This window comes from Equus caballus, chromosome 23, assembly GCF_041296265.1.
Source record: "Equus caballus isolate H_3958 breed thoroughbred chromosome 23, TB-T2T, whole genome shotgun sequence".
Lineage (NCBI taxonomy): Eukaryota > Metazoa > Chordata > Mammalia > Perissodactyla > Equidae > Equus > Equus caballus.
In genome coordinates, this window is record NC_091706.1 from 26,594,020 (window position 1) to 26,654,967 (window position 60,948).

Here is a 60,948-nt window from a genome sequence, read left to right on the forward strand (position 1 = left end):
CTCAGCCTGGTGACCCCGTCTCCACTTCTGTCAGTGATCAGAATCCTGAGATGGTAGGCTGATGTACACTATCTCCCAGACGTGCCACTTCATCCCTCGTGCAGGCGGTCTCCTTCGAAGGAGATACCAGCCCAGCAGAAATCCAAGTTTGAACAGAAAATCAATGATTAGCATTTTATCCTGAAACAAAGCGCTAGGTGATACTACGAAAGAAAGACGTTTTTATTTTAAAATCACTAAATCCTTATTGCTAAAAATTGCACATGACCCTAAATGGCTGAACTCAGAAGACCGTACATCACTGAGAAATACTTATCCTGCAGGAACGCTCCATCTATCCTAGAGCTTCTGCAAAAAATCTGTCTTTCTTGCATTTCCTGTCCTGTCATCTCAGACTGAACTTCTGAGATTTCTTACTTTTATTCTTCTGAGCTTGGACAACTCAAAGAAAAAATATTTTACCTTTTCCATTTGACTGGCAAAAAAAAAGAAAAACAACTACAAAATTGTTTCTTCTGCAAAAATCTCAATGACTCTTCAGTTCCATTTATGATTTTCTTTGCCACAGATATTTTTTAGACACGAGATTCCAGAGCTTTCCAGAGTCTCACTACTTTCAGGTTATGTGAAGGCCCACAGTAGCAGACATCCAGGGCTCCTCCCTTCCGTGAGTGGAGGCTCCGATGTTCTGAGCCAGCCCTGCCCACTGGCCACAACTGATGGCTTCAGGAGTGAGCCCTGATCCAAGGGGTACTCGTCAAAAATCTTCCCCAGGATTTTAAAAAATTGTGGTAAAATACACATAACAAAAAACTTACCATTTTGGGGGGTCGGCCTGGTGACGCAGTGGTTAAGTTCACACTTTGGCGGCCTGGGGTTCACTGATTCAAATTATGGGTGCGGACATGGCACCGCTTGGCAAGCCGTGCTGTGGTAGGCGTCCCACATATAAAGTAGAAGAAGATGGGCACGGATGTTAGCTCAGGGCCAGTCTTCCTCAGCAAAAAGAGGAGGATTGGCAGCGGATGTTAGCTCAGGGCTAATCTTCCTCAAAAAAAAAAAAAGAAAAACTTACCATTTTAATCAGTAAGTGTATAGTTCATAATGTTAAGTACATTCATGTTGCTGTGCAACCAAGCTCCAGCATTCTTTCACCTTGCAAAACTGAAACTTTCCACCCATTAAGCAACTCTCCATCCCCGTCTCCCCGCCTTCCTGACCCCTGGCAACCACAGTTCTACTTGCTGTCTCTATGAATATGACTACTCCATTTTATGTATTAGAAAAAACCCAGTCTTCCCTGTGTTTCTTCCCTGTGTTTCTGCCTTACCCTCACTACCACCACGCTCACAACACTTCTTTCTTTTTTCGTTGTTTTTTGAGGAAGATTAGCCCTGAGCTAACACCTGCTGCCAAACTCCTGTTTTTACTGAGGAAGACTGGCCCTGAGCTAACATCCGTGCCCATCTTCCTCTACTTTGTATGTGGGATGCCTACCACAGCATGGCTTGCCAAGTGGTGCCATGTCTGCACTTGGGATCCGAACAGGCAAACCCCGGGCCGCTGCCCAGGTAGAACGTGCGCCCTTAACCACTGCACCACCGGGCCAGCCCCATCATGACACTTCTGACACCAGATGTGTGGCAGGTTTTCCCACACCAAGCAATTCTGCAACACCAGCTGGGTGTCCTACAACTCAACTCAATTCTGACACTATCTACCTGGAGACAGCATCAGATCCCACAGGTTAAGGGCTCAGCCCCATGAGACTGCCCCCCACTTCAGATGCCCATAGCAAGGAGTAGGTCCCCAGGTTGCCCATAATTTCTGTCTGACTTGGCTACCAATCAGAGGTTCCCATGACATTCTCCCCCTTGGGTTCGATTATTTGCTAGAACAGCTCACAGAACTCAGGTAAACATTTATTTATATTTACCAATTTATTAAAGGATATAATAAAGGATACAGCTGAACAGCCAGATGAAGATACACACACGGCAAGGTCTGGGAGGGTCCCGAGTGCAGGAGATTCTGTCCCTGTGGAGTGGGCATGTGTCACCCTCCAGTACATGGAGCGTGCTCAGCAACCTGGAAGCTCTCTGCACCTGCACTATGGGATTTTGTCAAGGCTTCCTCATGTGGGCGTGATCAATCGTCAACTCCATTTCCAGCCCCTCTCCCCTCTCTGGAGAAGGGGAGCTTCTAATCAAGGCTTGGTCTCTTTGGAGACCAGACCCCTCCTAGTGCTCTTGACACCAAGGAGTTACAAGGGTTTTAAGAGCTCTGTACTGGGAATGAGGGGCAGAGACTGAGCTATATATTTTCTGTTATCTCACATGTGTATATATCACATTCTGTTCTTCCGTTCATCTGCCAGTGGACACTTGGGTTGCTTCTACCTTTTGGCTATTGTGAATAATGCTGCAATGAACAGGGTGTACAAATGTCTCTTTGAGACCTTGCTTTCATTCTTTTGGATATATACTCAGATGTGGAATTGCTGGATCCTATGGCAATTCTATTTTTAATTTTTTGAGGAATCACCATACTGTTTTCCCTAGTGGCTGTACCATTTTACATTTCCACCAATAGTGCACAAAGGTTCCAATTCCTCCACATCCTCGCCAATGCTTGTTATTTCTGTGTGTGTGTGTGTGTGTTTTCAGAGTAGCCATCCTACTGGATGTGAGGTAGTTTTGCCAGGATTTTTAACTGGAACCGAGGAAGGAGTTCAGTCTCTCCTATGGCAGAAGCTATGGAAGTGGGACTCTAGAGTTAGTTGTCACATTTCTTAACGTGTGAAGGAAGACAGTCCGTGTTGAGTTTTTAGGGTACTAATGAATCCTGTCCTTCTCCCTTCAAAGTTCTAAATCCAACTGAAACCTATTCACAGAAGCCCAATAGGCTCCAGGAGGGATCGAAACAGCAGCGTCAGTACTTTTCAAGGTGGACTGGAGACCATGACTGGAGGCCAAGTCCAGGCTAGTCTTGCCTTTCCTCTTCCCCCACCAAATGGAATTCCCGACCAGGCAACAGCAGGCCTGCTGTGCCCACCTTGCAGCAGAGAAGGCCCAGTGAAGTTACTACGGAAGAAGGACAAAACTAGACAGAAGATTGCATGCTGCTTGGGGACAGGCAGGATCCAAAAGAGAATCTGAGGGAAGAGGTTTGCCTGCGTAATGACCCCTTTGCCAACCTCACCAGCCAGAATAAATAAGCCACGCCATCCTGGGAGGAAGAAGGAAGTCTGAAAAAAGAACGAACACTTAGTCCTCAAAGCTCTGAGAAAGCAGACACTCATCTTTATGGTCTTAAGCTGACACACGAAGGGAGGGAATGTCACCGACTAATTGTCCCAAGGAACTCAAGGGTGGGGTTGGATATTTTAATTGTTTTTCCAAATTGTTCTTTTCCTTCTGTTATGTTAAGGAGATGCAATCACCAACCACCCTGAACCAGACCAAACCTCACCAGAGAGCTACGCCTGTGGCCTTTGATCTCTCCAGGAGGAGCTTAGGCCTTGTTACCAGAACCTGCAGTGTATGTGGAAGCATATTTTCCAACTGAGGCTGTGCAAGCGAACACCCACCTCTCCCTTTTGAATATTCATTCCTCTTCGGAAATAAAAGGTCCCTGCTTCTCTTTGTTCGGTGACGCCATGACTCTGAAAATGATTCCACGTGGTCTCCTGTTTGCTGCAAACATACTTTACTTTGTGAGACAACTGCTTCTGGTGGAGAGTCGGATTTAACTCACCAGGAGGGAACCCACTTTGGTTTCGGTGACAGGAAAAATGCCTCTCCCTCTGCCTCCCCAATATTTCTAACATTTGGGTTTCTTAATACGTAGAGCTCAGCACTGCACAAATGAAGCTGTTCTTCCTGGGAAAGGATGCTGCGTGCACGTGAGCCGTGCTGTCACCCGCTGTGAGGCTGCCTGACATCATCGTGATTCCTTTGTGAATCCTCCTGAGGTCAGCCGCAGGACCCTGAAGGCTCTGAAATGGGTCTGAATAGAACATCAATTACGCGTACTTGAGGCTATCTTGATGCCCTAGCCTGAAAATTCATTCCCCAATCTGTTTTTCATCTCACATTTCCCCAGGTAGGACATTCAGTAGAGCTCACTGGAGATTATGCAGTAAACTCAAAGGAAGGTATAAAACTCCTCCAAATAATAAATGCCAGCAATATTAAAATGCCCTGATTTGAACTATATGAAATGCCTCACATTATTAAATTCTCAGGGAGGAATTAAAGTCTTAAAAAAAAAAATCCTTTCTTCTGAAGGTTGAGCTCTAAAGAAATTAAAAGCCCACAATTATTTCCTGCCCAGTTTCTGTTTGGTTCAGGGTCAGAGGGGTCTCAGTCAGTGCTGGTGGTGCAGTCTGGCTCTTTCTGCGGCTGCCTCTACTGCAGAGCAATCCTGGCTTCAGGCTCTCCAAGATGTCACTCCCTTGGCCAGTTGTCTGGAGTCCGTGACTTGTGAACTTACACTGAGCTGGGAGAAACCCACTCTCCTGGGGTCAGTCCCACTGCCACGGGGCCCTCCCCACACCGGGCATAAGTCCAAGGCTGGCTGAGGCCTGTGTGCTGTGGTGGTTGCTCTCCTCAGAAGCTGCTTCTCCTCAAAATCATTAAAAGGAAACTCACATCTTAGAGAAATCTCTGCCTAACGTCTCCTGGAGTCTCTCCTGAAGAGAGGCCCAGTGGCGCTGAAGTCACTGGCAAGGACTGTGATGTGAAGAGCAGCCTGCGGAGCTGAAGCAGCAACTAAGCTGCTGCGGACATAGAAGGCAGCACCCTGCAAGGCTAACGCTCTCTAACCCACGGCCCCAGGCTTTCGACTTTCCTCCAGGGGAGAATGGCGAGATGGAGAAGTAGGCAGGCGGAGAGGCATCTTTTCATTGTAGAGAAGAATGATGGGTTTCAAGTCGACCAAACATGGAGAAGCCCTAAATGATTACAATCTCTCTGTAAATCATGGAAAAGATTTAACTCAGTTTAGCGGAAAGTACAATCCTGGTCCTCTTTAAAAAAGGAAATACTTGAAAGGCATGGCAAAATCACAGACAACTGAGGGTCTTAGGCCTGAAGCTTTATTTTAACCTAAAGTTAAACGTTTAAAACGTTAACCCCAGTAAAAGATTCAGGGTAAATCTACTCCTGTCAGTGAGAGAAAACACCAAACTTTATCTTGTCATTGTATTCAAAATCTAGGCCTTAAAGACTATGAATTTCACTCCAAGATGAGTGATTTCTGCAAAAAGGTATTTAATTAAAACATTTTTTAACATTTAATTAACAAAAATAAATGGAAAACTCTACCAAAACTTTTTGAGGCTTAGCCAATTTAAACTTGTAGTTATTATATTACATTGGAGAAGAGAGCAACTATAGAAAATGGTATAAACCTAAGTGTCAGGAAAGAACAGGAAACCAAGAAAAACATGTTTCATGGCCTCCCATTTGCTGTTCTAGACACTTACCAAGAGCAGTAGCTTAGACCAGGGTGTGACTGATGTATGGGGTAAAGGTAACACCTTTGACCTCTTGTAGGTTTGCAAATCTTCGAATAATATACGAAAGTGTCACCTATCCTGGTATATAATAAGGCACTCAATTCTTAGGAAAGATTTGCGTAAAGTTTGACTTTGGTATAAAGAAATTAGAGCTATTTAGCAAATTGACTTTAGTGTTAATTTTATCATTTACCGTACTAAACTGGGATTATCTAGTTTTAAGATTTGGTGAGGTTTTGTTTCTGGGTTTTTGAAGAGATAAAGCCTCCTCTACGTTTCACGCACATTGAGGACTATCTTTCTAAATCATTAAATAAACAAACTAATCCTTACTGGCCTCCCAGGAACAAAGTTAATAATTATTTAATCCACAGGAGGTGTCCTTATCTACTTCCAAACTGCTTGGGTTTTTGTTTTTAATTCGCACTGGTTTAAAATGTACAAACGTGGGCACGAGGCTGAACCCTGGCCACCGCCGTAGCGGATCACGTGCCCATGAGCGGCCACCCACACCAGGCGACTGCCTGAAGTCACACGGCACCTGTCTTCCTGTTCTCTAACTCTTTGACCAAATTATATTTTAGAATTCTCCTGCAGATGTGTCAGTTTGAAAACTCAGGCTTTCAGTGAAACAGTGGGTTTTTAAACGGGGACTCTAACGTGAGTTACCTGAAGACTATGGAGGTTAAAGTGTTCGAGAAAGCTGGGCTGTGGAAGTATGTACGCTACATATATGTAAAAGGCTTTTAACCATATAAATGTAGACAGGAGTGTGTAATAAGTATTATTCCACAACTTTAACTTCATTTCAGTATGTCTTAGAAATATGCTCACGTTCACACTATAGAGCTACTGTTTTTATCTGCTGCAGAGTACCGCATGGTAGGAATTGGTATGTACTAATTCAATGATTTCTGCATTTATGTACAATTATGCTGTTTCTAACTTCTTATTTCAAAAAACACACATTCCACTTTCACATTCATTTACCTGACTCTTAGGACACTCACATGACTGCTTCTTTAGGGTGGATGCCTAGAATCAGAATTGTTAAATCAGAAGCTGGACACATTTTAAAGATCGATATACACTGACAAACTGTCCACCCACAAGCTGTATTGACTTGCACTCCCTTCGGTGATGAGAGTGCTCCTTTATTCACATTAACTCCAGCACTAGCTGTTCCCAACCCTTTAACATCTGCCATTTCAAGGGACTGACAAATAGTATCTCACTTTAATTTTTTTTGAGGAAGATTAGCCCTGAGCTAACATCTGCTGCCAATCCTCCTCTTTTTGCTGAGGAAGACTGGCCCTGAGCTAACATCCATAACCATCTTCCTCTACTTTCTATGTGGGATGCCTGCCACAGCATGGTTTGATAAGTGGCGCCATGTGTGCACCCGGGATCCGAACCAGCAAACCCCGGGCCATCAAATTGGAATGTTCAAACTTAACTGCTGCACCACCAGGCCGGCCCCAGCATTTGCCTTTTAAAAGAAGTTCTTGGGGGCTGGCCCCGTGGCCCAGTGGTTAAGTTCTCACGCTCCGCTGCAGGCGGCCCAGTGTTTCATTGGTTTGAATCCTGGGCACAGACATGGCACTGCTCATCAAACCACGCTGAGGCAGCGTCCCACATGCCACAACTAGAAGGACCCACAACGAAGAATATACAACTATGTACTAGGGGGATTTGGGGAGAAAAAGGAAAAAGATAACATCTTTAAAAAGAAGTTCTTGTACTACCTTTTCAATTTCTTCTAAGATGTTTGATCTATTTTCATTTTCCACCTCTTGTCAATTTTTAGAAACTATATTATTAAAAAAAGTCATCACACTTCATCTAGTTTTTCAAATTTATTGGAATAAAGTTATACAATCATATTGGGAGCAAATTGTAAACAGTCCTCCCTTATAATTTAAAAAGTCTCTTTTTAAAAATTTAAGAAGTTTATAGGTATCTTCTTTCTACTTTCTTTCAGTTTATCTTTTTTTCTGGCTTCTAAAGTTAAATTTTTACTTCACTTATTTTCAGTTTTCTTACTTCCTGAAAAATAAATTAAAATCTATAAAATTTCCTGTAACACCTCACTTGGCAGAATCCCCCAGGTTTTGAGAACTAGTTTTTAATTCTAAATACTCTGTAATTTTTGTTTTCCCCTATAAATGAGTTATTCAAAAGATAAAAATTTCCAAGTGGACAGGATTTTTGTCATTAGTTTTATCACATTTTGAAAAGAGAACACGGTCTGTATGATCTTTGTATTTTTTTACCCTCATATGAAGAATTTTTATAAATGTTCCAGAGATTTCCAAAAGAATATGTTTTGCATTCATAATGGATACAAAATATTTATGTTAGATGATATCTTCCCTATCCTGACCTATTGATGAGAAGTGGAGGGGCCTGAGTTTTTGTTTTAAAATTATTACAGAAAAAAACTGACTTTTGGGGGCAGGGCACAGTTCCATGAATTTTAACGTATGTGTGGATTCACGCTACCACCACCACAATCACTATACAGAACAGTGCATCACTGAAAAAACTCCCCTGCCCAGCCTCTTCGCAATCAAATCCTCCCCTGACCCCAACACACGGCAACCACTGATCTACTGCCGATCACTCCAGTTTTGCCTTTTCGAGAATGTCATATAAATGGAATCATTAAGTATGTAATCTTTTGAGATTCCATAGAGATACGACCTTTTGGCTTCCTTCACTTAACATACGACTTTGAGATTCTGAGATTCATCCAAGTTGTACACGGATCAATAATTGGTTCCTTTTTATCACTGAGTAGTATTCCACTGTGAGTATCCACCACCATTTATCCACTCACCTGCTGGAAGGCTCTTTGGTGATTATGAATAGAACGGCTGTAAACACCCATGTATAGGTTTTTACATGAACATGAGTTTCCATCTCTCTATGGTACATACCGAGGAGTGAGACTGCTGGGTCGCACAGCATGCTTGATGTTTAAAGACACTGATAAACTGTTTTGAGTGACTGCATCTTTTGCATTCCCACCAGCAATCTATGAGAATTCCAGTTGCTCTGCATCCTCACCAGCATTTGCTAGTCAGTATTTTTAACTTTTTGCCATTGAGTGCATAGTGGTAGATCCACTGATTTTGAAGACAGATGTGTTAAAGTCTCTCTCATAGGTGGTTTGTGTATTTTTCCTTGTATTTCTAATTTTCACTCTATAAATTTTGAAATTGAGTTTTTGGATTGTAGATACATTTAAAAACTTTTTTTCTGCAAAACTGTACTTTTTTTTCTTCTTGCTGAGGCAGATTAGCCCTGAGCTAACATCTGTTGCCATCTTCCTTCGATTTACATGTGGATTGCTGCCTCAGCATGGCTGATGAATGGTGTAGGTCTGTGCCTGGAATCGGAACCCGTGAACCTGGGCTGCCAAAGCAGAGAGCCCCAAACTTAACCACTATGCCATGGGGCCAGTCCCAAAACTACACATTTTCTTAGCCAAAAAGGAATGTTTTTTCTTTATCCCATTTTATGGTTTTCATCTTGAGTTCCATTTATGCTACTTAGTCTAAAGTTAACACGGCCACATACACTTTTGTTAGGATCAGCCGGATATACTTTTCTTTATAATCCATTAGTTTTTTAGATTGGTTTTCCAAAGAGTGTATGGTTGGATTTTCTATTTTTAGTCAAGCCTAAGGAATTCCAGCATTTAACTTACATTTATTGTGAGGAAAACATTTGGTATTGCTACCTTGTGGGGTTTTTTCCCTACGTAGCTTTCTTTCTTCTTTCCTGAATTTTCTTAAATTTTAAATTCCATCCCCCCCTTTCCTAGTAGTTTGGCAGCCACTAAAGTTGTTGATGTCTATTTGCTCTCTCTTCTTGCCTGGGCACAGTAAGTCTGCACTTCCTTGCTCTGTTGAACTCAGGCATGACCATGTGACTTTCTTTGGTCAATGAGATGTGAGAAGAGACGTGTTACATGTAGGCAGAGGCTTTAAGTCAGCGTATGCTGCACCACTCTCTCTTTCCTTGGGTGTTGCAACCAGCCATACTCCAAATAGTGCTTTGCTGGCTGACTCTCCGGTTGAGGGCGATATGGAGAAGGGGTCCTAGCCAATCTGAAAGGCATGCATTATGAGCACAAATAAACAGCTGTTGTGTTAAGTCACTAAGAATTTGGGCTTGCTACCGAAGCATTATCTAACCCATCCTTACTGACAGACCTTTAACTTTAAATATATTGTAATATGCTTTCCTATCAACACCTACGGCTAAACACTACATCCTTCCCTTGAATAAAACAAGATCCAGAACATACTTTCACTTTCTTTATCCTGCCCTGCCTCCATTCATGCTAAAATGTAGAATTTTAGTTCACTTTATTTTCACACACGCATTATTATTTATTTAGACTTCTGATTATAGGTCATCTCTGGTGATTATAAAGTGGAATGGCAGGTCACATGGCATCGTCAGTTTCATTTAAAATCTTCTTTCTTGGATTCGCTGTTTAGTTTGTAGTTAATTCTTAGAGAAAGATTCTTCTCATTGCTGATAAGGCTAATACTGCTGTCTGTGTTGTCTCATTAACTCAACAAGTCTTTGTGCACTTACTTTATGCCAATTACTGTTCTCCTAGGATTTTCACTTTTCTTTCACAACTTTCATCTTCCATTCCTTTTCAGTGCATGTTAAGGGAATCTCTCAATCACATCTTCCATTTCACAAAATTAAGCTTCAACTGAATCCGTTCTATCTAGTCCACCTTCTGAGTGTTCTATTTTCAAAATGATTATTTTTAATTTCCAGAAACTAAATATTTCTCTTTCCTAGCATCCTACTCTTTATGCATGCAATAGCCTTATGAATCTCTGTATTAGTTTTTAAATTTCTTCTGTTTCTTCTAGTAACTACTTTCTTGAACAGGTTAATTTGGTGTCTCCTTTTATGTTACTAGTTTTTTTTAAATTTGAAGATTCCATGCATATTTACAGATGAGGGCCTAAGACTAAAGTTTGAAGTGCTTTTCCTCAGCCAACTGAGAATTCTGGTTCACTTTCAGTAAACGTAAATTCTGATTATAGGCACTTCTGGTGATTATAAAGGGAGTGGAAGGTCACCACAGCCAGAGTGTGGGCAGCTTACTTCAGTTCCTCCTTGTAGTCATTTTAGATAATGCTCTTCTCTGCCAATCCCTGTTTCTTGTGTCACAACTCCCACTTCAGAGAGCTGCTTTCTTAGCCTTACTTAGCCTGGCGGCATACTCCAGAATTAGGTGCTTCAAAGATGAGTGGAATTGCTTAGCTGTTCCACTCTTTAATTAACTGATCCTTCAATAATCTGCTTTTTATCTTCTAAAAATTTCACAATGTTCATTTTCTGGTTTTCCAACTCTGTCATTAATTTATTTTTGTTTTAATTTTTCTCCAGTGATTTCAATGGGATTCTGGAAGAGTAAAAGAATGTGTTCAGTCATCCATGTTAAATCATAAGTTCTAGCAGGTAGTTTATAATCAGAAGCTTTTAAAAAATTAATCATCATCTCCTATCTTGCTGATTCTCTGAAAATCAAGTGTTACTAACTAGGGATTATTCTGTAAATATCCATTTGAAATTAGATGGATTCCTGGATATAGTAATGGATTGGCATACGACAGTAATTCTTGACCACTAGGAACTATGGGTGGATTTAGGGCAGGATGACAAGCTCTTTGCTACAGTATCACATATGACACTGTTAAAAAAAAGAAGAAAGAAAAACTCTTGTTTGCACAAGCTCTGGTGAACGCTCAGCAAACGCGCAGTAATCTCTCAGTAAAAGTACATGCTCGGAACCTCCTGTAACCCAAATGGAAATACTGTGTTTCAATAAGTGACACTGCTTCACATTTAGTACTGAAAGTTTAACAATCACTCAAAAGACTAAAATTGTATATATTAAACAGCAAAATATCCATATTTATAACTCTTAATGGAATCATTTCAAATGACTGATAAAATATACGTAAAATGTAAAAGAATTTTGGGGCCGGCCCAGTGGTGCAGCAGTTAAGTGCGCACGTTCCAATTCGGCAGCCGAGGCTTCACCAGTTCGGATCCCAGGTGTGGACATGGCACTGCTTGGCAAGCCATGCTGTGGCAGGCATCCCACATATAAAGTGGAGGAAGATGGGCATGGATGTTAGCTCAGGGCCAGTCTTCCTCAGCAAAAAGAGGAGGACTGGCAGCAGAGCTTAGCTCAGGGCTAATCTTTCTCAAAAAAAAAAAGGTACATATATACATAAGAGAATTTTAAAACTATAATTACATGTATGCAAGTATGTCTTTTAAGACTCTTGGTCAAAGAAAACTGAGGCTATCAGTATAAACTCACTTTTTTCCCCCCAAACATTTAGTTTATTTTTTTGAGGGACGTGGGACACCACCTCAGCATGTCTTGATGATTGGTGCTAGGTCCTCGCCCAGGATCCAAACCAGTGAAACCTTGGGCCGCCAAAGTGGCGCACACGAAATTAACCACTCGGCCATGGGGCTGGCCACAAGTATAAACTCATTTAACTTCTATATTTCCTTCCAAACTTACCAGTATCCATCCAACTCCAAGAGTACACAGTCATTTTTATAAATTTTGCAATGTGAATCCTATCGTTTTTTCTTATCCATATTTCCATGTTTCCTGGATTCTCTAAATTACTTGTCTAATGATTTTGCACTGCACGTATGTAGGTGAGCCACCTCAAAATTCACTGAGGAGTCAAACAATCTGCATCCCCATCTGCTCAGATCTTTCTTCCGATCTTAAGAGCATTAATGAGTCTCATGCCCCCACCTCCAGAGATCCTGCAGCACAAATGAGCCTCACTCTTTAGCATCTTCAGTTATCTCCTTTAATTGCTTCCTTCCTTTCAACCTAAAAAATTTAAGTCCCTCTCATTCTAAAAAATTCTTTTTTAGCTGTTTCCTCTTCTCATCCAAACTCCTTCAAAGAGTAGCCTAGAGCCACAGTCTTCCCTGTTCCCTGTGGTCAGCCCTGTCCCCTCACCTTACTGCAATCTGGCTTCACTCTACTTCACTGAATTGCTCCCACTAAGGCCACTAGGGACCTAACTGCCAAACTCCAATGGACACTTAACATTTTCTGCAGCAGGACACTGTTATGTACTTGCTCCTTCTTGCAACTATCACCTCTCCTCCTCAAAGTCCTTTTTCTGCTTATCACTTAAGTGTTGCCAGTCCCCACAGTTCTCTGTACTCTCACCCACTCTCATGATTTTAACTACTGCTTGTATGTGCTGACAACATTCAAATTTTCTCTCTTCGTGTCTTCACATGCATGTCCAGTTGTCTACCAGTCATCTCCTGAATTCTACAGGTGCCATGAACTTCAACACGGGCCAAGACTAAGTTCTTCTCCCCAGTGCAGTTCTTTATCCCCTATTTCCAACCTCAGTGATACCTCCACCCAACCTTAGTCACACAGATGGGAGTCCACCTCTGCCTCCTACTTCTTCCTTACTTTCCATAACCAAGTCTTGCTTATTTTATTTGCTAAATAAAACTTGAACTTATTTCCTTCCTTCACCTATACCTTATTTCAGACCCCTTTTTCCTCTCGCTATGTCCTAATTCAGAAGTTATCAAATTGGTGTTCGGTGGAAGCAGTTGTTGGACTCTCCTATTAAAGAAGGATTCTATCATCAAATATATTTGAGAAGGGCTGCATACCATATGCCTGTCTTGGAGATTCAGAATGAACACCAGTCTACAGCAGCCCTGAGAAGTTGTAAAGAAACCTGCTTAACTCTATACGAGTCAGGGTCCCTTATGTTTGTCCAAGGACCCTTTCAGTAGGGACAGGAGAGGAAGTGGGAGCAATTAAGTCCACTTAAAAAACAACACTCCTCAGAAGCGTGTGACATAATTGATCTCCACGCTTCTTCAAACTGATCTTGCATACCAAAACTAACCATCTAGAGTGCAAACCCCAGCACGTCATTTCCATTCTTCAATCCCTTACTAGCTCACTGTCTCCTGAGGAAAAAGAACCAGCTCCACGCAACGTGGATTGTAAGGCCTGCTCTCTCATCTGCTGCCTACTTTAGCATCACCTGCGACCGCCTGATGACATGCCACTAATTCTAAACTACTTGTCTCTGCGCTCCCCCAGACACACCCCTCTCACCCCCTCGGCTCTGTACTTCTGCTGATGCTGCTCCCTCTACCTGGAGTATCCTTTCCCTCATCCCCTTAATCACCAGTTTCCAACTAGTTCTTCAAGACTTAGCTGAGAGGGGCCGGCTCCATGGCCGAGTGGTTAAGTTCGCGCGCTCTGCTGCAGCGGCCCAGGGTTCGGATCCTGGGCGCGGACGTGGCAGCGCTCATCAGGCCACATTGAGGCGGCGTCCCATATGCCACGACTAGAATGACGTGCAACTAAGATATACAACTATGTACTGGGGGGGATTTGGGGAGATAAAGCAGAGGGGGGGAAAAAAGAAAAAGACTGGCCACAGTTGTTAGCTCAGGTGACAATCTTTAAAAAAAAAAAAAGACTTAGCTCAGGTATTACCTCTTCAGATGATCTTTCCTGGCCCCACAGCTTCCCCTCTTCTTCCCCAAACACTGGCTAAACTTAAATATTTTTATCATAGAACCTAACACCTGTATTAAGACACCTGCCTCTGTGCTTCCTCTCGGGCTCTACTGTCACTTAAAGGGCCAAGAGAACATCTTGTTCCTTGTTTCATTCCCATAACACTCAATCCATGATTAATGCACTAAACAGTATTGTAGTCGCCCTTTTGGTAACAATCAGGCAGGACCTTCTAGAAGAAATCTGACACTCCACCTTTCCTCTGATCTTACCTCTCAAGTCACAGTCTGGTTGAACTAAAAACTTATCTATGCATGTTTTACCAGGGAGGCAAAATTTAGTCCGGAGACATGTGTTCATATATTCTTACATATTCTGCCTTTAAAAAATTCTACTGAGATGTAGGACGGGGAGGGGGACACGTGTGCTTTCTGACAGCCTCACTCCTTTGCACTTCTGGTGTTCACTGGCTTTCCTCTTGGTCCCTTCCTTGAGCCCTTCCTTTCTTGACAAGGAAAAAGGGTAACAAAGGGATCAAGAACATGGGTTCTTGTTCAAATCCCACTTCTACCACTTATTATAGTGGTGTAATTTTAAGCAACTCACATACTCTGTCTCCTCAGACTCTTCATCTATAAAATGGGCATGATGATAGTTCGCTGCCTTGCAGGGTTGCTGTAATCCATGCACATGGTGAAGCATCTTGGTAAACATCTGCTGCTCTGGTTGTTAGGAAGTAGGATGAGGCAATGGTTTCTGGCCATATGATTTATAGTATTTCCACATTTAACCAAATGATAAAACTATTCCATTTATTCACTCCCATCCCTTTCTAGTCCCTCTACCCTGCTTTGTTGTTTACTTTTTTCTCCTTTCACAGAGTATTAGTTCCCTAAGGGTAAAGGCTTTGTTTTGTTCATTGCTGAAAGCAACAGCACGCAGAAAAGTACTGTGCATATTATTTGGCCCTTAGTAGATACTCACTGAATGAACGGTACAGAGTGTCAAAAGGAAAAATACACCAAAAGTTTCATTATAATAAAAAGTACAGATAAATCTTTCTCTAATGGCTTTCAGTCCTATATTTTAAAGCACCATATGTCATAATGAAAACATGAGCAATTTATTAAAATTTGAAGGCAAAAACATAATTTCAAAAGATTTAGACCTATGTCAGGCGTGATAGAGTATGGATGCTTTCTTGAAATTCAAAATCAGATCCAAGAGTATCACTTTCAGAATGTTCTAGTACATTGAGTTTACTTTTAGTTGTCTTGGATGAAACAGTCACTATTCTACTTTCTTTCTTGACAGAAATGTGTTTTTTCAAAGACTCACTTTTAATTGGTTCATTAACCAAAGAACTGTTTTGCCCATTTCCTTTGCTTTTCCGGTTTACAGATGAGTCAGAGCAGGAATGCAGGTCCTTTCCAGGCTGTTTCTTAACAGACTGTTTTTTAGTATATTCACCTGTTTTCGTCATTTTCTCTGAAGAAGATCTGCTATTTCTAGACAATTCCTCTTCTTTTCTTCGACTTTCAGCTCCAGAGATTACATCTGCTAAAGGAGAACACGTTCTAGCAATGAATTCTTCCAAAGACTCCCGCCGCTGCTCCGTGTCTGGGACTCCCTTGTCTTTGGAAGTCCCTAAGGCCTCCTCAGCGGGAACTGGGATCTGGAAGGACTCAAGAGGCAAAGGAATTCTTGCATCCCCTGTAATTTTCTGAAACTGGAGGGAGAAACAAGAGAGAAGACAAAAGTTCAGTGATGAACAAAGCCAACCACTAAAAAGTAGAGCCTAAACCTTCAATGCCACTCCGGGATCTTATTATTAAGACGGTCTACTGATTATTCTGAAGATTTCAGAGCCAGTTTTTTCCTAATTATATCTTGCCAAGTGACTCCCAACTCAACTTAGCTATATTCCAGGCTAGGTCCACTACATTTTCAGATTTTTTCGTTTGAGGTAATTATTACCTGTTTCCCTTTCCCTCACTAAAAATGATAAAACTCGGGGCCGGCCCAGTGGCGCAGCAGTTAAGTGCACACGTTCTGCTTCGGCGGCCCGGGGTTCGCCGGTTTGGACCCTGGGTGCGGACATAGGACCGCTTGGCAAGCCATGCTGTGGCAGGCCTCCCACATATAAAGTAGAGGAAGATGGGCACAGATGTTAGCTCAGGGCCAGTCTTCGTCAGAGGATTGGCAGCAGATGTTAGCTCAGGGCTAATCTTCCTCAAAAAATAAATAAATAAATAAATAAATAAATAAATAAATAAATAAATCTCTGTTCCCTAAGAAAATTAATTTCTTTTCTATCCTCCAGGCACATATAAGCAGTATCCAATTTGTGACTAGACTGTGTTCTCAAGTTGTCCGTGCCTGAGACTGGTCTGAGATTGGCTGAGTTGGGAGACGGGGGCTAGGGGAAAAGCAGACAGGTTTCCCTTGCATTCCTGTAACCAGGTGACTCACTATGATATACTGTCTGTTAGTTATGTCTGGATTACTTATTTTAAAAAATTATCTGTTATCAGTACTTGTACCTTCATTAGTGTTCCTTCATTGTAAGCTGACTGCATACAAATAGAAACCTAGATGAGATATGAATAGAATAGACATTTACACAATTTAAAATTTGGAATATTTTCTCTAATGTTTTATTTTTTTCTTCACTGAGGATAGTTTGCTTTAAATAATTAATTTTCAAAAGAACTTCCAGTTTTCTTATTTACAACAATACAGTATCATGAAATGGGCACAAAGTTACTAATCTCAGGTTTGGAAAGGACCCCGAGGAGGCTTCCAGCTCCCAAGCTTGTGAGCTGTCAGAGAGACTGACCATTATTCCTTTCTCTCTGACTTGGTAATTCTCCTTTTGCTAATCACTCAGAAGCATTCAGTTCTGTTCACTTACTTGGATATTTGGCATTTGTCCTAGGGCGTTCTGCTTTGATTCTGGTTTTTCTTCTTCAAGTGCCTTCTCTTCTTTAGGTGGACTACTAACAGTAGAACTCATCTGGGGACGACCCAGCAAATGAAAATCTGACTGATCTATACCAGCCATTGTGGCAAGCTGCCCAAGCCTGGACAAGAGGAGGAAAGCAGGAAAAGGGAGGGGTTATTACAGTCACATAAGAGCACCTTAGATTCCCCCATACCTGCAATCATGAAATTCTTCTAGAATCCTGCTCCAGACTACAAGCCTGTCTCTCTCCCAAATTCTCAGTCCTTTCCAGATTCATGCTCTGGGACCACATCGGATCACCCAAGTCCTTTGAGCGCTCCCTCTTCCCCTCAACAACGTGTTAAATACCACTTGATTTTATCTCCTTACCTATTAACACTCCATCCCTAACTGTCTCACTAGCAGCTTCAGCACCTACGCACCTAGTCCAGTGTCTCTCACCTCATTCCCACGCTTCTTTACCACCTTTCAACACGTTTCCAAGAACGCATTGGTTCCTTCCCAACACCAACCTATTCACCTATAAAACACCATTCCATCAATTATCAATCTCCAGTTCTCTTTCAGCGAAACCGCTCCCAGCTGAGAACCACTGATCTATATATCTGCTCTGAAAATTAAGAACAATTTTTACGTCTAGGACAAAAATAACTTTATTTCAAACTTAACAAGCAAAACGAATAAAAGGTAGGAAAATTCCTATGCATTTCGGAATATTTTCACTTAAAATCATCTTCAATTTAGTCTTTACTGAAAACCATACCCACTAATTACTATCTCCACATTACTCTTTTATAATGGGACCTCTAGCAAAGCAGGTTTGCCATTCTGCATTTCTTTTAAAATTTAACTCATTAAAAAAAAAATCAACCATATTACCTATATGGCTAAATATGGCTATGGAAGCAATGAAAACTGCTCAAGTTCCTCAGCAAACTACCCTTATAGCTGCGAAGAGAAGAATGCCATGCAAAGAAATTAACTAACCCAGCATCTTTAAGGAGATCCAAGAAAGCATGGAACTTCTGAAAAGAATTCTCAATGCTGCCCAAAACACCTTCATCATCCAGGATCATGCTTGTCAATGACTGTGCATGTAGGGCTTCAGACAAAGAGAAATTTATATTTCTTAACTGGGCATTTTCACGTTCCAGCTATAAAAGAAGATTGAAAATGTAGGGCATGATTTTCTCTCATTGTCATCAAAAGAAAACAGTTTTTAAGTAACAGAATCAAAATAAAACACTTAAAAATGTAATAAATTTGTAATTAATCTAACTCTCCACCAGTAAAGACAGAGACCATATCAGATAATAACCAAAACCCAGAGACACCCAATAAAGTTTCCTATATAACACTTAGGTGGTATATAAATAAACCAAAGTTACTGTTTTATTAATGATCTTTTAGAAGATCACATTTCTGACAAGTTAAATTCATAACAGATCCTCATTCTACATTAGAAAATCAGTTGCTTAAGATTTCCATTAGGGGCTGGCCTGGTGGCGCAGTGGTTAAGTGCGCATGTTCCACTTTGGCAGCCCAGGGTTTGCCAGTTTGGATCCCGGGTGCGGACATGGCACCCCTTGGCTAAGCCATGCTGTAGCAGGCATCCCACATATAAAGTAGAGGAAGATGGGCATGGATGTTAGCTCAGGGCCAGTCTTCCTCAGCAAAAAGAGGAGGATTGGCAGCAGATGTTAGCTCAGGGCTAATCTTCCTCAGGAAAAAAAGGCCTAAATCATATCCAATTTATTAACTGCATGATTACCAATATTCTCCTTGGCTTCTTGAAAATATTTACTCCTTTGCACCCATTCCCACTTCATCATCTATTCACCTAAAACCACATATAAGTCAACTCCGGTATTTCTCAGAAAGGCCATGTTGTTCATGATGTACATTTTGCCTTTTATAAGCAGTTGCTCAATATTTACTGAATAATCATCCTCCAATTGAATGTATGCAATTTCAAAAACTCCCCCCTAAACTCACCTTCTAATAATTATATTTACATACAGATCTTTTTAGCTTATGTCCTACTTTCATGAGCATTAGCCTAATGTAATTCTCATAGTACATATTTTTATCTTTCATTGCATTCTTAGCAGTTTTCCAATCTTACTTATTTAAATGACTTTCTTAATTCACTGTCAGTAGCCAGTCTCATCATGTCTTTTATGTTACCGTATATACAGGATAAGCATAATAAGCGCTTTCCTGAATCAAAGCATCATGAACAGAAAATAAGCTAACGTCATATAAAAGCACACACACAAAAGAACCCCAAGATTTTTACATTTTTAAAAGCATGCTTTCTGAGATACAGATCATATGACCACTAAAGATAAGTAAGTACAATGGTTCATATGGAACAACCAATTTGCAATATATTACAGTTTTAAAGTTTACAAGCTGTGTGTTTATATGGCTTCAAATCAAATCAAATAAAACCAAAAACTCAGAAGTGTAAAAAAAACTTGTTTACCTCACTGACTCGTCTGTCAGCCTTAAGCCTTATGACTCTTTCCTCCTTTAACTGCTTTAGGCACTCCTCCAGTTTTCCCTAGTGTGAAGACAGAGTAAATATCATAAAGAATTCATAGTACAGTATCCAAAAGCCTTTCCAGCCATAAAGCTCACCGAGGATTTCAGGGCAGAGTCAGAAGTAAACTCAGATTTCAGGATTACAGGCCACTACTTGTAATATCATACCAAGCTAGTGAAATTAATTACCAAAATATATCAAATTAGCATATTAAAGATTTATTTAAAGCCTACTCTTTCCAAGATAAGATTTGTGGCAGCTCACCACAAAAGGCATATGTGTACAATATAGTAATAAGTCAGAAATAAAAAATTAAGGCCAGGAGAGGAAAATTCTATTTTTATTTGTAGGTCCCTTTATAATAGGAAGCCCTATTAACATGCTTAACACACCTGAATTATGTAAGTGCAGGTTCAAATGCATTTTTAAAAAGTTAAATAATTTAAAGCACTTTACTATATGCCAAGCACTGTTCTAGGAGTTTCCTAGGCATTAAATAATTTAATTATCAAAACCTTACAAGGAAAGAATGGACTATTAACCCCATGTTATTTCACCGGTGAGAAAACTGAAAGAGAGAGGGGAGTGGCACACCCAAGGTCACAGCCTTAATTAAGCACAGTCATGCCTTGCTTATCGATGGGGATGTGTTCTGAGAGATGCATCGTTAGGCGATTTTGTGGTCGTGCAACATCACAGAGGACTTACACAAACCTAGATGGTATAGTCTACCACACCTCTAGGCTATACGGCACTAATCTTATGGGACCACCATCATCTATGTGGTCCATCGCTGACCAAAATGTCATTATGTGGCACAAGACCAAGGCAGAGCCACATTGTGAACTCAGCAGTTGAGTGCCACTGCTGTTCACAGTGGTAATCTTCCTATGTACCAAGGTCAATGAAAGAGAATGGACATCAGTGAACTCCCTTGTGATTTTCAAGAACTAAGACACTCGGGTCCCTGAAGTGGGACACACGACTTGTGGTAGGCAGAATTTTAAAAGAGCCCCCAAGATTCCTACCTGCTGTAACCTCTCGGTTACTCAAACACTAATCTAGGTGCTGCACTGAAGGGATTTTGCAGATGTAATTAGGTTCCCCAAATCAACTGATTGTAAGATAGGGAGGTGATTCTGGGTGGATGTGACCTAATCAGGCAGCCCATTAAAAGGACCCAGGCTCTTCCAAAGTGCAAGAGAGACCAGAAGGAGATTCTCCCTCGCTGGCCTTGAAGAAGTCAAGCATGATGCTGTGGCAAGGCATGCGGGAGGGAGGCCTCCAGGAGCTGAGATTGTCCCCGAGCTGACAGCCAGTAAGGAATGGGGATTCCTGTCCTACGACTGCAGGAGCTGAACTCCACCAATGAGCCAAGTAAGATTGGAAGCAGACGCTTTCCCAGAGCCTCCAGATGATAACTCACATCCTGATGTCAGCTTTACGAGATTCAGAGTGGAGAACCCTGTCATGTCGTGCCCAGCCTGCTGACCTACAGAACCGTGCACTAATAACTAGGTGGTGTTTTTAGCCGCCAAGTTTGTAGTAACAGAAAATTAATATACCACTCAACCCCCAAGTTCATGAATAAAATAAATTACTGTTATTGTTTTTAAGTCACTGTTCTGGTGTGGTTTCTTATGCAGCAATAAATAAACAGAATACTTCTATTTATTAAAACAGCAAGATACATTTATATATTTTAAAGGCTTTTGAAGAGTCACTTAAAGAATTGCAACGTAAAGTATAGTTTACTCCTGGCCTGTGTGTGCTGAGGGGAGGGACTCTATTATATGCCACAATTGGGAGAGGAAATTGGTACCACTTTCTGGCAAGTAATTTTTAGCACATACCCATAATCCTATGACCAGGAATTCACCCTAAGGAAGTCATCAAAAATGTGGGCAAAGATGTGTCTACCAACATGATGTCATAGGACTGTTTACAACTAAACCCTAGAAGTAAGCTGCAAGCCTCCAAATTGGGATTGGTTTAAATAAAAATAGCAACCCATATGAAGTCACCAAAAAAAAATGCTAACAGGAGGTCTTAACCAGAGTTAATGAATGCGCTTAAGGAGTTCTACATGCAAAATACATCTGCGTGTACTTTTTGGGAGATGGTCCATAAGCTTAATCAGACTCTCTGATGTATAAGAGTACTTATTAGTGACATGACAAAATATATATACTTTTTATTTTACTGAAGTCATATTGGTTTATAACAGTGTGTAACTTCAGGTGTACATTATTATATATCACTTTCTGTATGGACCACATCATGCTCACCACCAATAGTCTAGTTTTTATCTATTATCACATATATGTGCCCCTTTACCCCTTCACCCTGTCCCCCGGTGCCCACTAATCTGTTCTCCTTATCTATGTTTGTGCATCTTCCACGTGAATGAAATCATACGGTGTTTACGGCAAAATATTTCTGATACCTTTTCAAGACAAAAGAGTAGATTAGGTGTGTGTACATGCAGAGGTGGCTTTTATTTACTTCAATAAGTATTTCATTGATTTAAAAAATTTGCTCAATGTACATATATTTTCATACTCAAAACATATGTTTAGAAAACTAAAAAGTCTAATAACTTCAATTTCATACTCAGAACATATGTTTAAAAAATTAAAAAACAGTCTAATAACTTCAACTTCTTTAATGTTTTATCACCAGTGAAAGCCAGCCAAGTTTTTAATGGGGAAAAAGGGAAAAAAATTGCACAATTCCTCTACTTATTCCTTATATAATGTTTTTAATACTTAAAACTGATTTCATAGAAATTCTAAACAAATAAGCACACCAACCACAAAACCCCCTCACCACAATCAGACAAAACAGAATACTCTCTTCTTGGCTGGTTCAGAATAGCACATCAAAGTGCAATTACATGAAACAGTGTCTCCCTCTAGTGGAGGGAATTAAAACATTATGTTAGTTTTTTTACGAAAAAGTAACCTCCTCCTACAAAGTAATTCATGTTCCTTAAAACGAAATATGGAACCAAAACTTAGAAGGTAAACTCGCTTGATATCCTATTACTTAAATAAGACTAATGATAAGGTTTTAGAGTAATTTTCCCTCCTGTCACCTGCTCTCCCTCCTCCCTTCTACACATTGGCTAGTTGATTTTTTTCGCTGGAACAAAGCTCCCATCATACTGTATATCAAATTTTATGTCCAATTTTTTCCCATTTAACATTGAATTAATAATTTCTCATATAATCAGGGGATTCATAACCTTAATTTTTTTAGTGGGGTACAAAATATTCCATTGAGCAGGTTTATTGGTTCATGTAATCGTGCCTTTTTGGTTGAACACTTAAATTCTTTCCAACTTTTTAGTATTATAAGACAAAATATTTTTATGCACTAAGGCTTTTTTCCCATATTTAAAATAATTTTCTTGCAGTAATTCAATAAAAATAAGATTGAGATCAAAGCAAATGAACATTTTTAAGGCTCTGAGGGACTTATCTCCAAGATGCTTTCCAAAAGATTTTTAAGATTTTATGCTGCTATTGGCAATGTATCATGTGGCATATAACCTCTGCTGTGACCACAGGCTTACTTCCTCACTTAAAGTGCAAGATATTTGAGGCAAGGGAGTGGATTTTATTAAACGTTTATCCCCAGCACCTGTGCCCAGCACAAAGCAGACAATCGATAAATAATTGCCAAATAAGGAAAACCTCCACCAAGTGAAGATTTATGTGTGTTAAAGATAAAATGTGAGTTTTTCTCTAATCAGATAGGTGAAAACTTGCTATCTTTCTTAAATGTGCATTTCTTTGCTTATAATTAGTAGTTAAATTTCTCTTTTAGATTATATTTTTAAAAATTCAGGTTCTCTGAGGCAAAATCCTGGCCCTACCTCTTAGCTATATAACCTTGGACAAGTTCAATAACTAGCCCTCAATTTCCTCATCTATAAAATGGAGATAAGTTCCCATCATCATAGAAATTTTGTGAGGATAACATGAGTTAACACACATAAAACCTAGAAGAGTGCTTGACACATAGAATATGTTCAATTAATGCTAAATGAATGAACATGGAATGCAAAAAGTAGCAAAGGGCTTAACATGACACAGTCTCGTCCCACTCATACTCGCAGTTCCCCAGGGCCAACCATTTCTTTCAGCAGGTTTTTGATTGTAAAATATGACATGCATACTGAAAAGTGCACAGAACAAAACTGTCAGTGTGACAAACAGAAAGACAAAACTTATATAACCACCACTCAAGTCTGCAAGTACAACTTGTCAGCAACTTAAAAATCCCGTCTCCTTTCCCCATCACAAGCCCTTCCCCTCCTCCCAGAGTTGAACACCATCCTCATTTTCCGACGATCATTTCCTTTACATGCATGCACCGCTAACAATATAGTTTAGTTCTACCAACTTCATGTAAAGAGAATCACAGCATATGCCGCCTTTGATCTTATTTCTTTCACTTGATATTGTTTTTAAAAATTCATCCATATTGTTGCTGGTAGCTCCAGTTCATTCAATTTTATTGCTTTACAGTTTTCCCACTGTATGAATACACATAATTCATTTAATTTTTAACTCAGTGGACACTTGGGCTGTTTTCAGTTGGTGCTAATGCAAGTAAAGCACAAGCAGTCTGCAGCAGCAGTTATTCTAGTGCACAAACTGGGGCGGGGACGGGGGTTGCTGGGTGACAGGGCGTTTACACACCTTCAGCTGACGGCCAATGCTAAATGCTTTCCAAAGGAGTTGTGTTGATTTCAATTCCTATTGTACTCCAGGTCTACGATACCGGGGAAGATCAGACTTTATTTTTTGTTAATCTGATTGGAGTGTAGTGGCATTTCATACTGGCTTTAATTCATTTTTCTCTGATTTCTAAGGAGATGAGATACTTTTCCATGTTTACTGGCTGTTCGGATTTCGTTTTTTATGAGTTTTAAGTCAACTGTTCTTACTTTGAATTCTTCTCTATTTTCAAATAACGTACTTATGTGACTTCATGACTAAATTTTAGACATTATCTGTTAACTTCCTACTTTAAATATGAGTTTAGTTCATTTACACTCTTTCCTATGTCCACTCCTCTCAGTAAAGTTGTATCACCATTAGTTTCTCCACTGGTCATGACCTCTTCAACTTGTAGTGATATACTTAAAAATCCATATTGTTTATCAACTATAAATACTCTCAACACCCAGCTCTGTAAAATGAGGACATTCATGCCTTTTTCCTTCCTTTCCACCTCCTGCCTACCTTCCAAACTTAGCTTTTACATTGTCAAAGTCGATATTTATATTCTGTTTTACGTGCAGTTAAGTTTTCTGTTATTTGAGAGACGGTACAGAGCAGTGTTTAAGAGGACAGGGAGAAAGCCTGAGCTCAGTCTGATCCAGCCCTACGTTAGGTACAGCTGGGCAAGTTCCCTGTCTGAGCTCCCTTTTCTGAAAGGTGGGAACGGTATTAGCACTTGCCTCATAAGGCTACTTGGAGGATTAAATGAGTTAATATATGCAAAACATTTAGACCATTATACATAGTAAGTACATACTATGACTAATATATACTAGTACATACTAAGTATAGTGTAGGTTAGTTGTTATTATATGAGAGGTGACAATAAAAGCTGTCAACCAAGACAGTAGTTCCACTATTATGACTGAATTAAAATTGCCCATCACAGACTTACACTGCACCTCTGTGCACACAGAAATTATCCCTCTTCCTGTACTGTTTCAGTGCCTGCCACAGACTTTGTGTAGGGTGACCACACATCCCAAGTTGCCATGGACTGTTCCAGTTTATACCTGTTGTCCTGACGCCACAGCATTATAGTGCCTCCTTACACTATTAAGGAGTGTTCCGGTTTGGAAAATAAATTAGAAAGGTAGTCAGTCACCCACCCCTATGCCACTGAAAAGGGTGACTTCCACAGCCTCAAGTTTAAGTGGATTCTTCTCTTTTGCACACCAACACTAGTTAAAAAATCTGCCATAGTTCAGTTAGCTCCATTTTAATGGCAGTATAGCTTTTCCTCCTCTGGAGTGTGACTTCCTGCCCCCCCCCCTTCCTCTCCCTCCTCTCTTCTGACTAAGACACAGAAAGTGCCTAATATATAGAAAGGACATGTGCTCAGGGTGTTTCTAAGCTCTCATCACACAATCAATGGAAGCCTCTCAAATCGAGACTAGTTGCGCTCTGCACTGAATTGAATCCAGTTGCCTGAATCGCCGATTGTCTTCCCTCTCAGTTTACTCCCCCATTTTGCTGGACTGTCTTCAAATAACTTCAAGAAAAGGTATAGTATAGTAAGTAAACTTTTCAAACTTCCTTATGTACAAAACATCTTATTCAGTCTCCAATTATGATTGACAGATTGGCTGGATATGAAAGCTTAGGTTGAAAATTATTTCCCTGCAAAACTTCGGAGGTATCTTTCCAACGGTATCCCATGGTAGCTGATGACGAATATGACAAAGTCGAATTTTTTTCTTTTTTGGGTGACCAATATTTTTCTGTCTGGAATTTATGCACCTTCTCAGTATTTTCAAATTTCACAGTGAGGGGTGTCTAGGTATATGAGTCTATTTTCATTCACCTTGCTCAAAACTTGGGTAGCTCTTTTCAATTTGAAGCCTGATGTTTATTTTCAGCCAGAGGGAATTTTCTAGCCTTCTCACAGTTCCCTTCCCTGCATTTTTTTGTGTCCTTTCTGGAATTTCTAACAGTAACATGTTGGATCTCCTAGATGCAGCCTATCATATCATTTCTGTCATATTTTCCATTCTATCTTCTTTATATACTGAGAAATTTACTTAATTCTCATTGAATTTATTTCAGCAATCATAATCTCCAAGAGATCTCTCTTGCCTTCTGACCATTCCCTTTTTTTTTTAAAGATTGGTACCTGAGCTAACATCGGTTGCCAATCTTTTTTTTCCCCCTTCTTTTTCTCCCCAAAGCCGCCCAGTACATAGCTGTGTCTTCTAGTTGTAGGCCCTTCTGGCTCTGCTATGTGGGATGCTGCCTCAGCATTGCCTGATGAGCCACTAGTTTTACGCCCAGGGTTCAAACTGGCGAAATCCTGAGCTGCCAAAGTGGAGCATGCAAACTTAACCAATCGGCCACAGGGCCGGTCCCTGATTATTCCTTTTTCAATTAACATACTATTCTTATTTCACAGATGCTCTTTTTAAACCTCTCTAACGATACTAATTAGGGTTTTTTCCTAAATAATTTTTGTTTCCTAAGTTGTCCCTGGTCCTATGAGGATATGTTTTTACTCTTCTTTTTTTTCCTGTCATTCTGTAAGCTTTACTCAACTATCAGATGAATAATGGTTATTGTCTATTTAAGAACAAGAGTAGAAAGTTCCCTGGAAGTCAATGGTTGATGGCTTCCTTTATGCATGAAGAAGTGGGTAGTCAGTTATTATAATAGGATACTCCAAAATACTCTTCTCTAGGGTGCAGAAGTTCACACTAGCTGCCCTCTTCTCTCTAGTTTTTTTTTTTTTTTAAATGAAATTACCTCATTTCAGGAGAGTAAGAGTGGGGCTGGGAGTCAACTCTTCTAAACACGAACCTTCACTGTGCTCTCCCTATTTCAGTCACATTTTTAACTAACTCCACCCTCTTTCCTCCAAGCACATCTGAGTGTGCAGCTATTTCTGGAGGGGGAGTAGACTCCACTCAGCTGCAGGCAGTCCCCGTGTGGAGTCGAGGTCACGGTTTTCCTCTGTTCTACTGTTTCAGTTTCACACTCTTCCGTTTGTTTTTTGTCTTTCAAAATTATGTTGAGGGGTTCGCCCCATGGCTGAGTGATTGGGTTCACACGCCCCACTTCAGCAGCCCAGGGGCTCGCCACTTCGAATCCTGGGCGCGCACATGGCACCGCTCATCAGGCATCCCACATGCCACAACTAGAAGGACCCACAACTAAAAATACACAACTATGTACCGGGGGGCTGTGAGGAGAAAAAGGAAAACTAAAATCTTTAAAAAAAAAAATGAGGTCATATTTTCCTCTTATAAAAAGAGAGCTCAGCTAGAATTGTCAATTTTCGGACGTATAAAATAGGAGCACTGAATTAGCTAACTATCTTCACCCAGAACTCAATTTCTTTGAGTTTACCTTATGATCATTAAAATTCTCCCTACATCTAATATCCTATGGTTCTAAGGAAAGGAAAATGTATTACTGATGACGTACTTTGATTTTTCTTAGAGTTCAAACGTCCATCTCATGTTGGTCTAAGCTAAGGAACCATTCAAGGGTACATGATACGGTCGAGAGGGGAAAACAGCAAGCACCCTCATGCAAGCGGTCCAGTGTTGTAGGTAGGCTTCCACCAGATAACAACTACAGTTTGAAACACAATCTTCTCTATATCTCTAAAGTGATAACTTTGTACCTGTAATGCTTCTTGTTTTAAGCTAGTTTTCTCAGGCTCTTCTTGAACACTTTCTGAAGAATCATCGACCTCTTCGATTTCTGAGGAGGAAGGACTCTCTACTGTAACAGTCACAGGAAACTCTGATTGCTTAAAGAAAGAAGACATGCTTAAGAGATTCTATTAAGAGATAATATAAGCCAGACACCAAATATTAAAGGACATTTAACAAAAGTGATCTGAGGTGTCAACTCATTATAAATGTCTTTCACTGCTCCTTAGTCTAAAACAAGTAGTGACAAAGTAAAACGACAGTAACTTATTTTTTCTGTGTTACTATATAGAATTCTGTTGTACACGGTTAGGATTAATATTTGGAATTGCCAATATATTTTATTAAATTTCTCTCACACAAGCCAAGTGAGGAGCCAGAGTAAATACATTTTCTCAGATCGAGTTTACATTGTAGACAAGATATTTATTCTCTACCATCAGACACAAAGAGTCTGGAAGAAAATGTAGTTTTTAGGAGGAAAATCCATCAGTAGGGGACTCATAAAGAAGAATTAGAAAGTCAACAAATCTGAACTTCGAATAATTAACACTAGAATTTAAAAAAAATAAATCACGTACACATACACAACTAAAACTGACCCATTAAAAACCTCATCCTCTCATCATCCTTAAGCCAAAACTAGTGTAACAGTAACACACTTCTGCTGTCAAGTTTCACGGCCACTGGAATGTTGTTTAATATGATGTTGCCAAATATTTAAAAACCGACCTAGCCAGAACCCCATAAAAAGTCTACACATCAAAAAGAAGTGTGCTGGGATGACATAACTGCACAGACGACAAGCCACGAGACTATCATCTCGACCACAAGCAGCAAACCTCGCAGTAGAGGGAAGTCCCTATGATGGAATGAGGTGTGCACCCCTTCTCTGGGCTCGCAGGGGCAGTACTGACCCCCAGGGTGCTCTTCTCTCAATCTCAGTAGTGCTGCCTTTTACAGAGCAACTACACAGTCCCCCAGGACGGCCGACAGGGTTTGCTGGCTCCGAGACCCGGAGGCAGTACGATGGGGAATGTGTGTGGCCTTGGTGAGAGAGGGAGAAGAACTCCAAAAGAGCAAGGCTTTGGGATTTGTTGCTTCATTTTGGCTTTAGGATCTGGAACTTAGATATACAGCCAGCCCCTGAACAATATTTCTTGAAAACCTAAGGACATTCTTGAGTATGACAGCTCCGTGTGTTGGGTCAGAAATGGCAGACTGGAGAAACGGCTTTCTTGTTTATAGATGAAACCACAAGGCCCCCAGTATGTATCACACCCACGCAACTACACGGTGGCCCTGGGAGAGTGACCTGACAAGTTTATTTCAGGGAGGGAAATGTTTCTTGTAAGGCTCTGTTCAATTTAAAACCCAAAGAGAATGACCTTCCACCTTTCCCACTTCAACCCTCTATATATTATAAATATAACTACATACCTGCAAGTGATTATATACATCACGAGTTTTGATTAATGGAAAATCCCTAAAGAGATATCAACAAATTAAGTTATATTTTGATGTAAACAGATCACCAGTTAACCACACTTAATAAAACTCGTATTATGTACAATATCTATATAGAACTGTGTATAAAAATACGCAAGCTCAAAATAAGGACCCGGAAGGCTCTGTTATGGAGAAAATGGAAGAGAATCTGGCAGACTAGCTTTGTGTTAACTCTCTGAACTGCTGAGAGCACCTTCAGTTCCCGTGCTCAGGATGGCTGAAGTTTCTAGTCTAACTTCTTCAACTGGTGATATTAATTGTTCTCTAATTTACAACTCCTTGTGACCAGGATGGACTTGCGATTAATAAGTGTCTCAAGAAGAAGATATGAAACCACAAAGTTATAAAACTAATGTGCAAAAGTGGGGCCTCAGCACTATAGTTTATGCAATAAGAAGTCACATCACCATTCACAAAAAAGTACAGTAGTCAGCTGTCCAAAGGAGATTATACACATCAATTTAATGTGAGCAATTGAACAGATATTTTACATAGTATCTACTTCAAGTCCTATTTAAAATCAATTCTCTGTTTTCTTCAGCAATTGTTAATGTCCAATTTCTTGAATACTACCAAGTCAGTCATTTGAAAATAATCTATAGCAATCTAATTCACTTAGCAAGCCTAAAATTATAGTTCAACAATGTTAGAAGACTTTTAGACTTCTATGACAAAAATTACTATAAACAGCGATCCCCTGATAAGTAATCAGCTAAAACTAGTTCAATCTAGTTTGATTCACTACATCTGATTCACTAAAATGAGTTAAGCCAGTTGACAGATTAAATCTAATCCATACTTCTCATCCATTCTGCACTGAACCATTTCTCATGCCTAACATATCTTTTTCCCCATTTCTACATATCCAAATTCTTACTTCTGTGCTGCATGGCTTGGCTCCCACCTTTAATGAAACCTTTCTCACCTGCACAACTGGAAATAATTTTAGTCTACTCTTGACTGTTGTGACACCTAAGAAATTACTTGAAACTCCCAAATGACAATTTATTTTTTGTTTTTATTCCTTAAAGGATTCATTAGGCAGAAGCAATGTGTGAGTTACCTTTTTTCCTCTATAGAACCCACCAGAAATCTCCCACATAATAGAAGCTCCAAAACAAAGAATTCTGAATGACTAAAGATAAGGAATGAAAACACTCTACCTGTTCCTTCTCGCACGTTCTGCAGTACGCCATGGCAGGAAACCAGACACGCCAGGCGGGAGAGGCTCAGGAGCATATTCTTTACCAAGGGAGTGTTTTCTTCCATTACTTACAGGTTTCTTTGTAGCCAATCCTATGTTTGAGAAAGCATTAAAAGAAAAACTTAAGATGCACTAAAGGGCTACAGAGCAATTATCACAGGTGTACACTTTTTAAAGAATACAAATGGGCACTTGACAATGATGCCAAGTCCATTAAAAACAGGATGATTGGGGCTGGTCCCGTGGCCAAGTGCTTAAGTTCATGTGCTCTGCTTCAGCGGCCCAGGGTTTCGCTGGTTCAGATCCTGGGGACGGACACGGAACCACTCATCAAGCCACGGTGAGGCGGTATCCCACATGCCACAACTAGAAGGACCCACAACTAAAAATACCCAACTATGTACCGGGGGGCTTTGGGGAGAAAATGGAAAAATAAAATCTTAAAAAAAAAAACAGGACGATTTTGTAAAAATGTTTTTACATAGGCCAGCAAAGTTTAAAAACATAAGTTCTTTACAATAAGAAGTTATCATTTTAACTAAAATATAAGAGATGTGCAAAACATGCAAAAGTAAATAAAAAATATATCCCAAAGAAAGAAAAATTATATATGATACACTTCATGTATCATGCGGAAACATTCAGTTTATTACATCTCAGAATATCTTGGCATTTCTAAATCTCAAGGATAGAGAAACAGAGACACACCCAGGATGCCTGTCAAACAGAATCTTCTGAATTAGATCAAAATTTCAACTTAAGATTAATTTTTCTATGTAAAAAGGATCAAAGTTACAAGACTGAAAGTTGCTGGGTGGTAGATGAGTCAATGTTACCCTCTTATAAGTCTGTCAATCTTCACTGCTCATTTGACTTCATATAGAAAACACAAAAGAAACAAAATCCATTGGATAAAAGAGTAAAATGTGGAGACTTATCCTACATTTCAATACCAGAGAAGTAAGTATCTTTATATGAACTATTAGGGAGCAAAAGCTAGACCTACGTGTTAACACTTTATTTAGAACAAACCATATATTAAAATTCATATTTAAATACTTAATTTTCTCTATTACTGAAAACAATACAGGTTTGTTAAAATGGTTATATGTATCCTTCAAATCTATTTTCTATACAAGATCTGCTTTAGCAGCATTAGGATGGCATGTAAAATAATGTGTATGTGGTAATATAGAACAAGTATTTCATACAGTATAGCTTATTGTCACCACATGATCTTGTGTGATTTCTCTGCATAATTAACATGCCTCTTAAAATACGTAGGAGCTCGGTTCATCTTGTGCTATTTTGTTTTGTTTTTTAACTTAATTACCCTGAAACAAAGGATGTTCCTGTGTACATTGTTTGTATGTGTATACCTTCTCCTTTATTTTCAGAAACTAATACAAATATATTTGTAATTAAAACCAAAAGAATTTACACTTAAGAGATTAAAAAAATTCTATTGAAAGTTCCTATTGTCTTTTTACACATATAATTACAATATGAATGTGACACAATTCACATAGTTTTTAAACCTATACTCAGTTGGATCTGACTAGACAGCCAGACACTGATTTGGCTTACCTCTATGTCTCCAAACAACTGAGGCAAACACGAAAAAAGCCCAAAAATAAAATTACTCTCCAAACAGCTCAGCGAGCTCATAAACACAGTCACATTTCCACTTTGTTTAATCATGCTAAGAAAAAAACTTGTAATTGTTTTATTCTCATTCCATGATGCCATTAAATACCACCACCAGCTACCAAAACTACAGAATTCCTAATGTTATATATATATGTTTTATTTACATATATTTCTATTTCTAATATTACATCAAAATACCAACTTAGATACTTTTAAGAATGCTTTACACATGATATAGACTTTTAATAATAATATATAATTAGTGTGGTATCACAAATTTCAACTTCTTTGTATGTACTATTTGATTGACTACTAAAATATCACTGTTTTGAAATAAAAATTGGTAGACAAACTGCAGGCTTTCTTTTGATTTACTAAACACTCTTAACAACTACTATTTAATACATTATTGACCAAATAAACTGATTAATGGAGAATCAAAAATACACCTTTTAATAGTAAAAGAAGCTGCGTTTATGAAGACGTTTATAATAGCATTTTAAAAAGGTTACTTAGGGGCAGGCCCACGGCTGAGTGGTTAAGTCCACACACTCTGCTGTGGTGGCCCAGGGTTTCGCCGATTCAGATCCTGGGCACGGACATGGCACCGCTCAGCAGGCCATGCTGAGGCGGCATCCCACATGTCACGACTAGAAGGACCCCCAACTAAAAAAATACACAACCATGTACAGGAGGGCTTTGGGGAGAAAGAGGAAAAATAAGATCCTTAAAAAAAAAGATTACTTATTATTTAGGTTATTTCCAATTTTTCACCATTTAAAAAACTGACCAACTCAATAAAACCTTGTGAATGTATTAAAAAGTGTAAGTATGAATCATAAAATTTTAATTTAATATAAAGTGAAAAAAGAATAGCAAATTATATTTTAAAAATGTGGGATTATGTTTATAGACAATAGGAGGAGAAAATGAAAATGTAAACATTGCTTAATGGGATAATGGAATTAGAGGTGGTTTCTATTTTTATTTCCATTGTTATGCTAATATAACACCTTTATAAAACCTAAACAGAAATCTTTACACACCAATTGTGGTAAAATACACAAAACATAAAATTTACCATCTTAATCATTCTTAAGTGTGCAGTTCAGCGCTAGTAAGTCAAACAGAAATTTTCAAAAATTTCAGGTGGCATTTGAATAAAAGATTATTTGTTGTTAATTACTTGGTGATCTTAATGTATCTGGTATGTAACTAAAGTCACCACAAAACTTTTTCTGGGAAATTGGCAGATTACAAACATAAATTTATTTTGTTTCCTTTATATTAGACCTTATGGTTTTACTATTTCAAAATTCAAATTTACTCACAAGAAAGGGTAAGTTTCATATTAGATTTGGTTGAATTAATTCCACTCTGCCATTCATTCTTATCACATACACAAAAAAGGCTATTTGTGACTAAAGATAATGCGCTCTAGAAAGTAAGATCTTGTTAGAAGTTAAGGTCTCATTAGAAACAATACAAAAATATCAGTAGAACTGGATTACACCAAATTTATATATTCAGGAGAATGTGAAACTTACGCTATTGGTAGTTTTATAAAGAAGATTTTTTAAAAATTACATTTGGTGACAAAATCATAGGCTTAATTTTTAAATTCTGGGCTAACTATTATGTGGAAAATTAAATACACATTATAGCAAACACTTCCATCTAGGGTCAATAGACTTGTTTGCCACAATCTTTTGTAAGATTACACATATTTATATATATTTAAGTTTTTTTAAATCATTGAAAGAAGCAAGCTGTTACGTGATTCAATAGCTTTAAGAATTTGCAAGAAAGAAGAGAACAAGGGGGAAAAACAGCACTGGAAAGAAACTTTCTTTAGCACAAAAAGATAATTCTTCATTTAAAAAAATCATCACTCCAAAGCACCACTGCTAAAACTATCAGCACAATGCACTCCCAATTTCAACTGGAAAGTATTAGAAGTAATCATCAACCAGAAAACATATTCAAAATAATGAGTTTCTAATGAAATACAAACAATAAATCCAGCTAATTAAAAAAATTGGAAATATTAGCATGTCCTTCTTCAAATTCATTATTTCTACTTTTTATAAATTCTCATAATCTGTATCAGAATAATTAGAGTCCTCCTAATATGCATGTAGTTAACGTTGGTTGTTACCATCAATTTCATACAATGAGAAGAGATTTTAATTTTAGCACACTGGAACACACAGGAGGTATAAATTCTAGTAGCATTACAAAGCCAAGATAGAAAGGGTTACCAATTCTAATAGTAGCTTTTCCTTTTCGACCACTGCCCAGAATTATAGTTCTCTTTTTCTGTCTAGCAGTTCTGAATGGTTCCTTCACTGACGGAGACGTTATCCACTGGTACTGGAAGAGGAATAATAAATACTCCATTTCAGTTACAAGTAACTTATGAGGGTCTGATCTTATTTGGAAATTAAGATATTTTAAGTTAATAAAGTGCTTGCAATCTGGATTTCTGGGACCTTATATTAAAGAATCACACAATATTTTCAAAAACAGAAAAGCCATTTGATTTGACTAAAAACTTAAGATGGCAGAAAAGTGCCTTGATAATTTTATTTTATTACAAAAAAGAAAACAAGCAATTAAAGAGAAATTCTTCCCAGAGAACTAAAACATGTTATACCTCTGACTTGGCACTCCTTCCATTCTGGAGAACTTTTTTGATAACTGCTTTCATCACAGAATGATCTAAAGTAAAATAAATTGAAATTATAGTAATTATTTCATAATAAGTGACTATTCCTATTTAAAAACAAAAGCTAACTAATCATTGTTTTCATAAAATTAAACATGAAATCCACATTATGTAATTATATACCTATCTCCCCCTTTGAGTATTCCAATTTCTTCCTCGAAAACCTAAGGTAAAAGTATGTCACCTCACATAGTGCCCCCATGGTGACTATTTTGGCAGCAGCAAAGATCAAATCTAAACACTCTGGATCTAAAGTGGCTTTGAATACCTTTGGATAGAAAGCAAAGAGTTGGGCACTGTCCGGACACTTAGACACCTACAGGGCCCCTAATACATCAGAGTCCTGATATTCCCTCAAAGCTGCTCCCATCCTCAGCCCCCTTCTCAGTAAGTGGTACCACCCAGTTGTACACATAATCATCCAGGACCTGTTTATTAATATTTCCTTCATACCCAACATCTATTCTATCTGCAAGTCTTGAGAACTACACCCTCAAAACACAACCGCAATTCAACCACTTTTCACCAGCTCCAACCTTCCACCCTAAGCTAAGCCATGGCCATCTTATTTGGACCACTGTGACAGTCTAACTGGTCTCCTTGTTTCCCTTCTTTAAGCCCCCACAAGACTATGGTCTATACCCGGGTCATCTTCTTGGAACACTATTCAGATCATGCCTTTTTCTAGCTCAAAACCCTCCCCTCATTTAGAATAATCCATGTCCTTACTTCGGCCTTCAAGACCTTACAAGATCAGGCCCCTGACTAGCTTCTTGACCTCACAGCAAACCATGCTCTCCCACACTCAGTGCTCCATGTTGGCCTCCTTGTCTTCCTTAAATACTCCAACCACCCTGCCACCTACGCGCCTGCATACTCATGGCTTCCTTGTCCTGGAATGTGCCTCCCTTAGATCTTCCACGGCTTGCTACTCTCATCAGTCAGGTCTCCACTCAAATGTCATTTCTCCAGTGAAGCTGCCCCCTGACAAACCTAATATAGTCCTACCTGCCCCTCTCAGTCTCCTTACTTTAAGGTATTTTTGTATTTCCTGCTATCTAAAATTACATTAGCTATCTGTTCACGCATTTCTATCTGAACTCCTCCACTAGAACATAAGCTCCATGAAGGCAAGACTGTCTATCTGCTTCACTGCTATATTCCCAGGGCCTAAACGCACGTCTGGCACACACCAAGTATTCAAAAATCACTTGTTAAACCGACAAATGAAAGGAATGCTCTTCCAAGAATTCAGAGGTTCCACAAGAAGGAAATAGTGTTCTTGGCAGAAGCAGGCTTACTATCTAGGTTCAGCTCCATTCAGAGTAGCAGCCAAGGACAATTTACAAGTATAATTCACTTTAATTAATAAATTATTTGCTGAAAACATAAGGGAAGTGCAAGACTGGAGAAGTATAAGATTAGGAAAGTAAACACATTAGGTTTTAAAAATGGTCAATACACCAATAAATCCTTCTTGTTTTGCTATTTGTTAATCTATAAAAAGAAAAAATGTGGTGACATACCAACAAGTGGATTTTTTCTTATATCCAGAACAACCAGAGTCCTATTGGTTTCAAGAGCCTTTAGTAAAGCTTTTGCTCCTTCGTTGGTGAGGCCACACTGCTGCAGGTCAAGTGCTTTTGATGAAAGACAAAATGTCATTTGCCAACTCAGTACCAATTAATATTTAGACAACCCTCACTTATGTGTGGAAGATTTCTGCACAAGATTAGTCATAGCAGGGTCTTAATCTTGGGTATTGAAAAAATAAAACCAGAAAAGTATATGCACACACATAATTCAAAATCCAATAAAAAACTCTCCTTGGAGCTATGATCATCCTGCCTTTAGAACCAATAAGCCACCTGACATATTTTACAATCACAGAGTTAAAGAATAACACTATAGGGGCCAGCCCAGTGGTGCAGTGGTTAAATGTGCACATTCCGCTTTGGTGGCCTGGGGTTTGCCGGTTGGAATCCCGGATGCAGACACGGCATCACTTGGCAAGCCATGCTGTGGTAGACGTCCCACATATAAAAGCAGAGGAAGATGGGCATGGATGGGCTCAGGGCCAGTCTTCCTCAAAAAAAAAAAAAAAAGAATAACGCTATAAAATCTATGAGTGAAAAACATCACAAAACGAATCTCAGTTCATAATTAGCAAGGTTGCTAGTAGCAGTATAAACCTCATAGGTAAGGAATTGAGTAGAGCTAGAAATTGCACTGCATCCTTTTGATCATGATCTTGAACTCCAAGTCACTCTTGAAACTAGTTAGAAGGGGAAAATAGAATAGAAGAAACGTAATAATTGTTAGTTGTAGAACAAAAAAGACAAAAAAAGAAGTCTAAGAGGATGCAAATAGTAACAAATCCAAAGAATGCGTGAATAGAGAATATACCCTAAAAATCTCCCGTGAAAGAACGACGGTCAAGAACTCTCTTGGTCAAAGGCAGACAGAACAAATGACCATGAACACTCGCAGTTCTGAGGCTAAACAACCTACTCATTCACACCAAAGGGGCCATCATAACAGCACACGTGTAAAAAATATTACATAAGAGGAAACTATCAGATCAGACTTTTTTTTAACTGTTACATATACCATTATATTAAAATAACTGGAGTCTTTCAAAATTCCATGATACACAGTAAAAGAAGTCAGATATATGGATCTGACTGGATATGATATAACCCTTACAAACCCTTATCACAGAAGAATGGACACAGGATATAATTAACCAACCAGCCAAATTAATAAAAATAGCCAGTAAGTCTAACTAGTAAATCAAATGAATACAAATTAAAACAATAAAATGTGATTGTTCTCCTGTCAGATTAAGCCAAGATCATATAACAAGAGCCTTTAAACTGCACATACCTTTTTTTTTTTTTTAGAAACGAAGTTCATTTTTTTTTTTTTTTAAAGATTTTATTTTTTCCTTTTTCTCCCCAAAGCCCCCCGGTACATAGTTGTGTATTCTTCGTTGTGGGTTCCTCTAGTTGTGGCATGTGGGACGCTGCCTCAGCGTGGTCTGACGAGCAGTGCCACGTCCGCGCCCAGGATTCGAACCGACGAAACACTGGGCCGCCTGCAGCGGAGCGCGCGAACGTAACCACTCGGCCACGGGGCCAGCCCCTGCACATACCCTTTTGATCCATCAATTCCTTCTAAGAATTTAACCAACAGAAATAATTAGAGATATAGGCAGGGATGTGTATGAGAGTACTGTTTATAACTGAACAACTGGCAACAGCTTATATATCTAACAAGAATTAATAAGCTAAGTGTACTATGGCATAGTCATATAATGGAACTCTGAACAGTCACTAAAAACGATGTGGTAGGTATAAATTTATTGACTTGTTAAGATGCTCATACTATATTAAGTGAAAAAACGTATAGGGGCTGGCGCTATGGTGTAGTGGTTAAGCTTGGCAAGGTTTGCTTCGGCAGCCTGGGTTTGTGGGTTCTGTTCCCAGACACAGACCTACACCACTTGTCAGCTAAGCTGAGGTGGCGACCCACATATAAAGTAGAGGAAGACTGGCATGGATGTTAGCTTAGGGCTAATCTTCCTCAAGTAGAAAAAAAAAAGAGGAAGATTGGCAACAGATGTTAGCTCAGGGCCAATCTTCCTCTATCAAAAAAAAAAGTTATAAAATTTGGAGTAATCCCACTTGCATAAAAAGGGGAGAAGGCAGTTTTATTTTTTTGTAGTTTTACAGCTTTAAAAAAAATTGAGGTAACATTGGTTTATCATATTACATAAATTTCAAGTGTACATCCTTATATTTTGATTTCTGTATAGTCTACATTGTGCTCACCACCAAAAGTCTAGTTTCCATCTGTCACCCTACAACTGTCCCCCTTTACTTCTTTCACCCTCCCCCAAGTCCCATCACTCTCTGGTCATCACCAACTTGTTCTAGATTTAGAGTTCTTAAAAGTGACACAAGCCAGGGTTTGTGAGGGTGCAGGCCTCACATGCACTGTTAGAGTGGATCATAAATTGGCACGGCATTTCTGGACGGCAATTTGGCAAAATGTTTCAAATGTCTTAAAAATATGTCACACACAGTCATTCCACCTTTAGTAACTTATTCTACAGAAGCAATGCCAACGGACACACAAATGTATATATGAAGTGTTCAGTACACATTGCTTCCCATAGGGAGCAGCACAAACTGCCTAAATCTAACTGCAAAGAATTGATTAAACTATTGCACATCAACGTAATGGAGTACTACACGATATTCATTGTGAAAAAAGCAGGGATATAAAACATAAGTACACTACGATTCCATTTTTGTAATCTCTAAGTGTACAAATATATTTATGGAAAAAAAAAAAGACTAAAAGTACATACCCTAAAAAGAACAGTGATTATGTCTAGGTATTAAGGTTACAGGTACTTTTGTTTTCTTGTTATTCTATATTTTTTTTACAAAGAATATTTATAACTCTTAGAAAAGTTTAAAAGCACAATAAAAGCAACTGGAAAAAAAAAGCCTTTTCAGAAAAATCCTATGACAACAGTATTGTGCCAGAAGTTAAGCATATTTAATATTAAAAAAATCAGTTTCGGAATTTACCTCTAAGCCATAAATCCTCACTAAGAGATTCTGCAAGAGCACTCGCACCGAGGTCCCCAATGAGAGTGTTGCAATTAAAAGTGATGCGCCTCAAGCCAGCCATACAGTCAAGATCAGGTCTCCGATAACGAAGACTCTCAGCCCAGGTTTCTTCATGCCTCCTCATGGTCTGATACTTCAAAGATTTAAAAGGATGAAATTAAGATGCTTGACTAGGAAACAGGACAAACCGACTGAGTATGCCTTATGATGTCAGAGATTACACACACACACAGGTATATACGCCAGGAGAGTCAACCTGAGAGACTAAACAGTCGATTCTGGTTAGGAGTCCAGTGACCCAGACTCTAGCCTCCCATGATGAGCTAGACTCTAGCCACTGGATGACCTGTTGCTGATTAGTTATGTAAACTCTGGACAACTCAATTACATTCTACGAATTTTATTTTCCTTATCTGTGAAGCCAGGGAATTGGTTCTAAATTCTCTCATTCTGTTCTCCAGTATCTCCAACACTTGATTGGACATCCCACAAGTATTTTTTCAACATGTATCTTACTAATAAACTATATAAATGAAGTTTTGTACAAATATTTTATGTACATTATAAACTACGCAGACATCTTTTGAATGATACAAAAATAAATACAGAGGTTCTAATATTTTTTTCTCCTAACCCAATGGATCTCAAATACTATTTAGGGCATGCACACCAATTTTAGAGGTTTAGAATATGCAAAGCCAGTTGGACATGTCTTAGGAAATTGATGGCTTGATTTTTAACCACAGATATTGTTTTAAAGACATATTCAGTTCTATTTATAAAATAAATTTTGGTAACAGGGAACACTGACTTTAAAAAGACAAAAATCTTACTGTATTCTTGAATGACAAAAGACTCAAAGTTCCTCTGACATTCTAAAAGGAAAATCATTAGCATCCTTTCTCTATTAACAATAACTTACAAAAACAACAAGTGGAAATAACAGCAAACACATAGATAGCGCTCATCATGCACCAGGCACTATTTTATACAAATTCATTCATGTAATCCTCATGAGACACAGAGGTTACCTAATTCGTCCATGGTCATGAGCTATGAAATGGGAGAGCTAAAATTTGAACCTAGGCCATTTGGCTTCAGAATCCATGCTCACAACCGTTTTCTAGACTGTTTTCAAGGGGTCAGTGCACTTGCTCTGAACAGGCCCTAAAGTACATTTTTCAGCTACGTGGACCATACAGTTTCTGTTGCAACCATTCAACTTGACTGGTGTAGGGTAAAAGCAGCTGTAGCTGCTATGTAAACAAGGGCACAGCTATGTACCAAAAAACTTCACTTACAAAAACAGGTGATAGGCTAGATTTGGCACACTAGCCATAATTTACCTATTCCTCATCTGTACCATCAAACTATTAAAAAGGCTTCATGTCAAATTATTAAGTAATTTTAGGTCTAAATATAGTAGTTATAACCACTGTAAAGTTATGGAAGCATCATTTTAAGAACTATATTTATAAAATGCTAATGTAGTAATTTCTATTAGTTTATAAATTATAGTAGTTAAAAATTTGTCATTTAAAGATTGTAATATCTAAAGTTTATTCACATTATCACAATGTTTTCAATAACTCAAAATTCATAAAAGTATTATTTATAATGTATTTTATATTAAATTTCTTATTTCTAAGATTAAGTGAACTACCTTTACTAAATGGTAGAACCCCAAACTGAAAACTGGTCATATTCTTTCAAGAAAACTAAAAATACAATCACCACATGTATCAAGACAAAAACAAATGCCATCTCAAATCAAACTATTAATGTGCTTCAATCACACATTACATTCTCATGAAAGTTTAAACAAAATCACCTTTAAGATCTTGGCCATGTGATCTGCTCCCTGCCATGTCAGATTACACCCCGTGAAGTTTACTGTCTTAAGAGTGATAGAGTTCTTTATACCTTGACAAATAACTAAAAGGGAAGAAAAACCACACATACAATAAGATGAGGAGGCTATACAGTCTAGTCATCTTGACTTATTCACTTTTCTTGAGTCTACTGGAGGTTTACAGCTAGCTATGTTTTTAAAATCATTATCTACAATCTTCTCGGGCAACTGGTGGCTTGGTGGATTCTAAAAGATGTCAATAACAAAGTTTTATTCCAGTTTACTGTAAGTTTAATTCTATTTAGATGCTAAAATTGAATACTCTGAATATTGTAAATTTTATTCTCAAACACTCACTAAGGTACTATATACCTTTTAAGACACAGGAAAGAAAAAGAAAAATCTAAAAAGCATAAGACTCTTCCTATTTTCATTTCCAATGATATACCCTGATCTCGGTTATCAATCTACAATTTAAATGTCAACTATAAACCCAGAATTTTATTGTGTGTTATACAATATACCAGGGCAATATAAGATAGAGGATCTCATATTATCTGTCCCCTCAAATTGAAATGCAGGCTTCCTTATCCCTCCAGACCACTATAGGACACAGTGATACACACTACTTCTTCAGGACCCCAATCAACAGTCACCTTCTCTGTGATTACTTCCATGAAACACCCCACCAACACCACTGAGTTTCCTGGCCTTTTATATGCTTCCATAGCACTTTTATGTACTTCCTATTTTAGCACATACCACACTGCATTATAATTATGATTGCAGATGGATGTTTGAATTATTTAAAGATAACACTTTTTTCCTCTTTACATCTTGCTATTTCCCTTACCAAAATATCTCTTGAAGAGAAACCAGAAGAAGAGGAACAAACACAAAAAACAGAAAATACAAATACTATGTATTTGTGTGGCTTGTGGCTTAACACAACCTTACATAAAATTAGTTCAGAGTATCCAGCATGACAAACTTTCATGGTACAGGAGAGACTGGACCAAGGCTTGAGCAGGCACAGAAGGCAATCCAGGTAGAGGCAGCACCAAGGAAACGTACAGACTGGAACTAACATGGCGGTAAGGAAGCATGAGACCAGTCTGACGGGAGGAGACTTAAGATTGAAACTCACTTTCTAAACCGCCATCTCCAATTGGACAATTTGCAAGAGACAGGTTCACCAAAGTAGCTGATTTATTCAATCCCTTTAATGGGGAGAAAAAGTTAAAAAGTTTATTGGTTTAGTTTCCCCCAAAAGCAACTATCAAATGTTCGCAGGACACACTGGAGAAGGCTTACCTTTGTTAACATAGTTAAATCTCTCTCTCTCAGAACTAGCCCATTCAGCTCCAGGTTCTTTAGAGCACCCGAGGCACTTAAACAGCATTTCAGAGCTTTACATAACTGGAAGGTCACGTCTTTGTTTCTTATTGCAGGAACACGACTTCTGCAAACTTTATTTCTGTCAGAACCTAAAGCAAAGTATTGTAAAATTAGTGACTTCAATCACACATTTGATCATCTTTAAACAGCATCTGCTCTGTGCTAAGGCACAGGCATGACTCCTACCCTTACAGCCCTCTTTAAGGAGGGACAGGTAAACTCAAAACTTCAACCAAATGAGATATAAAAACATAAACCATGTGCGTAGAGGTTCGTATGGAAGCAAAGTTATATCCAAGTGATGGCTTCAAGACAACCCTGAAGCTGAATCTAGAAAGATGAGAATGACTACACAGAGTCGGAGCGGGAGGTGCATTAACTGCAGGGGAAGCACTTGCACAAAGGCCCCACACCCGACACCTGCCAGGCACTGTAACTACTGCAGGTGGGGATGACCAAAGGCCAGGGGTGCAAGCAGGAGAAGAGACAGAAATCAAAATAGAGAGGGTGGCCGAAGCAAGCCTGGGAGAGAATACGGCTTTCATCCCATAGTGATGAGGACCGGGGCTACCACTGGCACAGACAGATGCCTCTGCAGCTGAGCAAAGGGTGGCCCACTGCTGCGAGACCAATTAGACAAAGGGAATGATTAGAAAAAGGCACCTACTTCAGAGAGATTAGAAAAAACACCCCTTCCTCAGGGCCAACTAGCCCCAGGAGGCTCAGCAGAGCACAGCTCAGATTCCACGCCTCTGTGCAGAGCACAAGTTGTGCAACCAAGAGGGACTAAGCCTGTGTAAAGGAGCTATTATAAGCTGTATTTTAAACATATCTTTTCATTTTAGAAGCTCACTCAAGTCACGTAGGCAGATGACTGAGAAACTGAGCTCGGAGGCAGCAAAAGCAGCTAGAAGCTTCTGTAATAGTGCAGGCAAACATAAGTAAGGATGAAGAAACAAATCTAGGAGGTTAAAATCTACAACCCAGACCCACTGGATGCAAGAAATAAAGAAGGTTCAGTGAAGGAACTCTGAAGAGAACGGTCTAATACATTTTTCTTCCATTCAATGTAAAATATTGGACAAGATTAAGTACAGTGGCCTTGACTCTAAGTCCTTTCCAACTATAATTTTTTTTTATTTCTAAGTTATTTCTTTGGTTAAGTAAAGTCCTTTTAGAGGTACAGAACAACTCCTGCACCTGAATGAGATGCAGAGAATAATCTGACTTTTCTTTACCAGTGGATGAGTTGAACTGTCCTTCCAGAAGAGCTAACAGATGGCGCGAACCCCAGAGCCTAGGAAAGGGCCAGGCACATGACAGTGCTTAGGTTTTTTCAAATAAATCAACAACCATTTCTTCTCCTAGATCTTTGCATCCTATCTCTCTGCTGGCTACTTTCTCTCAGCTTATAAACATACTCAAGTGTATCCACTTAAAAACCATCTTTCAGGGCTGGCCCAGTGGCACAGCAGTGAAGTTCGCACATTCCTCTTTGACGCGCAGGGGTTTGCCAGTTTGGATTCCGGGTGGGTACATGGCATCACTTGGCAAGCCATGCTGTGGCAGGCGTCCCACATATAAAGTAGAGGAAGATGGGCACAGATTTTCGCTCAGGGCTAGTCTTCCTCAGCAAAAAGAGGAGGATTGGCAGCAGATGTTAGCTCAGCGCTAATCTTCATCAAAAACAAAAACAAAAACAAAAAACCATCTTTCAGACTTATGATTTTCTGGATCTTCTTTGTGGGTAACCTCAGCCTATCCCATGTCTTCAAACTTTTGTCCTCCCGGAAAGCCCAGATCTCCACCTTGGCCCAGACCCATCTAGTAGACACATTTGGATGTCCCACAGGCCCCTCATAAAGCATTAAAGATGAAGTAAAATCCTCTCCTCACTCCCAATTCCTTCCTCCTGTGCCCTGCGTCTCACAGAAAGGTGTTGCTGTCAACTGTCCCCCAGCCTTGCTGCTCTCCCTCCTGTAACTGGTCACCAGGCTCCATCCATTCTGCCTCTCTGATTTCCGAAATCCAGCCCTCCATTTCTATACCTCAATTTGAGCCCTTAGATTACAACCGACCCTCCTCCCAACCAACTGCCTTCCACACGGAGGTCAGAGTGAGCTTCTAAGTCAAAAGTCCATCTCATCATCCTTGAGTGTTTCCCAGAGCCTTCAGGATAAACATCCAACCTTTTGACAGCACAAACAAGGCCCCTCCCTGTTTGGCCTCCACCAGGTTTCCAGTCTCAACTCTCACTTCTTTCTCAAACCCTAAGTTCTAGCCCTGCACCTTAGCTTTGCCTTATTTATATTTTTCAAACTTTGACACAATCTCTTCCCTCTTGCCATCTGAGCAGCTTCCACACATCCTTAGAAAAGATGGCACCCCCTCCAAGAAGCCTTCCCTGAACGTTCCCTGGCAATATTCTGTGCTTTGCAGCACCGGAGCTCACTTCTTCCAGAGTCCCGACTGCCATGCTTGTGTTAGCCTGCTGCCTCCCCCAGCAGAGGGAGGTCCTCGTCTCCAGCAGCGCTGGGGGCTGACTGGGCTCATTCCAGTGCCAGGATACTTTACTCACACAATCCGCTTTATTCTAAGAACCCACTGAAAGAGCGGTTTTTAATGCCATTTTGCAAGTATGGGTATTGTAGTTCAAGAGTAACCTGCCCAGGCCACACAGTGTGTAAGCCCTGGAATTCAAATCCTAGGCAGCCTTCACTTCCCGCGCTTTCCACTACATGATGCTACTGTCGAATGCATAATAATGTCCCAAACTGTGCCAAGTGCTCTCCAGCATTAACTGGGCGAATCCTTGCAGTCAGCACAGAGTGGGTCCTGTTAAGCCCATGTTATGGATGAGAACACTGAGACCCGGAGGCCTCAAGGGCCACTGAGCTGGTGAGAGTCCTGGGCCGTACGCCCCGTCTCCTGCACACACCCCCGGCACTGGGCACCCGTCCCACCTTGCACTGTCCGGAATCTCGCGTCGCGGCGCCGACACGGGGGCCACTGGAGGCGGGAACGACAAACCTGTTTCGCCCAGCCAAGGCTGGAAGGAGCTCCTGATGGAGATCAGCGGCAGATCTCTGTTGATCTTGAGGGTGCTCAGCAGCGGCGGCCAGTCCACCGCGCGGAGGCGGTCGGCGTTAAAGTCCAGCACGCCCTCGCGCAGGCAGGCGCGCACGGCGGGCAGCGGCACCGAGTCCTGCAGCGCGCACAGGTACTCGTAGTGCGAGAAGAAGTCGGCCGCGCTGTCGCGGCGCAGCTTCACCGAGTCGATCATAGCCAGCGGCGGCCGCGGGGACGCCGGCAGCGGAGACGACGCCCGCCCTCGCCCGCCAGACCCCGCTCGCCTCCCGGCCTCACCGGCGCCCACGGCCCGGCGGCTGCGGCCCCGCTGCCAGCGCAGCAGCGGCGGCTCGGCCAGAAGACGCAGGGGCCCGGGCCGCAGCTAGGCTGGGCTCCGCCGCCGCGCTCCCGCGCCGCCTCCCGCCTCGCGGCGCCGGCCGTTGGCTCCCGCCTCACAGCCGCGGCGTTGCGATTCAAGCCGGCGGGCTGCTGCCCGCCGAGCGGCGCACGACAACGTCAGCGCGCTTGCCGTGCGTCCGCACGTAGGCCCCGCCCCTCGTGGAGGCGGGGCCTGAGGATGAGGGGCGGGACCTTCGAGGTAAAGGAGCTGCGCAAGGTAGGTCGCTCTCGGAACGTGGGGTTTCCTAAAAGGGTTTGCCGATTGATTGAATACAAGTGAGGTACGCATGTAGCAACGCATTTCACAGAGTGGTCCGAACTCCCGGCAAGTGTCTGTGCTTGCACCGGCCGGGAGAGAGAGTACCGTCAATAAGGGATGTACAGACGACTGAGTGGATGTCCAGAGTCTCCATAAATCTTTCACGTCTGTGTTCGTCTTTACAAAGAACTCTTAATTTCTCTAGTTTCTTCTTACCTCCCACGGGTGTTGGCAAATTGTAAAGTGTCCTGTGAATTCAGGACAGTATTGTGATTACTGGTAATCACTGTTTTGAACTAGGTGGTGATGATGGTTAACTCTCTGGTAACTAGTAATTTCTGTCTCCTACGCATTATTTTAAGCCCTGTTTCAGTGTGAAATCATTTAATTTTCCTAACACCTCCACAAGGAATATACAATTGTTCGTCCACTTTACAAAAGAAAAGTGGAGGCAGAGAAAGTTAAGTAACTTACAGTGAAGTATGTAAGAACTCGGACAGCTGGTGTTGAATTAATTAAACAAGGAAGCCATCAGACTGATGTGGCTCTAATGTTGTAGTGGCAGCCTGCATAAGTAAACCAAAATCTAAGTCTAAGTGCCTGCTGAAGGTTAGGAAATCGAAAAGCTAAGGGTGCTGCCCGATTTGAATCAACTTTTGCTCAAACTCAAATTTTTGATATGCCTCAGTTTGTCTTCTAACATCTGCCTTGGAACCTGTGTTTGTGTCCAGTTTCTAGAACACACAAAGTCCTCCGGTCAGGCCTTAGGCATTATGTGTACAGCATTCCTCTTCCACTGGCTACCAACATAGTCCTGTACCACTAAAATTCCCGAGATGTGGTTGTGGTGGGGGAGACAATTCCTCTACCCTCTAGGTCCTTCTGGCTGGTCTGAGAATTAAACTGACATGAGACACAATAACAGGAGAAAAATCAAAGTTTAATAACATATAACATGAGAGAAACCCAGAAAAACTGAGTAACGTGCTAGAATGGCTAAAGCTGCCACCTTAAATACCATTTTCAGCTAAAGACAAAGGAGTGTGTTGGGGATAGTGGTTTGGGGCTTCACAAGGGAGGGAGGTAATTTAAATGGAGATGGAAATGTAAATGTTTGTTCAACAAGTGTTTGCTGGGCCGTCTCTATAGACAACGGGACTCAAGAGACAGAACTTTGATAAGAATGGGCTTAGCAAGGTCCCTCCCAGTCTACCAACACCCAGAGGTACCTATGGTGATCGTCTGTCCTGGGACCAGGCCGTCTATCTTAAATTCTTTTAGGCAGTTAGGGGGAAGGTCAAAGTTTCTTTCAGAGTCTCCTGTCCTTAAAAATAATCAAGCCAAAGAGACACATTTTGGAGTGGCCAATTCTGATCCTCCATGTGGTCAATGACTTTTCCATGCAACATGCTCAAATTATAATACAGCAGACACTCCTCTGTCCTCCAACCAGCTTATGAAATGAAAAATTACCATTCCTGTTGAAGAGCCCTGTGGAACCACTCTCTCAATCACCACCACTCTCTAACTGACCCTGGGTAATCAATACCACTCTTCTGAATTTGGTATTCATCATTGCAATGTATCTCTTTATATTTCTGCTACATTTGTAAGTATTTAAACAGCTGATAACATTCAACTATGTTTTCTTCTGCTGCTTGCTTTATTTAGTGTTATCTTTGCTAGGTTCATCCATCCTGACGTGTCTAATTCATATACTCTCCTTGCTATATAGGATTCCCATGGAGGAAAATGCAGCAATTTGTCTGTTTTCCTGTTGTGGGGGACTGGAATTGGCTACCCCAAGATATGTCTCTTTGGCATGAGGATTATTTTGGGCTGGTTACTTTTAAAAACTGCAGACAGGAAAGAAACTCTGAAAAGTAGAATTTACTTACCCTTGGTTAAGAGACATTTACATTTATAAAGGAAATCTCCATCTGTAAAGGTGTCTCCCTCTCTGCACCAGGAAGGAGGGGGGATGACCTTATCTCTAGAAGCTCTCATCAATGTAGAAGGCAAGGACTCAAGTCTGCATAATAACCTGACTCTTGTTTACTATACTTGTGTGGTAATCTCCCATAGCTGACTCCCCCTACCCCCAACATCCTCCTTTGTCTTTAGCTGAGGATGGTATTTAAGATGAGAACTTCTGCCATTTTGGTGAGTTGCTCAGTTTGCCTGAGCCTCTCCCATGTATACATGTTATAAAGCTTTGTTTAATTTTCTCCTGTTATGCTGTCTCACGTGAATTTAATTTGTTTTCTGGCCAGAAGGACCTAGAGCGAGTAGAGGAAATGTCTTCCTCCCCTACACTGTTGATGGAAATTAAATTGTTTCCAGTTTTCAGTATGATTTCTTTGTTGCTACATCCATTTTTAGTCTCCAGCATCACTTAATGTCATTGTCCACAATCTTCCTAAAGCTCCCTCTTCCCTGTTTTCCATGAAGCCACCTAATCTTTTTATACGTCTCTAATTCCTTCTCCTCTGTCTCACTCTTGGCATCTCTTGCTTACCTATTCTAAATATTGGTGTTCTTCAGGTTCGCATCCTTAGCGTCTATGCCTTGTGACGTTTCAGTTTCTCTCGGGCATCTGGTCTCCTGCTCAGGCCTAACTACCCCCTCCAGGCTGATGACTTCTAACAAAGATATCTCTCTCCATATATCAAACTGCCTCCTGGAAAGCCAAAGATTTCTCATTGCCCTCAGCATCAGATCTGTATTCCTTAGCTTGCCGTATAGGCTCCTTAATGATTTGACTACCACTTTTGTCTTATTTCTTGCTACATTCCTCCATGAATGTCTTCTCTAGACTCATGGAACTACTCGAAGTTTCTGACGTTCTATCATTTCTGCCTGGGCCCTTATAGATGCTGCTCCTTTACTTAGGACGCTCCTCCTCCATGCCTTCCTAGTGAGCTAACTTCCACTGGTTTCCCAGCTTCAGCTTGGAGGCCACCTTCCCTGGGAGGCCGTCTTTCCCTAACCCTCATCTTTCCGCCCTTTCTTTTCTTTTTTTTTTTTTTTTTAATATTTTTTATTTTATTTTGTTTATTTTTAATTTAATTTTTTTTTTGAGGGAGATTAGCCCTGAGCTGACATCTGCCGCCAATCGTCCTCTTTTTGCTGAGGAAAACTGGCCCTGAGCTAACATCCATGGCCATCTTCCTGTACACGTGGGATGCCTGCCACAGCATGGCTTGACAGCGGTGTGTAGCTCCGCACCCAGGATCTGAACCGGTGAACCCCGGGCTGCTAAAGTGGAACATGTGAACTTAACTGCTGCACCACTGGGCTAGCCCCTTTCTTCCCTTCTTGTTTAGTGCCTCACTACTCTGCTCCTTGACATCCCTGTGTCATAACATCCAATGATAAGCATCTTTTTAGATGGTTTTCCTTCCATAGACTGTAAGCACTTTGAAGGCAGGAACCATTTCTCATTCATGCTTATATTCCCTATGCCTAGCACGGTGTTGGTACATAGAAAGTGCTGAATGATGACTATGGAAACATTCTCCTCTGTTCTCTGTACAAGTCATCACCAGCACCTTGTGGCTACTGCCTAAGGATGCAGCTCAAGGAAACCTTCATCATCTTAATTAATCTTTTAACATATTAACTTAAAATTTGTTTTCCCTGAGCTTGCTTATTTTCTGTCTGGCAAGATTTCTTTCAAGGCTTGCCTGATAATCTTTTCTCTGCTTCCATTTAATTATGGCTTCATAGTTCTCCTTTTGGCTCCTATGGCCTCAATTCTCCTTTCAGTCTCTGGTGGGTTCTACCCACGTGCTTCCCTGAAAGTGGTGAGCAAAAGCTGCCTCCCCACAACGCCTTGGGGATCCTCTGATAAGCCAGGTTCATGCCTGACCAAGACAAAATGCCTTGGCTTCCCTGCAGGTTCATGGCTTGGGAGGGACATGCCTACTGCGCAGTACAAGAGATGGGCTTTCCTTTAGAGGTCTGCTCAGTGAATGTTTGACTAGAATACAGTTAAGTGGGATCACTTTACCTCTTACTCACTGAACTCTATTCCCAGCCCGTCCTGACTACATTATACCTAGACTCCCAAGCTAACTTTCCTTTCATGCAGCCTCAAGGCTAATGCCACCTGCTCAACTCTAACATTCATTTTCTCTGGAGCTGCTTTCGGAGCAATGAGTTTGTTGGATCCAGTCGCAGAGCTATGTCAACAACATCGGCTGTCTTATTTTAACTGACATATGCTCCCCATTTCTTTTCTCCACTCCCTTCCTTATAGCTATTTACAATGGCTCCTTCAAACCTCCTCCACTCTTTTCATGTCTCAGCTAGACTCTGTTCTGTGTCTCTGCTCTCTCACCTGAAGAGGACACGTCTTGTTTCACCAGGAAAATAAGGTTTCTGACACAAAGTTCCTCATCTTCTTTCCGCTAACTCTGGCTGCCTTCCAGTCTGTGCTCCATAATGCAGTCACCACCACCTCCTCTTCGAATCTTTCCATGACTTCCCGTTGCTCTTAGGGTAGAGACAGACCTCCTCACAGTGATCTAAAATAGTGCTTCTCAATGTGGCGTCTGCAGACTGGCTGCTGGGTTGAGAACTGTTACTGTTCTGTAGGATAAGAAGCTTGCTTCAAAATGTAAGTCATGCACTAAACATACTGTTTAGTTCAGCAAGCAAGACTTTCTTGATGAAAGAAGCAGTGTGCTGAGTTACATTCTAGACCAAGCTCCTTATCTCATTGTGCACCGGTACTTTGAGTGCACTAGAGCATGGGGCACCGCATCCCCTAGGTGTGATGGGGGCATGATCACTGCAACCTTGTCTTGCACCTCACTCCCTTTCATTCTCCGTAATCCAGCCCACAGTGACCTTTCATGCCTGCTTACCTACAATGGCTCATTGTCCATGCTGTCCCCACTACATGAAATGTCCTGCCCTTCGGTCTGCACCTAATTAATGCCTCCTCATCCTTCTCATCTCAGCTCAAGGATCACTTTGTCAAGGAAACAGTCCATTACCTGCATGACTCATCAAATCCCTCTATTATAAGCTCTCATGACACCAGGTACCTTTCATTCATAGCCTGCATCACGTTTCATATCCATTTTAAGATAGATATTTATCACATTGTCCATGAGGAGTAGATCATGTCTATTTTGCTTGCTCTTGCATCTCCAGTGACAGGCAAAGTTCCTGACAACATTTGTTAAATGAATAAATGAATGTATCCGATCAATGACCAAGCCTTGACAGTCTTTCCTTTACAGCATCTCTCATATTCCTCCCTTCCTGCTGTTTGCATTGCCGTTACTCCAGTTCCACCATGTATTATTTTCCACCTGGATTATGATGATTGTTTCAGAGAATAGCATGTCTTCCTACATTCAGGCTCTCCTTACATCCTTTATTACACCTCCCAGGGTTCTTTGATTCTGCTGTTGCCCTGTTCCAAACCTTCCATGACACACATTGCCAACACAATACAGCCCAAACTCTTAAAATTGACATTCAAGACCCTCCAAAATTTGGCTTTAATTTCACTTTCCAGACTTTTTTTTTTAATCTCATGAGTCTAATTGTCTCTATGTCTTTGCTCCCTTCCAGCTCTACTTATTATAATATTAAAAATTCTTCTAGTCACCAACTTTATGCCTCCTTCTCTGGGAAAACTTCACTGAGAATCCAAGAAAGTTATGGATCCTTTCTCTCCTCTGAACTTGTGAACAGTTTAATAGGACATACCTGGAACTGCCATAAGGCATCTACATCTTCTCTTCCCTTCTGGTATCTAAGCTCTCTGAGAGTGGGGACACGTCTGTGCATTCTGTGCAGTTCTCAGCACAGTATTATACATGTGGTCAACTCAATCAGTAAATATTTGGTGAATGAATGAAGGAATCACCATAAGAATGTGTTCTCTGGTGCTTTCTTTTTCCACTTTCAAGAAAAAACTTTGCATTACATTTCATAAAAGATTAGGGAGATGTCTTTATGGCACATTACCAAACTTATGTGGGGAAACTTTAACCATGTGAATTGTACTGGAGAGGCACCAAGAGCTCAAGAATTCTTAAAATTTCTGAGTACATGGTTGCCTCACATATAGGCACAGTGGCAGCCATCTATATAACAATGATTTGGGGGCCGGCCCGGTGGTGCAGCGGTTAAGTTTGCACACTCCACTTCGGCAGCCCAGGGTTCGCCGGTTCGGATCCTGGGTGCGGACATGGCGCCACTTGCAAGCCATGCTGTGGCAGGGGTCCCACATATAAAGTAGAGGACAATAGGCATGGATGTTAGCTCAGGGCCAGTCTTCCTCAGCAAAAAGAGGAGGATTGGCAGCAGTTAGCTCAGGGCTAATCTTCCTCAAAAAAACCACAGTGATTTGGAGGATGTCACACTAGTCAGCAGCAATGCTGTGGAACGAGTCACCCCAAAACTCAGTGATATAAACAAGCATTTGATTTTCTTGCATCTATGGGTTAGCTGTAGTTACTCTGTTTTAGACCTCCAGGTGGCTGGTTTTGCTTCATGCATTGAGTCAGTTGGAGGTCTATCCCATACATCTCATTTGGGGGCCCAAATGTGGGCAGCAGCTCCCAGGGCACATCTTCTCGTGGTGGTCACTGAAATACAAGAGGTGAGTGCAATCACACAGCCCACTTAAAGCCTCAGCTGGTGTCATGTCTGCTCACACTCCATTAGCCAAAACACATCACAGATCTAAGTTGTATTTAGAATATGTGCATATGTTTAAAGTTGGGTGATCTCACTGAAGATTATTGCATCTTGGACAATGTTACCTTAGCATGTTCATTGGCCTTTGCAGACTTGATAAGCACCATGGAAACCTTTTCACCTTTGAGAACTTTTTGAACTTGTGGAACAACTTCTGTGGGAAGAGGAAGGTACACTCCAGAACTCAACTGTTGTTATTATGATGTTGGGAGAAGAATTGATGATGATAAGGTCAACACAAGTTAAAGATTTGAGATACACATTGTCAGAGAGGAAAAACATTTTCCTCCACACCTGTAAGTTTTTCTCGCTGGCTTAAGAATTAAATTAACTTGAGACAGATTAACAGAAGAAAATCTGATTTAATTTCGTACGTATGAGGGCTCCATAAGAATATGAGGCCCATAGGCAGTCAGGCAATTGTTGCTTATATGCCTGTCCTGAGCTAAGGAGAAGCGGGTGGAGGTTTGGTACTTAAAAGGGAAGGAAGGCAATTCACAGGAAGATGAAAAGAGCAAATGTTTGGTAAACAAATGTTTGCTGGCCCTTGTAGAAACAGTGGGCCACAGAGAGGAATTTTAACAGATTTTGCTAGGTTCCTTCCTGTCTGCCACATCTAGTTCATATTATACTGTGGTTGTCTATGGTGATAACTCTCTTCCTGGAACAGGTCCTCTATTTAAATTCTTTTAGGCATTGAAGGGGGAGGTAAAAAGAAAAACTTCATGAGTCTTTTCTTTCTTAGAATCAATCTGCCTAAAATAATCCTCATGCCAAAAAGACACATTTTGGGGTGGCAAATTTTGCTCCCCTATTCTTCCTTGACATCGGTATTCTAGGGAACATTCCTGGAGAACTGTGTTGGTAGCTTTATATGATTTCTGTCATAAAACATTATAATTTTCCAAAGCCACTTAAGTAAAACCTACATTATACAGTACATCACATCTTGTTTTTCCCACCACTCCAGAGCTTATCATCAATATTGTACCATGACAGATAAACGTAAGCAGAAAGTGAGAGACGTCATTGCTAGCAGACCTGCTTCACAAGAAATACTAATGGAAGTTTTTCACATGATGCCACACAGTAACTCAAATCCACAGAAACAAAACAAAGACTGCTGATAAAAGAAATTGTGTAGTAATTATAAAAGACAATATAATTTCAGATTTCTTCTCGCTTCTTCTCAATGATTTAAAAAGTAAGTGCATAAACAATATGTCTACATTTGGATTTGTTGTGCATATAAAGATAGAAATGTAGTGTATTTGACAATATAGCACAAAGGAGGCAGTGAGACCAAAGCTTTATTAGAGTAAAATGACACTAGATTGTAACTTGAATCCATAGGAAGAAATTAAGAGAACCAGAAATGGTAAACAAATTGATTGATCTAACAAACTCTATAAATTATTTACTCTCCTTTCTCCTATCAGCTACTTTAAGAAACATAGGATTATATAAAGTAGTAGTTCTAACAGTGTATTGTTGAGTATGTAACGTATGTAAATGTAATAAAGGGGCCAGCCGGGTGGCACAGCAGTTAAGTGCGCATGTTCCGCTTTGGCAGCCCGGGGTTCACTGGTTTGGATCCCGGGTGCGGACATGGCACCACTTGGCAAGCCATGCTGTGGTAGGCGTCCCACATATAAAGTAGAGGAAGATGGGCACAGATGTTAGCTCAGGGCCAGTCTTCCTCAAAAAAAAAGAAAGAAAGAAAGAAAGAAAGAAAGAAAATAAATAAAAATTTAAAAATTTTAAAAATGTGGCTAGATATAAAGAGGGACATTTTATGATGAAGAAAAGGTCAATCCAAATTTGAATTGCTGTTCTGAGTCTGTTTTGTGAGTAATATGGAATATAACAAGTGAGAAATTTTGGAATATTCTAATTATAACACCCCCTGTGATCTTGAGAACTGGAGTTGTCAGGATAGAAGAAAAAGAATACAGAGGTCATATAGAAGAGGTTCTGTAAAAACCCTGTAGTACTGAATTTGAATTTGAATTATCTGTATGTACCAATAAGGTATTTTAACTATATACATATATAGATATTGATATCTAAGTCTATGTCTATATATCTATAGACACATATACAACTATATTTATCTATATATATATGACTATATATGTATATATACATACATAAATGTGTACGTCTATACACATACATACACACACACACACACACATATTCCATCTCTCCATTAAAGAGGCCTAGAAATAATGATCAACTCAGTAGCAAGAAACATCCCTAGGGCCCAGATTCTGGTCTTAAATGGCTGATTTCAGGACTGTGGAGCATTTGTGTGAGATGTACTTGGAAAATCTTGTGATACAAAATCTTGTGATACAAAATATTATTTTGTATCTTGTATACAAAATAACAAGGAAGTTATCAAAGACTACTAGGGTCATTTCAAAAGGACTCGGGAGCCAAATGTGAAAAGGCTCTTTATGGACAATGAAACAATTTGAGCTTCAATAAGGATAACAATTACAGTTAATTGAAACCCATCAAATGTGTTTAAATCCATGGGTTTCTATGGATACCCCCCCAAAAAAAATTCAACTTATGAGGATGATTGGGAAAAAAATCATTATAATGAAAACTGATTTTTAAAATCCTGAGGGTAGCATGGGGTGGGAGAAGACCCAAGCTTTCATCCCGCCTTTTTATTGTGAACTGTACCACTGTGTAACCAAATTGTAGATGAGGAGATAGATCTCCTCATAGAAGTATTTCACCAATAAATGAAAATGAAATTATCAAATTAGAATATCACAATTTTGCAATCCCTAAGGAGTTAATGGGTCTAGTCACTGAGTCTCAGTGGCTGCTAACATCACAAAAAGAGATAATCAGACATTATGTGTTTCATGATGAAATAATACACTACTGTCTAGTCTTTCCAAAAGAATTGACCAATTTCCTGTTTTTCAGGAAATACGGAGGACAGAGGAACATGTCAAACTGCACCATGAACATGTACTGAGCAAAATCCATATTGTGGGAAACGTTATGTGTCAAATGACCTGCATTCATCAACAGATAAACTGAAGGGCAATAAACGGCAGAAAAGTGACCTACCTATTAAAGGGGAAAAGTCATTATTTAAAACTAGGAGAAACTAAATCATGCCATCTAGGGAGGCAAAATTGGTTGATAAATTTATGAAGCAATTTAGGAAAGAGTTACTTATAAAAGTCAGGAAAATGATTACTTTTGGGAAGAGAGGAGTTATAACTGGATCACAAGACATTGAAGGGCTTCAGGCAAAGTTCTATTTCTTGACCCAGGTGGCCATTCTCAGGGTGTTTGTCTCACAATAGCATTAAGCTATAAATTTGTCTTTTGTGGTTTCCTAAATCTGTGTTTTATAATAAAAATGTTTTAAAAAATCAAACACCAAGGAATAAATATAATGAAAAGTTTGCAAAAACTCTACACAGAAAACTGAAAAACTTTATTGAGAGAAATTAAATCAAACTTAAATAAATGGACAGATATATCATGGTCATTGATTGCAAGACTCAATATTGTAAATCAGTAATCTCCAAACTATAGATTCAATGCAGTAACAAATCAGAATCCCTTCAGTGTGTGTGTGTGTGTGTGTGTGTGTATAAGCTGACAAGCTGAGTCAAAAACTTACATGGAAATTCTTAGGGCCAAGTAATAGAAAGACGTCATGAAAAAGAAGAATAAAGCTGGAGGACTGAGACTCAGACAATAAGATTCATTAAAGCTATGGTAATTAAAACAATGTGGTATTGACACGAGAATAGAAATAGAGCAATGGAACAGAACAGTATGTTTGGACTCTGACCTGGATATATATGGTCCTTTCATTTATGTCAAAGTGACACTACAGTAGATAAAGGATTTTTTTTCAATAAATGGTGATGTATCAGTCTTCATATGAAAAAAAATTGATTTTGATCCTATGTCATCCCATACGCAAAAATCAATTCCAGATAAATTGTTGATCTAAACGATCACTAACGAGTGAAAAGACAAGCTGAAGAATGACAGATCTTTTCAACATCTATTTCTGACAAGGGCTTGATTGCAGTTTATATAAGAATCCAATAAGAAAAAGACAGCTTGACAGAAAAATGGGCAATGCTTGAACAGGCACCTCACAAAGTATCCAAACTAATCAAAAAAACATGACAAGGTACTCATCCTAATGAGGGAAATGAAAATTAAGTAATTAATTAAAATTTAAAGACTCTAATTAACTAGGTAAATGCAAATTTAAACCATAATGTGATACCACTACATACCCACCAAAATGGCTAAAATGAACAAAAGAGCTGATGAGGATGTGGAGCAACTGGAACTCCCATGCACTACAAGTGGGAGAGTAAATGGACACCAGCACTTTCGAAATTGCTGGCAGGCTATGAACGTATGCATAGCCTATGACCTGCAATTGCACTCCTAGTATGGACTCAGCAGATGTGTGTACATGTATATCCCAAGAGGCATGCAGAAGAATGTTCAAAGAGGCACTGTTCATATAGCTCCAAGCTAGAAATAACCCAAATGTCTGTCAAGAGGAGAATAAATAAATTGTGCTAACTTCATGTGCTAGAATACAATGAAAGTGAATGAACTCATGTTACATGAAAAAATATGGCTGAATCCCACAAATTTAATGTTGAGTGAAAGAAGCCAGATGCAAAGGAGTACATACCATATGTTAGTTATCTATTGCTTCATAATAAATTACCACAACATTTAGCAGCTTGAAACAACCCACATTGATTATCTCACGGTTCTGTGGGTCAGAAACTCAAGCATGGTTTAGCTGGGTGCCTCTGCCTTATGGCTGTAGTCAAAGAGTCAGCTGGGGCTGTGGTCTCATTTGAAAACTCCACTGAGGGACAGTTTGCTTCCTAGTGCACTTATGTGATTCTGGACAGGGTTCATTCCTCACAGGCTACTGGACTGAGGGCCTCGGTTCCTCACTGGCTGTTGGGCAGTGACCTCCTTTAGTTCCTTGCCACATATGTCTCTCCATAGGGCAACTCAACATGGCAGCTGTCTTCCATCAGAGACAGCTAATAAGAGAACAAGGCAGAGCTTTTGGAACCTAATCTTGGAAGTGCCATCCCATGGCTTTTGTCACATTCTGTTCATTAGAAGTCACTAGTTCCATCCCGTACGTACTTAAGGGGAGGGAATTAGACAAGGACATTAATACTAGGACATTGAAGTCACTGTGACTCATTTAGAAGCTGCCTACCCCATGAAGTGATTCTGTTGTTGAAACAGGTGTAATAAATCCATAGTGGTAGAAATCAGAATTATGGTGAATCTTGGGGCTCTGTGTTGCTGGAAATGTTCTAAGTTTGGAGTGCAAAGCTCTGGTTACACAGGTGTACTTTATAAAAATTCACTAGTAGTTCTTTTTTTTTTTTTTTTGAGGAAGATTAGCCTGAGCTAACTACTGCCAGTCCTCCTCTTTTTGCTGAGGAAGCCTGGTCCTGAGCTAACATCATGCCCATCTTTCTCTACTTTATATGTGGGACACCTAGCACAGCATGGCGTGCCAAGCGGTGCCTTGTCCGCACTCGGGATCCAAACCAGTGAACCCCGGGCCGCCGAGAATTGGAACGTGCGAACTTAACCACTGCACCACTGGGCCGGCCCCCTGGTAGTTCTGATTCATGCATTTTTTTCTGTATATATATCACATTTCTATTTAAAAATTTACTTAAAAATAAAGAGCTAATATTCCCCCCCAGAGGCCCATCCTCCTGATAAGCCACTTTCATTGTCCCTAATCATCATCTCTCCTTCTCTCCTGGGCCAGTCAGTAAAATGCAAACCCAGTTTCTACTTTGCCACTTAATATATGCCACTTAATATAAAAAATATAATTTGAGGACTCAGACTAGGGTTCAAATCCAGGTTTTATCATCCACTGGTTGTGTGACCTTGGTCTTCATTTTCCTTATCTGTTATTAGTATACATCAGAGGATTGCATGGCAAGCTGGAAATCATACAATCTGCACCTATTGTAAGATGACTTGAAATTCCCCCAAAGACTTGTAATGGTTTCTAACTCAGCATCTGCTCAACTTCCTCACATTACTGTGGCCTTCCTGTTCAGTTCGGCCTGACTCCCAGACCTTTGTTCATCCTCACCCAGACAGAACATTCCTGAGACATTCTCTTAGGTTTACCATCAGACAGACTGCTTTACTTATCTGCCCACATCTTCATCCTAAAAGAGTAACCTTCTCTTGGTCGGCCTCAGAGGAAATACCCACATGAAGATCTACAGAAGGTATTTGCTTTATTTTCTCCTCAGTATTTTCTTTTAGGAATCAGTGTTTAATCAACAGGAAAATGGTTAGATGAGTCATGCTAGATCCGTTTTATGGAATGGCACGTAGCCTGTAAAATATGCAGCAAATTTGCATATGTTGATATAGCAAGGTATCCATGATGTATTGTAAAGTGAAACAGGCAAGAGACAGGACTGTCGGACAAGTTCCATGCCCACTGGAATGTAAGATACATGGGGGCAGGGACCGTGTCTGTCTTCTTTATTTGCAATGTCTAGTGGACACATAGTGGGCACTCATAAATATTTGTGGACTGAATGTAAGAGCACAGAAAATGACCTGAAAGAACAAACAGCACACTGTTATCAGGGTTACTTGTCTTGGGGGGAACAGCACTGGAATGCTGGTGAGGACTTGCATTTTTTGTTCTCTGCTGCTGATGTTTCAAGTGGAATTCCAAGTTTATTGGAATGTTTTTATATTTTGTGCTTTCTGGCCCCTAAGGTGCTTGGCCCCCTAGCAGCCAGCACCCATGTCTCTTTGTTGCTATGGTGACTTCAGGCTACCAGAAACAGCTTTGCTGCTGGCCTGGAGACCCAAAAGTGGCTAGTCATTTGTGGTCCCTCCCCCCACACCCCCAGCTTTTAACAAATAACTGACAGGAGGAGTATAAAGATTCCCACAGCCTAGCACTCAATTGGACAACTCAAAGGCGTGACTTTTTGATTCTGTGCAGCTCCCCTGTGATTCAGCCTAAATAACTTTACTGACTTTAAGGGACTTTACTTGAAATTGTACTTTCTTTCTGGCCTCCTTCCAGTTGAGGTCTCCTTGGATTGTCTGGGAACAGTTCCCCCTCTCAGAGTCTGCTTCTGGGGTCCCAGTCGAAGTCACTTGTGTCATTAAAAACAGTAAAGACAGTTGATGCCTAGTAGAGGATGAAGTGGATGCTTCCTCACCTCAAACTGTCTGCCCTCCATGGCTTTAAATTAATCAGAAGAAATGTCTAGGCACAGCTCCATAACTTATGTGGCCCAGGGCAAAACTAAAATGTGGAGTTCCTTGTTTGAAAAGCAAGAAAAAAGTGGTGTTAGCAGTATTAAAATATAAAACCTTTTCCTTTTTTCCAAAATCTGTC

The 60,948-nt window shown here is 40.2% G+C and overlaps 1 protein-coding gene and 1 long non-coding RNA gene across 10 annotated transcripts; one reads left to right on the forward strand and one right to left on the reverse strand.

The window, feature by feature from the left end:
• Positions 1 to 9,039: 9,039 nt before the first annotated feature.
• CEP78 (centrosomal protein 78) lies at positions 9,040 to 46,549 on the reverse strand. 9 transcript variants are annotated; one of them, XM_023627172.2, is made up of 17 exons: positions 46,082 to 46,535; positions 42,968 to 43,140; positions 42,801 to 42,873; positions 41,633 to 41,736; positions 39,760 to 39,934; positions 36,685 to 36,798; positions 35,087 to 35,151; positions 34,692 to 34,803; positions 30,740 to 30,872; positions 29,508 to 29,553; positions 28,037 to 28,165; positions 19,565 to 19,642; positions 18,064 to 18,230; positions 17,026 to 17,194; positions 16,655 to 16,702; positions 15,582 to 15,840; positions 9,040 to 10,964 (listed from the first exon to the last, which is right to left on the reverse strand). In XM_023627172.2, exons 1-17 carry the CDS (start codon positions 46,332 to 46,334, stop codon positions 10,954 to 10,956), a joined length of 2,109 nt encoding a protein of 702 aa, XP_023482940.1. In that variant the 5' UTR covers positions 46,335 to 46,535; the 3' UTR covers positions 9,040 to 10,953. The 9 variants fall into 9 exon arrangements, with proteins under 9 accessions (XP_023482940.1, XP_070104638.1, XP_023482935.1 ...); XM_070248537.1 differs by lacking the exon at positions 16,655 to 16,702; XM_023627167.2 differs by lacking the exon at positions 9,040 to 10,964 and having other exon boundaries at positions 15,213 to 15,840; positions 46,082 to 46,549.
• A 112-nt stretch (positions 46,550 to 46,661) lies between these two features.
• On the forward strand, positions 46,662 to 57,027 carry LOC138920378 (uncharacterized). The gene is made up of 4 exons (XR_011431456.1): positions 46,662 to 46,736; positions 53,593 to 53,671; positions 54,472 to 54,705; positions 56,451 to 57,027. It is a non-coding gene; the product is annotated as an uncharacterized lncRNA (long non-coding RNA).
• The last annotated feature ends 3,921 nt before the right edge of the window (positions 57,028 to 60,948 follow it).

Bases quoted from the DNA above. Each gene is read 5' to 3' on its own strand.
- CEP78 (XM_023627167.2), bottom strand. From the start codon at position 46,334: ATGATCGACTCGGTGAAGCTGCGCCGCGACAGCGCGGCCGACTTCTTC. The intron at 41,737-42,800 runs GTGAGTTTCAAT...CTTCCCTTTTAG, and splicing joins TGGAGATGGCGGTTTAGAAA to TTATTTGTCAAGGTATAAAG. The intron at 19,643-28,036 runs GTACAAAGTTAT...TCTTCACACTAG, and splicing joins TAAAACAAGAAGCATTACAG to GGAAAACTGGAGGAGTGCCT.